At 36.6% G+C, this 72,089-nt stretch overlaps 2 protein-coding genes and 1 long non-coding RNA gene across 8 annotated transcripts; 1 reads left to right on the top strand and 2 right to left on the bottom strand.

The window, feature by feature from the left end:
* The first annotated feature begins 27,007 nt into the window (after positions 1-27,007).
* Positions 27,008-29,739, top strand: LOC149834451 (uncharacterized). The gene is made up of 2 exons (XR_016432776.1): positions 27,008-28,754; positions 28,960-29,739. It is a non-coding gene; the product is annotated as an uncharacterized LOC149834451 (long non-coding RNA).
* Positions 29,740-36,711: 6,972 nt separating this feature from the next.
* On the bottom strand, positions 36,712-40,679 carry LOC149834450 (uncharacterized). Its single transcript, XM_090011411.1, has 2 exons — positions 40,436-40,679; positions 36,712-37,294 (listed from the first exon to the last, which is right to left on the bottom strand). Exons 1-2 carry the CDS (start codon positions 40,478-40,480, stop codon positions 36,920-36,922), a joined length of 420 nt encoding a protein of 139 aa, XP_089867537.1. The 5' UTR covers positions 40,481-40,679; the 3' UTR covers positions 36,712-36,919.
* An 8,357-nt stretch (positions 40,680-49,036) lies between these two features.
* Positions 49,037-68,368, bottom strand: LOC149834449 (Radical SAM superfamily protein). 6 transcript variants are annotated; one of them, XM_090010132.1, is made up of 10 exons: positions 67,921-68,368; positions 65,557-65,738; positions 58,001-58,091; positions 57,746-57,903; positions 54,454-54,625; positions 54,265-54,375; positions 51,909-52,064; positions 49,671-49,784; positions 49,364-49,528; positions 49,037-49,263 (listed from the first exon to the last, which is right to left on the bottom strand). In XM_090010132.1, exons 1-7 carry the CDS (start codon positions 68,323-68,325, stop codon positions 51,981-51,983), a joined length of 1,203 nt encoding a protein of 400 aa, XP_089866258.1. In that variant the 5' UTR covers positions 68,326-68,368; the 3' UTR covers positions 49,037-49,263; positions 49,364-49,528; positions 49,671-49,784; positions 51,909-51,980. The 6 variants fall into 6 exon arrangements, with proteins under 6 accessions (XP_089866258.1, XP_089866262.1, XP_089866261.1 ...); XM_090010136.1 differs by having other exon boundaries at positions 49,364-49,405; XM_090010135.1 differs by having other exon boundaries at positions 49,364-49,400.
* Positions 68,369-72,089: the final 3,721 nt, after the last annotated feature.

Raw genomic sequence — 72,089 nt, 5'->3', positions numbered from 1 at the left:
CTAGGTTGCTAGAAAGGAAGGAAACACGAAACATTAAGGGAAACAAAAATGGGAATGAGGGTTTTCAGGTGCACGTGGAACGTGGAACGAGAAACAAGAAACCACCAGAAAAATAATCAGGAGACAAACAAATGATTGGGAAATGTTTAAGAAAAAGAAAAGCCCTAATACTATAATAAACTAATAAAATCAAGCATGAGACACGAAACCAAAACACTTGGAAAATACATGAAAAATGTGTTTCCCTTAGAGTGGAAACCAGAAAACATGTTTCTTATAATTTTGTTTGCGTTGCCCAAACATTTCTCAAATTTAGAGTTTGTTTGGCAGCTCATTTCAAAAAACATAATTCAGAATCACTTTCTAATTTGCTTGAGATTCAAAATCCCATAGGGTCTCATGTGATTTTGCATCTCCAACAAATTAGAAAGTGACTCATTTGTTAGAAAATCGTGTAGGCCTACATACGTTAAACCACACATCGTAAAACTGTCTTAGGTTCGGGCTCGATTTATGTGATCTAATCTGATTGGGCCCTATGATATCTTATATGGTATAGTACGTTATGTAGAGAGACCTGCCCTGCCTACAATTTTGTAATCGGCTGAATTAGAGACAAACTCCTAAACATATTAGGTTATGGTGCCCAAACCTTATATAATAGCCCTTTCTTCAAATTTTCTATAAGTCATAAAGAGAATTTAATCCTTCTCTCATTAGGTCTAGAGAAAGAAAAATAACCACGTATATAGGTTCTGGAAGATCATACCCATCAACGATCTACTGGAGCACCAATGAATTCAAGTACGCTTTCACATCAAGTTTGATTTTTATTTTCGTTTCAATGATTTAGCGAGAACATGTAGATTGGTCATTTTAGTTTTCGGTGGATTATTAAATCCAACAATTGGTATTAGAGTGCATGGTCCCAATGAATCGTTGAAACATACAATTTTTAATATATGTTTCATATTTTTTAATTTTTTTTTCGGCATTGATCTTTTGATCGGTCGCAAAGCATAGGCGGGAGAGGGTCGATCGGCCCTTTTCTTGTGCCATTTGATTATGCTCGGTCACGACAAGGTCTGATCGGTCCTTCCAGCCCTTTTGTCGTTTCGGTGAGGCTCGTACTCCCTGGTTCCTTGGTTTTCTATTTTGACGCTAGCGGAGGAGGACTGATCGGTCCTCCTCACGTTGCTCGGTAACGCTTGAACAAAGGGAGGGTCAATTCGGCCCTCCCACTCTAGATCAGGACGGTGGAGGGGCCGATAAGCCCCTTCCCGTTTCGGTTTTGGTCATAGAAAGGGTCGATCGACCCTTCCATGTTTCAGGAGACTGAGGTAGGTGCCGACTGGGCCACCGCCTGATCACCTTTGTCGGACACCGACCAACGCCTGACAGTGGTGGTCCAAGCATTTTGATCGCCCAGCCAACCACCAGTTTCGATTTCGATTACAGAAAAGGTTGTTCAACCCTTCCATCTTCTTAGGCGACCAGGGCAGAATTATTGGTAGGTCCCCGATTGTACACCCACACCGGACGTTGGATGGCATCTGACGATGGTGGTTGGGCTTTCAGTTTGCCGTAGCGGTCGGTGGGTGATCGAATGCAGGTTACCGATAGATGGGGCATTTTGTTCGCCCAGTCATCGTTCGGTGTCTAGGGTAGGCTATGTCCAGCGACGACGGTGAGGCATTCGGTCGGGTGGCTCAGGATTTAGAGCAGACGACGGTCGACGCTCGGCTCAGCAATATAGTGTGCGGGGCTGGTTCATTTTTGTTATACCAGCGACCCAGGCCGAATTGGCTCACCGTCGGTTCAGTCGGTTTGACCCATTTGACCATTTGATCTGATTTTAGTTCGGTGTTCAGTCGACCAAACCAGGGTCAATTCAGTTTCCAACTGACAAAACTGAGGCTGGTTCGACCATTAGGTACTAGGACAATTCATTTTTTTAGGGCCGCTTCAGTGTCGTTGTATCTTGCTGAGCTGGGACAGGCCGCTCTGGCCATTTAATGTAGGCAGGTTCGACATTCACCGACCGAACCAGACTAGTTTGGCCCGATTTTTTTGCCAGGATCTAACCTCACCAGCCACTCGAGCCGGTTCGGCACCCCGTCAAAGGGGTTAGGCTGACTCAAGTAGCATTCAAGGGTGAGGGAGGGCATGCTTACCCGGTTCAATCCCATTCGGTTGCGGGGCTGAACCAAGTAGGCTGACACCATTGTGCGGGTCGAGCCTGGTTGGACCCGACCCAATAGCACGGGTCTACACCCGGCTACAGTAATGTTGGGTCTGACCCGTACCGAGTTAGACCAATTTTGGACTTGTAGGTGGGCATTGTCAGACCTGATTGGCCGGATCCATGCACTATGCCTTATATATATAGGGCTACTTGGCATGTATTATGAGTCACTTTGGTAGGTCGATATTTGATTACTTTTTTACTCATGTATGTTATTGTGCTTGCCTTATTATTTATGTGCATGTATTGACATATTTGAACATTGATATTATTTCTTATTCTGAGTCTAATATTTTAAATTGAATCAATATATTGTCAAAGTAACTTCTGTTGTGTAGGTTAGTTCATTTTAGAATATTGTGCTATTTATATGTTTGCAGTTCTTGCGAATAGTGATCGGCCCAAAAGAAGATTACTATTTGGTCAAACCTAAATATATACTTTCAGTATTAAATATGAAACAACTATTCGTTTTTTTATGTGAATAACGAGTCAGTCCAAAATCTCATTGTTTGATAGGACTGATTGTCCATATTTTGATTATTGTATTAAGAGTATCAATTACAAGTTGACATTTATGTCCAAAGACTAAATGTCAATGTTGTACTAGGTATCTTATAATGGGGTTCACCATTGTTTAAATGTGTTATTTTATGTTATTGCATGTGAAAATATATGTTAATCGTGAGCTTATTTATTCTTTATCCAGTTAATATATTTACTTCTATGATATCTGCAAACATTAATTCTATCCATATTTTGAGCGATTACAATTTTAAGATCTGGAAAGAGAATGTTATGATTATTCTCGGATGAATGGATCTGGATCTTGCAATATGAGAAGACAAATCACCTGCTCTTACGGATAGTTCTACTGAGGATAAAAAGAACTCTGAGCAGTGAGATCGATCTAATCACATGAGTCTCATGATCAAGAAATGTACAATTCCTAAATCCTTCAGGGGCACCATATCCGAAGAAGTAAATGCCAAACGTTTCCTTGAAAAAATTGAAAAATGTTTTGTGAAAAATGAAAAAGCTGAGACAAGTAATCTTCTTTCGAGTCTTGTCGCAATGAGGTATAAGGGTAAAAGAACATTCAGTAGTATATCATGCAGATGTCTCATCTTGCTTCAAAACTCAAGACACTAAGGTTAGAGTTGTTTGAGGACTTACTCGTGCACTTGGTTTTGATATCCTTTCATGCACAATATAGTCAGTTACAACTGCTAGAAAGAAAAATAGACTCCTAATGAGCTTATTTCACACTGTGTGTAAGAAGTGGATATGATGAAGCAAGAGAAGACTGAGAGTGCTCATTTAACAATAACCTCTAAGGACAGGTTTAAGAAAAATAAAATGACTAAGGAAGCTGCACTTGACCCTCAATCATAGAAGAAAAAGAAAAGACATAAGGACCCAAAGTCTATTTTTTTTTTTGTAAAGGGAAAGGTCACATAAAGAAGGATTGTATCAAGTATCATGTCTGGCGTGAGAAGAAAGGTACACTCCTTACTTTGGTTTATTTTGAAGTTAATTTGACTTTTATGCCCGAACACACTTGGTAGATGGATTCTGGTGCTACCACTCACATAAGTGTGTCTATATAGGGTTGCCTAAGTTGTTGACCATCAATTGATGCCGAAAGATTCATCTATGTGGGTGATGACAAAGCAGTTAAAGTTGAGGCAATAGGGACATTTAGGTTGCTTTTAAAGACTAAAAATTATTTGGATTTGAAAGAAACATTTATTGTGTCATCTTTTAGGCAGAATTTGGTTTTTATTTTTATTTTTATTTTTAACAAATACGATTATTCTTGTTTATTTATAAATAATAAATTTAAATTATTTCTTGATTCAAATCTTATTGAGACTTGTTCTTTATCTACGGTTGATAACCTTTATTTGCTTAATAATGTTGCCTTATTTAATGAAACCTTGTAATTAAGTTTTCGTGATAAAAAAAATTAACAAATGAGAATTCTGCTTTATTATAACATAAGCGCTTAGGTCATATTTCTAAAAAAAGAATTGAGAGGCTTGTGTCGAGTGAGATTCTTGATTCTCTTGATTTCAGTGACTTTCAGTTTGTATTGAGTATATAAAAGGAAAACAAACAAATATAAGAAAATTAGGTGTTGAAAGGACAACAGATATCTTAGAACTAATTCATATAGATATTTGTGGACCCTTCCCTACAACTTCTTGGAATGATCAACAATATTTTATTACATCCATAGATGACTATTCTTGTTATGGGTACCTATATTTAATTCATAAAAAGTCACAATCTCTGGATGTGTTCAAATCGTTTAAGGTTGAAGTTGAAAACTAACTTGGCAAAAGAATTAAGGTCGTCAGATCTAACCGAGGTGGTGAGTACTATGGCAGATATGATGGATCAGGTGAACAATGTTTAGGGACTTTTACTAAATTCCTAGAGGAATATGGGATCGCGCCTCAGTATACCATGTCAGGCACTTCTAGCATGAATGTTGTTGCTGAAAGATGAAACATGACTCTTAAGAATATGGTAAGAAGTATGATTTCTCATTCTACCTTATCAGAGTTCCTCTTGGAAGAAACATTAAAGCCTGCAACTTATGTTTTAGAAAGGATATCCTCTAAAGCATTAACCAAAACCCCATGTGAATTGTGAAAAGACCAAAAGCCTAGTATGAAACATTTTCATATTTGGGGATGTCCAGTTGAGGCTAGGCCCTATAGGCCATATGAAAAGAAATTAAATTTCAGAATGGTTAGTTGTTATTTTGTTGGGTATTCTGAAAGGTCCAAGGGATATAAGTTTTATGATCCAATGAATAAATTCATTTTTGAAACGGAAAATGCTTATTTCTTTGAAAGTGCTGAGTTTGAGGGGAGTGATTAAGTAAAAGACATTGCTTTTGAAGAAGTGTCTCTTTCTCTTCCTACAGTTGTGAATCACAATGGTTAGATTTTTATTCCTGGCATTGTTCTCATAAATTCGGATCAAGGTAATACTTTAGATCTCTCTATCCAAAATCAAGTTTTTACTCCTTGAGTTCAAACTCAACAACCACAAAAAATACCTCAAGAGCCAGTGCCATTATGAAAATCTACTAGAGAGAAGAATAACAATTTTAGATAATTGTATTGTCTTTCTAAAAGAACATGAGGGTTATACTGGCCTAATGGAAGATGATCCAATCAACTTTCATTAAGTCACACAAAATTCTAACTCTCAAAAGAGAATTGAAATAATGCATGAGGAGATTAAATCTGAGGGACAATGACATGTGAGATCCTATCTCATTACCTGAAGGTGAGAAACCCATTAGTTGTAAATGGATATTTAAAATCAAAAGGGAGTTAAAAGGTAATGTGGAAAGATATAAAGCTCATCTTATTGCAAAAAGATTTACTAAAAGAGAAGGTATTGAATACACAAAAATTTTCTCTTCGGTTTCTACAAAAGACTCTTTTGGGATTATGATGACACTTGTGGCTCATTATGACTTAGAGCTATATCAGATGGATGTTAAGACTGTATTCTTTAATCGGAATATCGATAAGACAATATACATGGTCCAACCAAAATATTTTGTCACAGGCGATGACAAGGAAATAGTTTGCAAAATAAGAAAATCCATCTATAGACTTAAGCAAGCTTTCCGTCAATGGTATCATAAATTTCATCAAGTTGTCCTCTCGTTTGGTTTTGAGATGAATGTGGTTGATTAATGCATATACCATAAGTTAAGTGAAAGTAAATATATATTTTTGGTTTTGTATGTGGATGACATATTACTTCCCTGTAATGATATATGTATATTGCATGAAACCAAGAGATTTCTGACAAAGAAATTTGAAATGAAAGATCTTGGGGACGACGCTTTTGTATTAGGGATCCAAATATATCAAGACCGTTCTTGGGGTGTTCTTGGATTATCACAAAAGAGCTATATCGAAAGGATTCTGAAAATGTATGGCATGAAGGATTGCAAACCAGGAGATACTTTTGTTGCTAAAGGAGACAAATTTAGTCTCGCTCAGTGCCCTAAACACCAGTCTGAAATTAAGGTTATGGGACAGATTCATTATGCATCTGTTGTGTGGAGTCTTATGTATGCTCAGGTATGTACGCCTTCGGATTTAGCATACATTGTTGAGATGTTAGGTAGATATCTTAGTAACCCAGGTATGGATCATTGAAAAGCAGTCAAACGGGTTATGCAGTATTTGCAGAGAACAAAAGGTTACATGCTCATATACACAAAGTCAGATCAGTTGGAGATCATTGAATACTCTGATTCTGACTTTGCGGGATGTCAACACAGTCGCAGATCCACGTCAGACTATGTTTTTTCGTTGGCCAGAAGAGCTATTTCCTAGAAAAGTGCCAAGCAAACACTCATTGCTTCTTCTACTACAACAACAAAATTCGTAGCTTGTTATGAGACATCCAATCATGGGATATGGCTATGTAATTTTTGCATAGAACTGCAGATTTTAGATAATGTTGAGAGACCGCTAAAGTTATTTTGTGATAATAATTCAGTAGTGCTATATTCTAATAATAACATGATCTCATTGAAGTCAAAGTATATTGACATTAAGTTTCTTGTTGTTAAAGAAAAAGTGCAGAATATTCAGATATCGATATAATATATTGGCACAAACTCCATAATTACAGATCCGCTTATTAAAGGTTTGCCACCCAAGGTCTTTCATGAGTCACATGGGTGTTTTATCATTTTATGATATGCTGGTTTAGTGGGAGTTTGTATTTAAACGTTTTATGATATAATAAAGTTTTTTTTGCCACTTTGATATAAAGCTAAAGTTTCAGTTTTATTCTATACTTATTATTTTTTGATCTCACTAAAGTTTTTCGGAAGGACCAGTTGAAAATAGGCATGTTTAATCACATTGCATGTAATTTTTATGATGTGCATCCATACTTGATCCATGTCATTTGGTTATGTCAATATGTGTGATCATTGATAGGTCCAATTACGTTATTTGTAATGAAAAGCGCTTTGGTTCTATGTTGACATGATCAATGGACTGGATTGGTAGAGATATCAATAGATAAGACGCTATTTTTGAGCTCATAAGGTTTTAATGTGTGATTATAAGGTTACATATATGGCCCAAGTGAGAGATTGTTAGAAAATTGTGTGGGCCTACATATGTTGATCCACACATCGTAAAATTATCCTAGGTTCAGGCCTGATTTATGTGATCTAATCTGGTTAGACCCTGTGATATCTTATATGGTATGATACACTATGTGAAGAGATCTGCCCTATCTATAATTTTGTAATGAGCTGAATTAGAGACAGACTCCTAAACACATTAGGTTATGGTCCCCAAACCTTATATAATGGCCCTCTTTTGAGATTCCTCATAAGTTAGAAAAAGAATTTAGTCACTCCCTCATTAGGTCTAGAGAAAGGACAAGGGTCACGTATGTAGGTTCTTGAAGAGCATACCCAACAACGATCTGTCGGAGCACCAATAGATTTAGGTATGTTTCCATATCAAGTTTGATTTTCGTTTTCATTTCAATGATTTAGCGTAAACACGTAGATCGGTCCTTTTAGTTTTTGGTGGATTATTAAATCCAATATCATCCACTTTCTCACCATTTAACTTTTGATGTTCAGCTTCTTATACAAATCAAATTCACTTTCTCATTTAAATGAGAAAATAAATCAGAATGATCCAATCAAATGTTTTCTTAGTGTTTTTTGTTTTAGAATGGCTTCTCAGAAAATCCATTTCCATCCTCTTATAGGCTTTTCTTGGCTCAATAATGACCTAACAGAGGTTAACTTGTGTAGGGCACATTTGCATGTCATGAAAATCAATTCATCAGAGAAAATAAGCATGTAGAGACTTTAAATCCTTTCATTTCTTTTATGCAAGGATTACAAGTATTTTGTTTGTTTATGAAGAGAAAAGGGGAACATATGAGCTTTCCATTGTTTGCTTGTGCACCATAGAATTTTTTTTTGCACTACTTTTCTGGATTCAAAATTAGATATTCAAATCCAATACATGAATATGTGGATCCACTAACCTACAAACCACATAATGAAGAAACTCCAACATCAAATAAAGAAACCCTTTCGATAGATAAAAAACCACGAAATCATACAACATTATCATACCAGGAAAAACAATAAAAAATTTAAAGAGAAAACAAAGTAATAATATAAAAAACTACCTTTCCACTGTATCACCCTGAAAAAACCTTAGAAAATGTTTTGGCTGCCACATAAGAATAGTCTCCATGTCCAAAGATTTACTTTTGTTCACCTTTTTTCTCTAATTAGATTTTTTTTCTTTTTTAGGTTGGGGAATAATTTGAGTTTGGTAAAGGGTTGTTTGCAAATGGGTCCCTATCTTTAGCAGATTTGCAAAATGGATGCTCATGCTTCTAAGATTCATTCACCCAGATGGATGCTCATGCTTCTATTACAGTAGTAACCTGTGGATGGATCCTAATCTACATTCTTAGGGTGCCCAAGTGCCTCGAGGCCACCACTGTTCTGAGCACCATACTCTTCCTATCAATCCTGACATTTGAGCTTCATTTATGTCGCCATCTAACTCTTGCTTTTTGCCAATTCTCTCACCTGATTCATGGGGGTGATATGAGATTAATTTTTTTTTATAACCCAAAGAAACCACACCTGACATGAATACCTCATCATGTTGGCTCAGCCTGCCATACCTACAATCTTCCAGTTTCTACTTACAACGACATGCCCAGATGTTTGAATATGATGAAGCTCGTTTTAGGCAGCTTATTCTTGGTCTTCTGGAGATCAAAACATAAAAAAAAACAATGCAGATTTGGAGAAGGTGGATTTGTTCAACATGGTATGAAGAACGAAATAACAAAATCTTTCGCAACTCATGCACACACCTAGCTCATGGCGTTGCATGTAATCAAATGTGATGTGTTGTGTTCAATCCATGCAGTATGCACGAAAACCTTTTTCTTTAAACATGTGGATATTTTAGAGAGGGTGTTGTGTGTTCTTTCTGAAACACAAATTTGCGTGTTCCTGTGTGTATGGAGGAATATCCTTAGACCCACGATAATTCATATGCCAATGTTGCCCACAATGACTTTATAATAGAATAACATACAAAAAAGGTAGATATGCTTTTAACGAAAATGTCCTCCCATAAGATAGATATGCGTTGGACAAAAATGTCCTCCCTCTCCCCGTATATAGATTTGCATGTTTCGCCTTTGTTTTTAGCTTGTGCTACAACACATGGCCGCCTTATCGTTCCTGCCTTGTGTTAGATAGAAAACTTATCCTGGTTTGTTCCTACTTCGTGGAGATAACTATAAATCGAATGACAGGTTCGATCATTGGTGGGCGTCAAGGGGGGATTTGTCAGCCATCTATTTTTACAGTCTTCTCTTCTTTGTTTTCGTTAGGCAGTATGAAAAAAAGCAATGACGCACAAACATTCCAACAAGTGTCATTAAAGTGTCGTGAGTACCTTTTCATGTCATCATGTTATTGTTGAAGAACGTATGTCATCGTGAGTGTCATTAAGGCGTTGTTTTGTTATTGCATGTAGATTATATCGTTTCAACGGTTAGAAACTTAAAGACATTTGTAAGACGTTGGGACCTATTGACAAGAATACTTGGTTATAGATGCGAGCAAGAGTCTCTACCCCACCCGGTATCATCCATTCACTCAGTATATGCAATGTAACATAAATTGCGGTTGTAGTAACATATCGATTTGTGAGATATTATTTTATTTGTAATATATTATGCTGAATTATGTATATTGTTTTGTAAGATATTATGTGTTTTCTATTGTCGATTAATGAAATATTATTTTGTTTGTTGATGTCGATTTGTAATATTATGTTGAATTGTCGTATATCGATTTATAAGCTATTATGTGTTTTATAGTGACGATTTGTGAGATATTATTTTGGTTGTTAATATCAAATTGTAATATATTATGTTGAATTGCTGTATATCGATTTGTAAGATATTTTATATTTTCTATTGTCGATTTGTGAGATATTGTTTTGTTTGTTAATATCAATTTGTAACATATTATGTTAAATTGTGGTATATCGATTTATAAGATATTATGTGTTTTTTATTGTCAATTTGTGAGATATTGTTTTGTTTGTTAATATCAATTTGTAACATATTATGTTGAATTGTCGTATATCGATTTATAAGATATTATGTGTTTTTTATTGTCAATTTGTGAGATATTGTTTTGTTTGTTACTATCGATTTGTAATATATTATGCTAAATTGTCGTTTATCAATTTGTAAGATATTATGTGTTTTCGAGTATCAATTTGTTAGATATGGTGTTGTTTGTTAATATTGATTTGTAAGCTATTATGCTTAACCAATCAGTAGCCGTTGTTATATGCATCTTGAATAAATCGTAGTAAACGTATGCGCTAGCTAATGCAAATTGATATTTTGCATATGACAGTGTTGTGCATATCAGCTAGTGGCAGTGAAGATGATGTATCTCAATCATTAGGAAGTCATGACGCAACAGACATCCGTACTATCGATGCACCTGAAGAATTGAGTATGTGCACTAATGATTCACATGATAAGAAAGGTGATGGCATTGGATTCACTTTTGACTTGAATATTTCAGCAGACGAAATGCAAATCGATAATAAGGTAGACGATCATGACAGTGCACTTGACAAAGGTGAAGGCACCTCAAGTCTATATGGTAGTACACTGGACTTTGTTCCCGTAGAGGAAATGCAGTTTAATAATGAGGAATTTGCATACAAATTTTACAATGATTATACCTTAAAACTTGACTTCAGTGTTAGAAAGTATTCTTGAGCAAAAAATGCACAGAGTATCGTGGTGAGAAAGGCATATGTTTGTTCTAAGCAAGGTTGGAAGAAGTCAAGTGGAAATCCAACAAGGAGCAAGCCAGATTCAAGATGCGGTTGTCCAGCGAGAATGGTGTTAAGAAGACTTTCGAATGAGAAATATGTAGTTCGTACTTTAATCAATGATCATAACCATGAATTAGCCGCTTCATTTATGACTCATATGTTAAGGTCACATCGTAAAGTAACTGAAGTGCATGCTGCAATTGCTGAAATAGCTGATACCGCATATATTGCACAAAGGAAGACATACAATTTTTGTGCGGACGTAGATGGTGGTCGCGAGAATGTACCATTCACACCTATGGATCTAAAAAATCACTTGAGAAGGAAGATGTTAGAAAACATAAAGAATGGAGGAATATGTTCTTTGGTTGATTACTTAAAGAAAAAATCAAACATTGGCCATGGTTTCTTTAGTGCAATGCAACTGGATGAAGATGAGTATGTTGTGAATATGTTTTGGGCAGATTTAAAGTCAAGAGTGGATTATGAATGCTTCAATGATGTGCTTATTTTTTATACGACGGTGAAGATTAATATGGAACAATGGTCATTTGCGCAATTTGTTAGAGTGAACCATCATTTACGGAGTTGCATATTAGGCGGTGCTTTTTTGTATGACCAGACCAAGGAAACCTTTGAGTGGTTGTTCAGAGTATTTATACAGGCAATGAATGAGAAGCACCCTGGAGTTGTACTTACAGATGGTGATCATGCAATTGCAGTTGTAGTATCACATGTATGGCCATATGCACATCATCGCCTATGTTTGTGGCATATCTTTCAAAATGCAGTAAAGAACATATGACACATTTTTAATCAGAAGATAGAGTTTGATAAAAAGTTTAGATAGTGTGTACTTGAGAGCATAGACGAGGTCACCTTTATGTCTGAGTGGGAGCAAATGATTCAGATGTACGACCTTGAAGACTGTGTGTGGTTACAATATTTATATGCAGACAAAGAGAAGTGAGCATTGACATATGAAAGATAATACTTTTGTGCAGGTATGATAGATACACAAATAGCTGAATCTATGCATGCCACACTGAAAAAAACATTTATTCATGTTTAACAATGTTTCGTTTCATGAAACAATATGAATTATTTGTAGACGATCTTAGACAGAATGAGCTTGAATAAGATGTAAAATGCTTCAACACCCGCCTTGTAATTTTGGGCATAAAAATATTGACGCGACCTGCATATCTGTATACACTAACTGTATTTGAATGAACTAAGAAGGAGGTTATACATGTCATGAATTGTAACATACAAGGACATATGCAATATGGGAATGTGCACAAATACCATGTTGTATGGGATGACGAAGATTATCCAAAAAAGCAAGAAGCACATGTTACGTACAATGTTGACAACAGATAAGTTGAATGTACGTGCAAAATATTTGAATTCAAAGGTATTTTATGTCGTCATGCATTAAAGACATTTAATCAAGAGAAGATACAAGAAATACTTGAGCCATATATAATGCGAAGATGGACAAGATAAGCAAAGATTGAACTGCTAGAGACAAATAATGTCAGTCCATCTAGTGTTGATGAGAAGTGCCAGATAGACACACGTTACCAACAACTATGTAGGTCACTTATGCATTTTTTAAATTTGGCATAAAAAAGCGAAGAAGCCTATGTATATATGAGAAACATGTCAAGGGAATTACTTGAAAAAGTGCAGTTAATTTACCATGAGTTTATTGTAGCTCATGAAGACCAATCTAAGAAAACATAATCGAACAACGTAGGTGAAAATCATGCTTTCCCTGACCCTTGTGAGAAGTTGCGCCGAAGCATAAACATCATCTTCAACAAGGCAGGAGTAAACGTTGTATAAAAAAGGGTTTCGAAAGGAAACTTGCCTCTGATTGCAGTCGTCGGAGGACAATGAGTGCACTGGAAATGGATGGCAAGAAAATGTCTAAGAAACAGCCAACCCCTAAGCAACCAAACCCTTCGCATGAACAGGTATGTAATACAGTATATTGCTTCCCATGTAAATTGTATTACGTGCAACCTATCAATATCTTACTTGTGTAATTTCCAACATGCAACAACACCATACAGACGTGCACTACAATGTTGGAACCTACAATCCACCTGACCTGTTTGAGTGGAACGATGACATGAGTATGACAAGTCTTTTGGTATGTAACAATTTTGGGAGGATATTAGCATTTCTTGTTGAACATAATATAGTGTATGATATTGTTCTATTTCATGTCAGGCTCTGTTCAATTCAAAAGCGAGCAACGCAACATAAGAATCGTGTGTGGATTCTTCAACTTCAAAGTAGTTATAGCATTTAGCTTTCATATCTTACAAATTGTTATAATGTTTATCATTCTATAATTCTTTGTTGTAGTTCTATAATTATTTGTTGTAAATCGATAATTCTTTGTTGTAATTCTATAATTTTTCGTTGTAAATCAATAATTCTATGTTGTAATGTTATAATTCTTTGTAGTAATTCTATAATAGAAATCTTACTACAAATATCATAAAAACCGACACTAGAAAACACATAATATCTTATATATCGATATACAGAAATTGAGCATAATATATTACAAATCGATATACGAAAATCCAACATAATAGCTTACAAATCGATATTACCAAACAAAACCATATCTCACAAATCAATACTCGAAAACACATAATATCTTATAAATCATAAAAGGGATTAGCGATGTATGCGGTGTACAAAGGCTTGTAATGTTCGTCATTCGTCAATGAAAATCCAACAAGCGATTAGAGACATGTATTGTTCATAAATCGTTGTGATGCTCACCCTACGTGAATGCAAATCGCAGAAGGGATTAGCGATGTATGAGGTAAACAAAGGTTTGTAATGTTTGCCCTTCATAAATGAAAATTTAATTAGCGATTAGATACGTGTACTGTTAAGAAATTGTTGTTATGCTCACCCTACGTGAATAAAAATTGCAAAAGGGATTAGCGATGTATGCATTGTACAAAGGCTTGTAAAAGGGAGTAGCGATGGTACGTGTCATTCAATTAGACAAAGCTCATTGTCTAAAAGACAGGCGTCATTGTGTAAATCGCAATGGTCTAACGATTTACACAATGACGTCTATATCGGTCACATAAATAAAAAGCGCACTGTGCATGAGTACAAATCGCAATAAAATTGCACGATCAATGTTTGTACAAATCATTTTCAACTTTTATCAATTATTATGTAAATCGTGATAGGAACACAACTCATAAAAGCAAATCAGTGGCATTTTCATGTTACATAACGCTAAACGCTTGTTTGATTTTTATTTTCGAACACCTACCAGTACAATGATTTGTTTAGTGGCATTTGTGTGCTACACTTAAATCGATGTTAACAAAAATATCATATCTCACAAATCGACACTAGAAAACACATATAATCTTACAAATTGATATATGATAATTTTGCATAATGTATTATAAATCGGTATATGATGTTTTAGCATAATGTCTTACAAATTGGTATATGGCATTTCAGCATAATGTCTTACAAATCGATGTTAACAAAAACTTCATATCTCACAAATCGACACTAGAAAACACATATAATCTTATAAATCGATATACGACAATTCTGCATAATATATTACAAATCAGTATATGGCATTTCAGCATAATGTCTTATAAATCGATATATGGTATTTCAGCATAATGTCTTACAAATCGATATACGGCAATTCAACATAATATATTACAAATCGATTCAAAAATTGATATAATATCTTAAATTATTGTAGAATTTATATTATTGTGATTTGGGCGCTTGAGGTGGCGATTTACGTATTCAACACATGTGTGCTAGGTTCATAATTTTGGTTTATGGATCAATGTGAATTTTGTACACAGTCTTACAAAATTTGTTATAAATGACTGTACACAAAAATTTGGAAATTGAAAGTTGAACAAAAAATTGTTATCTCTCTCTCAACAGTAGAATGTAAGTCTCTTCATGTTATCCTTAAGAACATGTAGACATTTAAAATGACTTCCCCTTACTATTGGGGGCCTCGTGTCTTTCGTAGCTTTCAAGGTAATCTTGCAGTCTGAGTTTTTGTATCTTCCTCAACAAAAAATCCTTTGATTCTTCAAATAGTTCTTTGTGAAATCCAGGTATATCATCTTGGAAAAAAAATTCAAAAATAAGAATAATATAAAAATGTAGTTATCAATAATATAGGTCAATAAAACATCTTTAAGTCTACAACATATAGCAATGAATTCTGGTGTTCGTCCATAGTATATTGCTTCAATATACTTCATTACAAAGATGCCACAATCGATGCCATTATTTTGTAAAGGAGCATCATCTGCGACGTGAAGCCTCCACGGGCCAATGTCGACACCCAACATGTCTTTGAAAAATCCAAACTGTGGTTTATGCAAAAGCAAGTAAATTATGGGCTACGGTATAAGAGATGATAATCTTAAAGATAAAAACTTACCAAATGCACAAGGATCAAGTTCCATGATTTGTATTTATGATTTATGAAGTTACCATGATTGTTGTTGTCTAGGGTTTGTGAGGCATAATATTACTTACGTTTATCATATCTATTTGTAATATGAATAAGCGATTATGATGAATTATCGTATCGATTTATAGTATATTATGTGATATGTACATCGATTTGTGTGTTCAAATCGTTGCTCAATTAGTGATTTCTATTAAAATTATTGTACATTATTTGAAGTATGAATCATTGTAAATAGATATTATGTGTTTGCTAGTGTCAATTATTACGATATTTGTCATATAAATCGTGTCAAAACATGCTAATACTATAAATCGTTACTTTTATTGGCATGGTAAATAATAACTCAAAGATCATTACAAATAACAGAATCACCTTTCCTTTGGCAGGGTCAACCAATTCTTTATAAAGATCTTCAATTATTTCTCTTCGATGACTATCTACAACCACCAATTGAAAAATCTTTTTCCAAAAAGCAATTAAGAAAAATCTTTTTCCAGTCATTACTGACCAAGCTAACAAAAACCTGTCGCAATCTCACCCAGCGTTTACAACCACAAAACCTACCCCTCTCTGGGTCCCACTTGTACAATGGTTGTACAATCTCACCAAGTGCTTCAAGTCTCTCTCTTGTCCCATTTTTTAATGCCATGCTTCTCTTTTTGCAAACCATAATAGAGTCAATTCTTTAAAGTACCTACCTAAAAAAAAGTAATTGGATGCCACATGACATGCATTTTCCCTCTCAAAAATACAAGTACGAAGGTAAAAAAAAAGAGAAGGTCGTTTATGAGTGTTGTCCTTAGGATATGTTTGATGGTTATGCTATGTTTCAATTGTATGTTGTTTGATGACGATGTGTGGACAACTTGAATAGTCATGAATAATGAGTTGAATTACACCAACGCAAACATTTCAGTAGTGAAAGAGGACAAACATCATTTTTGGTGAGAAGAGGACGAACGTGATGATTACCAGCAAGGAGAGGACGGGCGTTGGGGAAAATCCTACCAGTCCACTAGAGGTTGACGACATGCGCCCTAGGTTCGAGACGTCATCCGCTTGTGGCCTAAGAAGGAAAATGGAAGACGCTCTATCACCGATAGCCAAGAATGCATGGTGCTGCGAGATCAGAATGTCCCACTGAAAACGCGTGCCGCTGCAAGATCAGAACTCCTCCATTGAAAACGTGTGCCGCTATGAGATTAGAACACCCAACCACGAGGTCATCAGCTCAATGGTGGTGGTTATTATGGAGACGGCAAGCAAGATCGGGCGGAGGACCATGCACAGAGTCGTGATACTTCTAGTGTTTGTCCCATACCTAATCTTGTTGGCATCCGTCCTGCACCGTAATCCTGCCGACACCCGTCCCGTGCCCTAAACATGTCGACGTTCATCCCGCAGCCCATTGCACCCTCGATGCCGATCTGTCGCATGTGGTCGTTGCCCTTCTTGGTCGCGAGGGCCACACTGCTCCCACCACAGTAGCAGTAGCAGCCATCAATGGCCTCCTTCCCTTACTCCATCTCTTCCCCCATCTTTCTCTTCTTCGTCCCTCTTCCTCCGCCACCGTGTCTCCTTCGATCGGCTCTGTGGAGCAAAGTGGGACTTGGGTTGGCTTCCTAGCGTCCTCCTGCACCGTGGGAGGTCATCGTGGTTGCGCGCAGTGTGACCATGGGGTTGCCCAAAAAATGCCACAACCATCCCCTGACGCCCTTGCGCAGCATCGCCGTGGTGGAATTCTCAATGGTCTCCGTCGCTAGCCTTCTGAGGACACCCATCAAGAACGTGAAGAAGAAGATTGATGACAAGAGGGCCGCCAAGGCATGGGTCTCAATAGTCACCGAGTCTCACACGAGAGGGTTGTGTATGTTCGCCCCCGATGATTCACTGAATCCCACGTCTGTGTTCGGGGCTTTGAATGAGCACCACGTATACAAGCACATGGGGCTCGTATTCCTGTGTATGTTGACATAACTTTGCATCAGACTCTGGTGTTGTTGCAAAGACTTAAGTACCCTTTATTGCTATTCTTCTCATAAAGAGATGGTTTGAGAAAATGACAAAAATGCCCTTCATTCAAAAAAGAAAAAATAAATAGTTCAAAAAAGGACAAACATGTCCTCCATCCAGAAAGTCGAGGATGATGTTGACTCTTCAAAGTCTTCTTCTTTTTCTGTTCAAAAAACGGACAAACATGTCTTCTTTTTCTTTCTCCGTAAAACACTGTAAAACCCTTTCTCTCTTTAGAGAAGAAATCAAGGGAAACAAAGAGTTCTTCCTGGAGAAGGCCATGAACATCAACCCTCTCACTCTCTCTCCCTTCTCTCTCTACTTCTGTGCACATCCAACAGACGATCCTACATTGCTCCATCGTCATCTTCTTCCTTCTTCGTAAAACACTGTAAAACCCTCTCTCTCTGTAGAGAAGAAATCAAGGGAGGTAAAGGGTTCCTCCTGGAGAAGGCCATGAACACCAACCCTCTCACTCTCTCTCCCTTCTCTCTCTCTACTTATGTGCCTGATTTAGAGTTTTTGCCCTTACAGGAGGGGGGTCCGGGAGCTCCCCCCCGGATCGGATCCCGCTGGCGGGGGGCTCGGGGGGGCAGCGCCCTCAGAACCAATTTTTTTTTGGGCCTTCCAACAATGATTTGTAGTATTATCGGGCTTTCCTACAGCAATTTGTAGTATTTGTAGTGTCTTTCGTAAATCGCGAAATGCTATAGCGATTTGTAGTGTCTTCCGTAAATCGCTATAGCGATTTGTAGTGTCTTCCGCAAATCACTATAGCGATTCACAAATCGCTATAGGGATTTGTAGTGTCTTCCGCAAATCGCTATAGCGATTTGTAGTGTCTTCCGCAAATCGCTATAGCGATTTGTAGTGTCTTCCGCAAATTAGGACCAACTTGTCAGAGCCATATCTCCCTAACCGGAGGTCATATTCCAAATCCGTAAAAAGTGGTGTCTTCGTTATTGAGTCTAGTTTATTTTTGTAAATTTTCAGAAATTTCTATTGTCATTTCATTCCCCATTTTAACTTCAACGATACATTACAACCACAATCATCAAAAGAAAGATTGCCCAAGCTAAGAGTCACCGTTCTCGCCCTCCTCCTCGACAACAACCCAGTCGGTGCAGTCGCACTGAGGATGGTCAGCAGAAGCTCCACCACGTCGTCTTCCTCTCCCTAGCGAGGAGGTCTCAGCAGAGCCGTCGTTCCGGTGACGGGTGTTCATCTCGTTCCGGTGACGGGTGTTCTACGAAATGTAAATCCCCTCTTCTGTAAGGGCAAAAGGCCATGAACACGCTGAGAGGAGCCCTCAGACCCCCCTTCTGTAAGGGTAAAAGCTCTAAATCAGACTCCATAACTCTTCAAGTTGAATGATGTTACCCACACTGGGAGGAGCTCTCAGACCCCCCTTTCTGTAAGGGTAAAAACTCTAAATAAGCAGAAATAGAAGAGAGAGAGAGAGAGAGAGAGAGAGAGAGAGAGTTGAATGATGCTACCCACGCTGGGATGAGCCCCCAAACCCTCCTCTTGTAAGGGTAAAAACTTTGAATCAGGCTCCACAACAGTCAATGTGCAGGTCAATCGGTGCTTGATGGAGCAATGTATGATCTTCTAATGGATGTGCACAGAAGCAGAAATAAAAGGGAGAGAGAGAGAGTAAGAGGGTTGATGTTCATGGCCTCCTCCAGGGGAGATTTCTTTCTCGGATAATCCTGCAGTGCAGAGACTGGGTCTTAAATAATCATCTTCGGGGCACTTAAGTCTTTACAACCACTCATTTTCAAGAGTCGTCATTTTTTTTTTGCACCAATGGAGGTGAGGGTACTTAAGTCTTTGCAATCGCATCAAACTCCAACGCTAATTAATGCTGACAAACATGGGGATACGAGACGCACATTCTTACATACGTGGTGCTCTTTGGGACCCCCGATCATGAGATGTAGCTAACTGCCCTGTTCGGGGGGGGGAACATATAACCTGCATCGGTCTCACACCGATCGAATTTGGAAGTGGCACCGGCTGGAAGCCCTCGATGTACCCCCACCTGTCATCGCCCTTCTGGGAGAGAGACACACATTTTTTTTATCGTTCCACACGTCCTATTATTTTTGTAAGAGGGGGTATGTGAAAAAAACACACTAGGTAATGGATGCGGCAGACGACATTTCGCGCATCCGCCACATCCCACGTTTGTTAAAAATGAGTTTTTTATGATTTTTGTTCCGCACAACACATAGGACGTGTCATCAAACATACCCTTAAGAAACAAATAAAAGAAAAGACAAATAAAAAAATGTCTCGTCTTTTAAACAAGGCCATCTTCTTGTAGGTGTTGTCTGCCCATCATCATAAAAAGAGCAACCATTAGGTCAAGCTCCTTGATGCAGTGGATAGGAAGATCGCTCATGAACCCCGCACGAATTGGTATTCTAACACAATTATAAAACTACAAAACTATAAAAAACATGAAATTAACAAAAGATTGAAGAAAAAGTAATTAAATCACTCACAATTATTAATCGAACTCTCAGTGTTTCTCTCTTTGTCTCTCTACAATGAATATTTATAATGAAAAACAAAAATTACTAGTTATTTTTCATATTTGAGATAGATCCAAAACTCAACTAAAATCTAAAATGTAACCAAAAATTCCAATATTCACTTAAATAATTAAAAAAAAATTAAATATGCAAAATAGATTTGAATTGACCCTATAGACCTGACAGTGTCTCACTCTTGCTTCTACATCATTCTTTTTGCATTAGAGATGACTTTTTATCAAGGTTGGATCCTACTTTCTCTTTTTTTAGTTTTACTCTATTATTCGAGTCATGCATGTATAATATACAATGTAAATAATGCTATACTCCTCATGCTAGGGATACCAAACACAGTCGAATCTCAGAAGTGTAGAAAAATCAGTTATGTTCATCTCAAATCAACCCAACTATAATTATCCATCATGCCTCTACATAGAAAGGAATCAAATGGATCATATGCATCCAATACAAGAATATTTCAATCTAAGGCACTCATCACTCTATGTTTCACGATGCACCTTGAGATTTGAGAAAAGTTTTGATAAGGTTTAAGGAAATTGGGTATAAGGTATTATTGAATTTAGATATTAGGTTTGGTTTGAGAGGATTCACGGTAGCCTAGATGCAATAAGTTTTGGGTATCAGTTATAATATAAAGAAGCTCTTTGTGATTTAGATCTAAGTGGTTTAGATTCATGTTCAATTAATTGGGTTCACCTACAAATGGGTCAATGTACTCTATATTGAGTTTTGGAGAATCCAACAAAATGGATTTGAATTCATTATGAGATTATGGATCCAAATCTTCTTTAATTTTGTATGGGTCTTTAGAAAGATTCTGGATAAGTTCTATTGGATGTTTATTTGGATTGGATCTTGATTATGTTTGGATAACTTTAGGGCTAGGATTGAAAGTGAGTGTGCTTTCTTGAATGTACTACTTTAAGGATTTTGGAATGTACCTAGTGTGCATCAAATGTTGCACCTCTTCCCATGTTTCAACTTGTCTCATACCATGGTTCTCTTAATCTTTTTGCAACTTATCCCACAACACCTGGGTTGAACCTCAAAGTTATGTTGTTGCCAATGAAACCTTGTGATGCTTTGAAACATAATGCTACTTGAAAAAAAAACACTATATAAAATCAATCAAAAAATATCTTCGCATCCAATAAACTATAAAACCCTGAAAACTTTAAACTTGTAGGTGTTGGAACACTTGAGTGGGATCTTAGTTGATTGAGATCTCGGGATCTCCAGGTTATTATGGGCTTGAGAGAGTACAATAAGAGAGTTGAGGTTAGGTTGGTTAGACTTAGGTGGCTTATGTGAAGTAGAAATGGGTTGGACTTGGTAACAATAAGGTTGGATTTGGGTATAGTTCAAGTATAGATCATGTAATGCCCCAAATTTTTTATCCCGAAAATATGAGATTTTTTTATACAAGGCCTTACCTATGATATTGCTATAATCGGACTAAACTCTCGAAAGTTCGTTCAATAGCTCACTAAAAATAAGTTTGAGAAAGAGACAACCAAGGATAAGAACCTTTTATCAAATAAATATTGAAAATACAATGAAAAATAATCGTTCGATTTTGGTTAAAAAGTTTAGGTGTTACATGTATTTAATCACAACATAAGACTTGATTCAATTCTCATATTGGACTTAGGATCAGGTCCAACTCATGATTTGATTCCAACTCGAGAATTCGATATCCAAAATAGCACTAGGATAATTTCATTTATAAATTTAAATGAATTGTTTGGAAATATAATAAAATAAAATAATAAGACTTAACAATTAATAAATTATTTTTAAAACTAATCTTAGATCTAAACATGGTTTTTGGCACCACCCATAGCATCCCGCCATCGTTCCAACTTCCTACTCATTACATAAACATTGGTAATATATGGGTCATACTCATCAAGTCTCAGTAGGAATACAATAGCAATGCACGCATATACGAAACAAAGCATACATGGAATCAAACATCATTTAGAGTATGTATACTGCAACATAATAATCACAAGGCTTATGTTTCTCTTTTTATTCTCCTGTGGATACTCGCAGTACAATCATATAATCAGAGGAGACCACTTGGGTGTTTGTTATGCCATGTATTTTAATTCTTAAAGTAACTTATTGAAACCGATCCACTAATAGCGGTCTGTGACCGAGAGAAAACTTACTAGTGATCGAGATTTCGATAATACAACACAAACTTTTGCAGAAGACTTGAACCTACCACCTAAGATATATTAGTAGTCTGACCATCTAACTTCAAAAATTGGGAACCAAGTGAGATGTTTTGCTCTCAAAATAACACATAATAGTCCATGAAGTTTTGTACCACCTACCATCTTTAAGATAAGTTCGAGTCTAAATGGGTTATTGGGTATTTTTATTAAAGCAAGGGTTTCATATATTTCTGTTATATTACTTATATAATACTTTATGATTTAATAGCACAAGTACCCTTTTAAGGTAACTTTCCAAGTTGCCCGTCAAGCATGAACATCATATTATCCCTTCATGATAGTTACAAAATTTTATTTTACTCAGTCATATTGATAACCCATTGAGTATTCTTTAGCGCATTTAAACCAATCCAGTATCTTGCCTGTGAAGGCGATTTTCAAATAATTGTGTATGCATGTATTCATTAATTTTTATAACTTTGTGCACTTTTAGCATCCCATGGGTTCTCATAAACCCCTTGCTCATCCAATATTGATTATGAGTGCATGTATGCTTTTTATGCCTTACAATACTATCATCACATGTCACATAATTTATGACTTTGTGCACTAAAAGCACTACGTTGGTTCCTTTGAACTACAAACACATTACAACATAATCATATGCAATATATTCAATTCGTGCATGTGTGATACCATATTGTTTTTATAAACCACAATCTCATTCATTCATATATGCATGCATACATTCAATATTTCATAGTATATACCAACAACATATAACATCATGTTGCAATTTAGCATATCATGTTGCATATTAAAATATTATAATATAAAATTTCAACATAACATTCAATATTTATACACAAGTAATGGCTTATCTACTCAGCCTCAATAGATTCACTTACAATACACCTATAGGTCATATACCCATATGATTCACTTCTAGAATCAAGTCTTGACCAACTAGTTTATTTTTGTAACCATGACATGCTTTCAAGACCAAGTTCCAAATTTGGAATTGCATAGAAATTCTGCCATGATCTGTGTAAAATAATTTTAAATCTAGATTTTTTATTATAGATACATATACATATTAACTATTTATAGGAAAAAACTTAGGTTCAAACTTATTTCAGATCAAAGAATAAAAATTCTACAAGTGTAACCTATTTTTGTTCACATAACACCTATGTCCGGTTTGGTCTTTTCAAAGAAACATCAGCCAATAATTTTATAAAATAAATTTTATAATTTTTATTATGGTTAGCTTGGTTTGTCTAACACTAAAAGAAATCAGGAACAAACTTCTTCTAAGTAGAGAATTAAAAATCATGTATGAGTATAGCTGAGGTGCGTATGCTGAGATGGATGTGTGAAAATACAATAAAAGATAAGATTTAGAACGAGGAGATACGTAAGAAGGTAGGTGTTGCACCCATTGAAAATAAGATGAGAGAGAATCGTTTACGGTGGTTTGAACTAATTCGGCGAAGGCCTAATGATGCTTCAGTTAGAAGGATGGAGAAATGAAAAAATATATTAGTTAAAAGAGGTCGGGGTAGGCCTAGGAAGACATGGATGAAGGTGATAGGAAAGGATATGAATGCTTTGAACCTCACCTAGGACATGGCATTGGATAGAAATGATTGGAGGAGAAGGATTCATGTGGAAGACCCAAAATGATTTTCTTTTTTGGTTCATATCGCCGACCCCAATTATTTTGGGATGAAGGTGTAGTTGTTGTTGTTGTACAGTCTATTTCTAGTTTTTGACAGATTCTAGATTGATCTTCTGTGATTCTTAATTTTTAAACTACAATGAATCAGTAGATAATTTTTTTTTTGTGTATTCCTCAATATACCAACTAATATACATAAAATTTTTAATTATAAATCTTTTAAGGGCAATGAATTTTATAAAAACATGCAACCTTTACATATTTTTTTGTCAAGATAAAAAATATATGTTGACTTGCAGATGTCGTATCTCCCAACTTGGAACTCAATTGAGCCCAAATTTTTTCATATTATTGCTTCTATATGTTTAAAAAGTCCCCATAAAATTTCAAGATTTATGAGTTTTTCATTTTGGAGAACCATAATTTTCTTTACGGATGGTCAAAATAAAAATACAAGACAACATCCATTTTCAAGAAGCACATAAAGAACTTTGTGTCTTTCATAAAGAAAACTCCAAAAACATGCATCTAATAATTTTGATTCAACATAAACACACCATATACATGCATGTACATATTTTTGAGAGGAATGAATTTTACAAAAATATGCAACATTCACATATTTTTTTGTCAAGATAAAAAATATATGTTGACTTGCGGATGTCGTATCTCCCAACCTAAAACTCAATTGAGCCCAAATTTTTTCATATTATTGCTTCTATATGTTTAAAATGTCCCCATAAAATTCTAAGATTTATGACTTCTCTATTTTGTAGAACCATAATTTTATTTAGGGATGGTCAAAATACAAAACAACATGCATTTTCAAGAAGCACATAAAGGATTGTGTTTTTCATAAAGAAAACACCAAAACATGCATCTAATAATTTTGATTTATCATAAACACATCATATACATGCATGTACATATTTTTTAGGGCAATAAATTTTACAAAAACATGCAACCTTCACATATTTTTTTTCTAAAAGAATCACTTGATTTATGTTACATCTTCAAAAATGTTTTTCTCATAAACCATATTGAAGTTTTTAAAACCTCCATTCTCAATATAATATCAGCTTGTGCATGAACCATGACTAATATTCATATTGATATGTACATGAGAATCCTTTATAACATGCATATGCACCTTATCTTTACATAGACATACAATGTTAAGTGTACCTACCTAAAAATTCAAAATTGTTGGATTTAGTGCACGCTTCTTCTTTGATGACCACCTTCTTCCACTAACTGCACCACCAAGGGAGAAACAGCTACATCAACATCAAGACCAACACCTATCCCAATAAAGGTCATTTGAGAAAAAGAAGGAAGAGGGAAGGGAGAGAGAAAGATAGAGAATGAGAGAGAGATAAGGGTCTTCCTTTTTATAAATTCTATATGAGAGTTCCCATTCCCATAAGGTAAGTTCCACAAGTCTTTTCTTATTTTACTATTTACATGTATAATGAAAATCATGGGTTAACTTGGATTTTTAAGCTAATAAAAAACTTTTAAATATCTTAGCCAACTAAATTCTTTAATGAATTAGGAAACTATTTAGATATTTGACTTTAATTAAAGTTGAGACTTCTAGCTAATTAGGAGTTAAGAAAGTAAGGGATATTGGATAAGTAAGAGGGCCCACATAGGAAAGTGTCTCACCCTTGGGATCCCATTTGCTTACTTAATTAAATTAAATTCTTAATTATAAATCCTAAGTAATTCTTAAACTAAATCCAAATCCAAATCCAAATCCAAATCCAAATTTTATTTAAGTTAAATCCACATACACTCAAAATCAAAATTCAAATTTTAAATTAATTTCTAAATGCAATTTAAATTTAAATTTTAAAGTAATTCATATTATAATTCAAATTCAAATTTAAATTTAAATTTAAATTCAAATTCAATTAAATTTCAATTTCAGTTTCAAATTGAGATTACATCTCAAATGAAATTCAACTCCAAATTTAAATTAAATTTCAAATGAAATTCAAATTCAATTAAGATTATCTTGAGATTCAAACTCAAATTAACATTTAATTTAATTTTAATTCAAATAAAAATTTAAGCCAAATTTGAGACATAAAAAATTATATTTATTTATCAATAATTGTGAAAAATTTGCAAGTGTTATAGATCATTATTTAGGTTAGGGTTTGGGTGGTTAGAATAATGGGTTTTAGTAAAATAAGGTTAGACCATGACCGGATTGAGTAGATTATGAACCGTCAAACCCCAAATAAGGTATGATGGAGCCTGGATCATGTTTGAGGAATAATAGGTCTGGTATGGACCTGATCTAAGTTTATAAAGTGGTTGAGTCTGGTTTTTACATGATCTAAAACCAAATTGGGGCTCTGTTCAAGCCCGATTAAGCCAAGTTTGGATTGACTCAACAGTATTCAGACACAAATAATGGATTTGCAGCCTAAACGGGATGAAAACATAAATCAAACTTGGCTCCAAAAAGTATATTTAAACTTGGTTGTGGTTCGGACCCAAGGAAAATGGAACTAGGATATGAGACCCAATTCTAGTTAGGCTGCCTTGGGCCCAAACTCGTGTGTGGCTTAAACCGGCCGTTGGGCAAGCCACAAGGGATGTGAACCCCACTCCCCAAAGGAGATCATTGGTTGGGGCCTTCCCTGTAGATTCATTAGTGTTTGGCTATTGCATCTGATACCATCATTGTGACGTTATAGGATGATTGGGATCGTCCTACGCGTTCATTGTGACTTCGTAGGATGATACGCGTAATCACGCAATAGTTTTCCCTTTCGTTGAATTTTCAACCGGATACCGGATTTTAAAAACAATTGGCCGAGTAAAAACCGCTTTTATGGTCTACGATACTATATAAACCCCCTCTCCCATCCCCCCCCCCCATCATCTCTCTCTCTCTCTCTATTTTTCCCTTTTTTCTGGTCAATTGTGTCGGTTTTTTAGTTCTTTGTAAGGATGAGTTAGATTCTTGAATTCGATCTTACCTGTGTTTAGTTTTGTTGTAGTTTGCTTTAAGTAAATTCTCTGATTGTGTCATATTTCCTCTTGTTCTTCAATTTCTTTCTTTTTTGACGAATTCGGTTTGGTAGCTTATTGACAAGTGGATGTTTCAAATTTTCTGCCTCGGTTTCTTGGTTCAGTGTGTTGTCTGATCGATCGATCTATCATCTCGCTTATCGGCAGAATGTGTGTTTAGAGTGAGTCTTGCTATGACGGGATTGTTTTTGTTGCATGGGATGATTTTTTTGTTTCTTTTGGATTCGTTTGGAAGCTTTTTGTGGCTTTTGCATGTCAGTGTATTGGTTCAGATCAGCCAAGTAGACTAGTAGTGAATTGCTTGTTGCGTGAGGGAGTAGGATCTCTGTATTTTCTTGCTAGTTTGATGAGATTTGTAGTTGTTCTCGGTGCTTTATTATATCTTTAAATTGGTTTGCAATAAGGACGTACGTGAATTGTTCTTTGGTGTGCTTGAATCGGATGACCGTGTTAGTTTTCGATTAGTTTGTTGAAACTTTTTCCCGTGAATTGGGATCGTTGTGTTTTATTATGTTCTGTTCTTGTTCGTCCAAAAATCGTACTTTTCGTTTCTCTTTTTCTCTCTTTTGATTCTTTTCTTTTGTCTGGTTAGGGGAATGATTTTAGTTCGGTAATTTTTATTTGTGTTGTTTGCAAATTAGTCCTTGCCTTATGGCAGATTTACAAAATAGTCCCTGCCTTTATGCGATTTTTGCAAAATCAGTCCCTCCCCCCATTTACAAAATCAGTGCCTTATGGCAGATTTAGATATTTTATTATTTTTATTTATGCGTGATGTGGAGTTGGTTTAGTTTGTTAACGAGGTCAAATTCATTGGCAAATGGAGTATAGTTTAGCAATTTCAGTTTGATTTGGTGCGTTTAGTGTTCTTTTTTGAAGTTCTGTGATATGGAAGGAATTCATCTTTTCTAAAAAAAAAAAGTGAAGGAATTCATCCAATCCTTTTGGAAAAAGTTGTCATATGTGAAGGAATTCATGTAATCCTTTTGGAATTAATTCAGAATGGGAACTTAAATTCTTTTAATTTTGTTTAAGTTTGATAATTTCTGCTTATACTTGCTTATTATATTAGATGAATTTCACTTACTTTTATGATCTGAATGAAGAAATAAAGGTCAAAACTTATGGGAGTTAATCCCAATCAGATATGGCAAGATATCTCAATTAGTCCATCAAACCGTGATAGAATATGCTAGATTTTAAATTGAATTGCATCTATATTCTATATTCGAAAAGATTATTTCTTGTTTGCTTGTCAAATCTTTCTCTCAACCCTGTTTGACAGGGTCTACTCTGAAAAGGAGGGGAAGAAACGACCAACAACCCACTTCTTAAGATTCATTCACCCAGATGGATGCTCACGCTTCTATTACATTAATAACCATTTCATGGATCCTAACTTACATTCTTGGGATGCCCAATTGGCTCCAGGACGCCACTGGCACGAGCACCATACAGTGCATCATAATCGTCCTCTCAATCCTGACATTGGGCTTCATTTATGTGGCCATCAAACTCTTGCTTTTCCCAATTCGCCACAGTTTGCCGCCCGAATTTGGATTTGGGACGCTCACCTGATTCATGGGGTAAGATGTGATTAGTTTAGTATACGTGACAATCTTTTAGCACAATTATCTTAATTAGTTGAGAGTAACCATAATGTTCGCATTTTTATTGCTCATTGAGAATGTCTTCGAACCCCCATCATTTGTTTTGTTCATTACATTCGTTCTTCTTGACTGTGTAAAGCTCGTTTCAGATCCTTACAAAGTATACCATATGGTTTTGCAGGTTGTTACAGAGGATCTCTGTCTGTTGATGCTGAGAGATTTGCCTTGGATGGTTATTTCCCAGTACGACAGGTATATGTGCGCAGTTGCAAAAGGTCGACATTCCAACGGGGGCTCCGCGTGGTTGGTTGGAGCTGTGAGTGCATTTCTCCTTGTGGTGGGACGTTGCAAGTTCAAACCACAATGGTACGTTGAATAATAACTGGGTGGGGGTCTGCCTAACCCAGCTTGCCTTTAAAAACAAAAAGGTCGACATTGGTGACAATCTAGGGATTTTGAATCTCTAGATGATGGACTGGGGCGTGGTTCGAGCGTTTAGAACACCAGAATTCCGATGCCCTTGGAAAACAATGGCTAGAGATCTGCTTGTGATGCTTTGTTGCTGTGTGGCCTCAAAATCTAATGGGCTTAAATATTTCTAGTTCTTATATATTTCAGGTTTTCTGTAAGGTAATTTTAGAAAGGTCAAATCTTGTGGTGCTTGGTGTTCTTGGTCTTTCTTTGAGAGAGGTGTTTTTATGTTGTTTGAATAAGGATTTGTTCCTTGGTCTGAAATGACAGTAGAGATACTGCTTGTTGTAATTGATGAGACATATAATATTAATATGTGCAGTTGATAGGATATAGTTGTATGACTTGAGATTCTTAGCTCATAGAGCCGTTGGGGGGTGGTCCCAAGGGCTTTTAAGCTCCTCTTTGTCTATATAAAGTGGTAATCCCCCTCTTGTAATTTGGTGCTTCTGTTAATCATTCATGTTCAATAAAATGAATATCTTTTGCATGTTTGTGTTCTTCTCTTTAGTTCTTTGATGTTGCCTTTGTGCTCTTGTATTGTGTATATGCACTTCGTGTTTATGATCTTGTAAGCGCTTAGAGGCCGTAGTTTTGTATTTTCTCATATTTCATTTCAAGTTGCTTTTCAAACCAGATATCCACACCAGTGCACAAGTAATCGTAGTTAGTCTTACCCAGAGCTTTGAAATCCTCTCCCCCCCCCCCCCCCCCCCCCATTAAAATAGTGACGCTAACAAGAAAAAAAGAGCAAGATGATACAACAATGAAGATGCTACTCAAAGGAGATTTGTGGTCTGCTGAAAATTTACCTTACCCAGAACGACTACATCGTTGCGTAGCTCTTAGCATCAGTAAAAGGTGTCACAAAAAATGTCATAAATATTGCAATTGCTTTTCGATAAAAATCACTTTGTGCATTTCTCAAGTCAGAATAGTAAAAGCAACAAAATGTTGCTGAATGTCCATTTTTTTAAAGATACAGTAAAAGCAACAATATGTTGGTTTTCTCCTTCAGTAGTCAATTAACATTAATTGCTTAGGTTTCACCAAAGTTGCTGAATGAAACATACCCCTACAAACCAGCCAAAAGGAGAAGCAACTCCACCTACAATAGTAATTATTTCATATTTGTGCTGAACCACAATTGTAAGGTGCAGCATAACAGATTCCAAGTATTACAAGAAAAAGAACAGGGTCCTCTATTAGATGCTTCAGCCCTTCCAACACTCCAGAAAATGCATAGATTAGGTTTCTGCTCAAGCCTCATTTTAGACATGATCAATTCATTAAACAGAGAGTCTGATCCTACATGCAAAAACCCCAGCTACACTACACTGATTAGTGCAATTCATACAAAAACTAAAAACATCATAATCCCTCTCTTCAATGTTTTCTTTACCCTGTCATCATGATCCGCAAGATATCGACTTCCCCAGGCAGAATTACAATGTTTTTCAAAACAAATGCATCACACGTATTTATATGGATGCTGGAATCAGGTTGCACTTCAATTATTAAAGTATCCATGTATGAAAAATGTACAAAAACATATAAACCTAAAGAATAAGAGGAATACTGAATTACTATTCCCCCTCCAGATGCTGTGTTTGTAAAATTTACTTCTGAGATGGTTGTAGGAACAAGATCATTGCATCTCCATGTCAATGTAAAAATGTTTGACAAAAGCATGAATCAACTGACATGACCATGAAAGACTTTGGGCCTATATCAGGTCTGGTTGTTTGTACTGGGAAATCAATCTTCATTACTCCTACCAAGGTTCAATTGATTAAACAGGAAACTGGTTCGGCTCGAGGGTCCTTGACCTTGAAATATTTAGGTTTACCACTACTCAATTGTGCACTGAGATTACATGATTCTCTGATTCACAAATTCAAGAGCAAACTTGACAATTGGAGTAATCGTTTATTCTCTCTTGCTGCCAAGTTACACTTACTAATTTGGTTCTTACTTCTGTCCCGATTTCTTGGATGCTCAATTTTAAATTTCCCTCTGAAGTGTTGCAAGATATGGAGGTGAACATTTGCTAGGTCTTCTGGGCTGATAGAGATCAACAAATATTCATCTCCTGGGATAGAGTGTGCAAGCTGAAAGAGGAAGGGGGTCTGGGAGTTCGTGATCTATCTAAATTTAGCCAAGCATGCTTGGCAAAGCTTGTTAGGGCAACTCTTAATGAGGCTGAAAATCAGTGGATAAATTTGATTAGAACAAAGTACTAAAGAGTGAAGTCTCTGTGGCATCCTACCAAAAATAAAATTGGATCTTGGGAATGGAAAAGCAATAAATATGGTATGGAAGTAATGAAGAAACAAGCCAAATGGGCAGCAGGTAATGGTAGAAATTTGAATTCTTATTCGCTAACCGGGTGGACTTCTATCGTTTTGCAACTATTTGAAGAGAACTTGAATAGTGTCGAATGTAAAAAATGTGTAATATGTTGGTTGGTTAAAAGATGCTGTGCATATCCAGTAAAGACCTTGGTACATCAACAAACTTGGAACAGGATAAAGGAAGATGATTTATGGCGGAACGAATGTCAACCATTCTTGATAAGACAAGCCTAGAACATAGTTCGAGATAAAGACATTTAGCTGCAATGTTTCAAACTTATTCGGAGAAAATGCCACAGCCCAAGAGTGGCTATGACTCTAAGGCTGGCTATAGGTAACTGCTTATTAACACGATACACTAGTTAAACTGGGGGTTACTATTTGGTCAATAGATGTGCCCTCAGTAAGTATCAAAGCTTGGAAGCATGTCACATGGCTGTTTGGTTGTTGGTGCACCCCACACGAGATATGGAAGGTGAGCTGCAGAGAGAGGTAAATGATAAATTGAAGAATTAAAAAATCCTCCAATGTTGGATTCTGGCCTTCCAACAGATAAGTAACCGAATGATATTTGAAATTGTTCATCTCACAGTAAATCAGTTTGTGGATGGGTGCATTAACTTTTCTAAGGGTACATGTCCTTCATGCGGCTAAAGGTTGTGATCATCCCATCCTTATTGGTTGATGTAATATGGACAGGTGGATTCCTCCAAGAGAAGGATGGGTCAAACTGAATTCTACAGTTTAAGAGCCCCCATGTGACCTTGGTGGTCACAGTCAGTAACTCCGTACCTGATGGAACGGTAACGATGAGCCAAGTTACCAGCAGCTTGTTGAATGAAGAGACCAGAAGAAAGTCATCAGGTCCTTCTACCTCTGATGCACTTGTGATTAAAAACCGGGGGAGAAGCAAGAGTAAGAGCAAGGCTCCGCACTACCATGACAAATTCAGAGGTCACTCACGCTCGAGTTCAAAGAAAGATGTCGAGTATTATTATTGCCACAAGAAAGAGCATATGAAGCAGGAATGCAGTAAACTCAAGTTCAAGGAGCAGAGTAGAGAGAAGAGCTCAGAAGAAAAGTAGGATGCCACAACCGCAGTCACAGATGGAGAGCTCATGGTTGTCTGTGATGACACCAACATAAATTTGATCGGTCAAGAGACTGATTGGGTGATTGACTTTGGAGCTTCGTTTCATATTACTTCATGAGCTAAGTTTTTCACTTCCTACTCGCAAGGTGATTTCGGTAATGTCCAAATGGAAAATGAAGATGTGTCAAAGATTGTTGGCACGTGTGACATTTGCTTGAAAACAAGCGTTGGCTGTAAATTATTGCTGAAAGATGTGGGGTATGTACCAGACATCCGACTGAATATGATCTCTGCTAGAAAGTTGGATGATGAGGCTACAACAACACCTTCAGTGATGGAAGGTGGAAGTTAACCAAGGGTTCCTTGGTGGTAGCCAGAGGAAAAAAGACATGCTCCCTTTACACTTTGCAATCGAAGATCTGCAAGACTGTTATGAATGCTGTGGAGACTGGCTCATCCACAAAATTATGGCATAGAAGGCTCGGGCATATGAGCGTGAAGGGACTGCAAGTCCTAGTTAAGAAAGAGCTCATGGCGGGTGCATCAAGTACATCTTTGAAACCTTGTGTTAATTGCTTTCATGGTAAACAAAATAGAGTTTTTTTTTCTATAGAAGCATTGCATCTAGAAAATGTAATGTTCTAGGTCTTGTACACTCTGATGTATGTGGACCTTTGAAGGTCAAGACACTTGGTGATGCACTGTACTTTGTGACTTTCATAGATGATCACTCTAGGAAAGTCTGAGCTTATACACTGAGAACTAAAGATCAAGTTCTAGATGTATTCAAACACTTTTAGGTTATGGCTGGAAGGGAAACTGGCAGATAGTTGAAGTGTGTTCGCTCGGATATTGGTGGTGAATACATTGAGCTATTTGATAAGTATTGCACCAATCATGACATCAAACATGAAAGGACTGTGAGGATGACACCTCAACAAAATGGGGTTGCTGAGAGAATGAATCACACCATTCTTGAGAGAGTCAGATGTTTGTTGTCACACTCTAAATTGCCAAGATCTTTCTGGGGTAAGGCAATGAGGACAACAATTGATCTTATCAACTTGTCTCTTTCTATTCCCTTGAAGAGAGATGTTACAAAGAAAGTTTGGATAGGGAAAGAACCTTCCTATGAATACTTAAGAGTGTTCGGCTGCAGAGCATTTGTTCACATTCCAAAGAAAGAGAGGTTCAAACTTGATCTAAAAGCCAAGCAGTGCATATTCCTTGGCTATGGATATGAAGAGTTTGGCTACAGACTGTATGACCCTGTTGATAAGAAGGTGGTCAGAAGTCAAGATGTTGTCTTCTTGGAAGATCAGATCATTAAAGATATTGGAGAGATTGAGCCATCAGAGCCCAATAGAGGTGATCTTGTTGATTTAGATCCCCTTGATGCACCGGTTGTTCATGATTTCATGGAGGAGATGTCACCTCCCCATAATGATGCAGATGAAGGAAGTGCTGAGTCAGAAATTGAGGGAGAGCCAACACCCCAAGAGACACTTTCTCAAACTTCGATAAGGAGGTCCATTAGAGAGAAACAGTGATCCAGAAAATATTCATCAAATAAGTATGTGATGATTACAGATCAAGGTAAACTAGAAACTTTTGAAGAAGTTTTGGAGGATGAAAACAAGTCTGAGTGACTTAAGGCAATGAAAAAAGAAATAGATTCATTGCATGAGAATCATACCTTTGATCTGGTAAAGACACCTAAAGGGAAGAAGGTGTTGAAGAACAAATAAGTCTTCAAGCAGAAGACTGATGGGAACAACTCTCAACTTAGATACAAGGCATGTCTTGTTGTAAAAAGTTTTGCTTAGAAAAATGGAGTTGACTTTGATGAGATCTTCTCACCAGTTGTAAAAATGTCCTCCATCCGAACTGTGCTCGATATAGCTGCAAGCATGAATTTGGAAGTTGAGCAGCTTGATGTGAAGACTATATTTCTGCATAGTGACTTGGGTGAAGAAATTTATATGAAGCAACCTGAGGGCTTCATTGACAAGGGTAAAGAGAAACTAGTATGCAAGCTGAAGAAGAACTTGTATGGATTGAAGCAAGCACCAAGACTGTGGTATAAGAAATTTGATTCCTTTATGACTGGGCATGGATATTCAAGAACCTCCACAGACCATTATGTGTTTATGAAGAAATTTTCAGATGGTAATTTCACCATTCTCTTGCTTTATGTGGATGATATGCTGATTGTGAGTCAAGACATCAGCAAGATTAACAAGTTGAAGTTAGAGCTAAGTGAGACCTTTGTCATGAAGGATTTAGGTCCAGCAAAGCAGATTCTTGGGATGAGAATCGTTCGTGACAGATCACATGGGCTGATCTGGTTATCTCAAGAGAAGTATATCAAAAAGGTTCTTGAGAGGTTCAATATGGACAAATCAAAGCCTATTAATTGTCCACTTGCAGGCCATTTCAAACTTAGCTCAAGGCAATGTCCTGCAAATGATGAAGAAGGAATCGAGATGCATAAAATTTTCTATGCTTCGGCAGTAGGTTCGTTGATGTATGCTATGGTATGTACTCAATCAGACATAGTTCATGTTGTTGGAGTTGTTAGTCGATTTTTGTCAAATCCAGGAAAAGAACATTAAGCTACAATGAAATGGATTCTGAGATATCTTCAGGGCACTTCAAAGATGAGTCTGTGCTTTGAAAAGGATAAACCTATTCTTGAAGGGTTCACAGATTCTGATATGGCTGGTGATGTCGACAATAAAATGTCTACTTCTGGGTATTTGATTACTTTTGCAGGGGGAGCAGTTGCATGGCAGTCGAAATTACAAAAATGTGTAGCTCTCTCCACTACAGAAGTTGAGTCCATCGCCATTACATAAGCCAATAAGGAATTGTCGTGGGTGAAGAAATTCTTGCAAGAGTTGGGCTTGAAGCAAGAAGAGTATGTTTTTCACTGTGATAGTCATAGTGCGATTCACTTGAGTAAGAATTCATCGTTTCATTCAAGATTAAAACATATCGATGTTCGATACCACTGGATTTGAGATGTCTTGAATGAAAAATTGCTGCAACTGGAGAAAATGCATACTGATGACAATACATCAAATATGCTGACTAAGGCATTGCCTAAGGACAAACATGAAAAGTGTCGATTTCTAGCAGGAATGGAAGAAACTTCCACATAAGTCGGGAAACGCTTTTAGGGCACCGAAAGGGTGCAAAGAGAACAAAAGCAAGAAGTGTTGCTACACTTCTTTTAGGACAGCTTCGTCAAGCTGGTTCTTCAGATCATTCGTTCTTTATTCTTCAGTGAGGTATATCCTCTTGTTCATTTCATTACACCTTGTGTGTTTGTAAGGCTTATGCCTTTTGGCCACTTTGTAATCTTTGTTTGAAGATAGTGGAAGGTGCTGACCTATTGGTCATCGTGGACGTACCTCAGTTGAGAGGGAACCACGTAAATCGTTGTGTGTTGTTTTTGTTTCCGCTGTTGGTTTGATTTTATTTCTTCCACTATTATCGTTGCATTGTTTCCATCGATTCACACTCGTGGGGAGGCCCGGTACGTCCATTTTAACCCCAACAACATCATCATTTTCAACGAATTGCATAGGGAAGTGTCCCAAGAAACCATGTTTCTACACCATTTCTAAGCAAGTCTTTGATTGAGGCGTAACCCCATTCCCAAGTTATACAGTATCAAAAGCCTCCCCAATTTCTACATTTTTCACATGAAAAAGGTTCAAATTGAGGGCCATAATCCCCATTCTTTGAGATTTTTGGCATTCATAACCCGAATTTGGTAATATCTTCTTGTTTTCCAAATCTCCAGCACTGGATAACAAATGCATTGAGATTTTACGCTTCCATGTTTGATAGGTTTATTGCATTGGATTCCACTCCAGAACAGAATGATATGAAGTGGAGAAGAAAAAGAAGAGGAAGAAAATGAAGAGATAAAAGGCAGGATCCCATGTGACATTTCTCTCAACAGAAGAAAAGGCAAGAGAACAAAAAAGGGAAGGAGCAAAAACACTAGATCAACATCTTTTATTATGAAACATGGGATACTATAGGATAGGAAACACAACACTTTTACATGAAAGGCACCAACAATAGAAAGCAGGCTGCCAAGAAGCAAACACCACACACCCCAACAAAAAACAGCAATACTCCTTCTGTAACATCGCAAACATCACCCTTGCATAAGGGCAAGAAGATTCATCTTTGGTCGGAAAAGCCACCTAATAAATAAGCTCAGTGATGCCTTCCAAGACAAAGGCACACAAAGTAATTGTTATGGACACAATGATTGCCAGCCCAAGCAAACTCTGAATCAACATCATGACCTTTGTCTTGTTCTCCATGCCCCACAGGTGCAACAACAAGAAACCCAGGACAAGACACATGAACACCACCAGAACTAAGGTGCTGTAGAAAGCAGATTGGAAGGTGGGTGCACCAGCCATGTAGTTGATCACTTTGGTTGGATTGAGGGCCATGGTGGACATTGCAGACGCATCAATTGCTATCCCCATTAGTGCTAGGTTCTGCACCGCTTTATCATCTTCAACAGCAGGTGGGGCCAGCATGTCCCTTTGCCTTTTTTCATTCTGAAGCTGCAAAGGTTAAAGAATATGAATGAAGAAAGGTACAAAAAGAAAACAAAGTAGGCGGGCTTTGTTTTGGAACAGGCCTTAGAAGGAAGTCAAGGCTTAGGCATTGGAGCCAAAAAGGGAAGTCCACATCTGGACTTTTAGGACATGCTCAAGCAAAGAGGGTACCAGGTGTGACAGTCCAATGAGCTTCTTTAGGTTGGCCCAATGCATGGGCGGTGCTTAGACTAGTTTTCTCAGTGCAAAGCTAAGAACAACTGATACAAAATCCAACTTAAATATTTTGTTGAATCAAGTTTGGGCCAATGAACGTCATAACTAGATAAGAAATTTAAAAAGTTTGAAAAATTTTAAACACATTGTATTGAGATAAAGTTGGATACACAAACTTCGATAATATCCAACTGTGTGGGGGTCTAGGCTGGGTGGAGAAGCATGCTCTAGTGGGGGTGGACACCTAGTCCATTGTCACTTGTGCAAATCCACAGGTTATCAGGATAACCTAATACCTTGATTAAAAGTTAAAAGAAAATTTTGAACCATTTGTCAAGAATTTTTGCAAAATATCCAAACAGTTTTTTTTGGATTGCGCTTTGATCCGACTTAACCGCATTATTCAGACTAGCAGGCTAAACAAGCAATTCATGAGCCAAAGTTTATCCATGAAGTTAGCAAACTCAAGCTTGATCACCACGAATGACTGTCGCTGGGCTGGGCCTTGTAGGTTTTGGGTCACTCTTGACCTCCCATGCTGAGCATTTGAGCCTTATGGGAACTTGGTTGAGAGAGAGAGAGAGAGAGAGAGAGAGAGAGAGAGAGAGAGAGAGAGAGAGATCCATTTGCTGCATTGGATCTAGCTCTGGGTCCAATTGATTTGGGGCACAAAATTTGATTACTCAAATCTTAGTTAAATCTGAACATTGTAACCTAGACCTAGGAAAACTTATTCAAGGTAGGTTTTCTAAATGAGATCGGGAGAACAAACGGTTTTGATCCAGATGCAGGCCTTATTCTCTGGTTGGTGGGTGTCATGCATCTTCAAGATGAACGGCATCCAAGTCACATTTGACAGTGTTACTGTCAAAGGCGCCCTTGACTTGATCCTCTTTCATCCTTTCCAGCCATGAAAGAAACAAGCATCAAATCATGTAATGAGAAAGTGCCATGCTAGTACAAGTGAGTAGAGATGGCAGTGGACCGGGGTGGGGGACAAGGTCTCCACCCCTGCCCTGTCTCAAAATCCGGACCTCCATCCCAGAACGGGTTTGGATTTTAACCTTCATCCCCGTTTCATGTCCTCCATCCCCGGTCCAAACAGGACGGGCCCCGTTTCCCCTCAGTCCATTGCCATCACTAAAGAAGGATTGGGGACCGGGCAAGGTGGGGATCGGGATGGGACAGGGTGGGGCGGGAGAAAGCGTAAGTCCATCCCCGTTTCATGTCCTCCATCCCCGGTCCAAATGGGGCGAGGCGGGGCCCAATTCCTCCCTGGTCCACTGCCATGCCTACAAGTGAGCTCTAGTTTTTTTGATATATTTTTTTTATAATTACACAGAAAAAACACCCTCAGGATCATAGACCTAACCTGTGGGCCCATCAAGTGACCCACGTCCCTAAGAAGGTTCCTCATCATGAAAAGATAAGCAGGTGCAGTTAGATTAATCATATGAACACTATAAAGAATAAACTCAACCGAGCTAATCAAAATTAATTATCATACCAAATTTATCTGGTTTTACTCTTACATATAAAGAATTGAAAGTACACTTGAACAAATCATTCACTATCAAATTTTGTCAAACAAATTAAGGTTGGATATTTGAACCAGACGCAACCCAATAATATGCAAACTTTTTCACTTTTGTGAAGATAAGTTCAAAATATTGCCGGATTTAAAAGTTTTAGATTTGCATAAACATATGCAATTAGTTTGGTTAAATGGCCTCGTTAAACAACCCGAGCATCTTGATGTAGCAGTCCGAAACAATTAGCTGAACAAATATAGTAATGACCAACAATTATAGATGTCAATGGTTTCCAATACATCAAATTTATACAACCAGACCAAATCCCAACCTCTTAAAAAGCCTGAATTTGGTTCAACCTTGTAGAGCTAAAGTTTTGAATGGATTGGAGGGTTAGGCTCCATGAATTAGAAGCAACTCGTCACCATTTATGTGTACCTAGATAGTACCATGTCCAGCCCAATGTCTAATTAAAATCCCACAATCACATTGCATGCATCTATTTTGGAAATTTTATCATAGTAGAACATGCTTGGTGTTTGTACGGGAAAAATTAAAATACATTAAAATATTTGGACAGAAAAATTATGTCAAGAAAAAAGCGAGAGCACAGAGTTCCAAAAAAAGAAAAAAAGCCACTTTTGGAGACAACCAGGTTTTTATGATGCAAAAAGTAGGAAAAGGCATAAAGCCAAAACAAGTTTGCGTTCAAAGAAAAAACCCCAAAGAATCAAATGAAACAGAAAATTACTATTTCTTCACTGCATAAGCCGTCACATGAACCCACACGCAAAAACACGGAAATATAAAGAAAAACAATAATAAGAAGAGCAAAACCCGAGCCATGCAGAAAAGTTAAAACTCTCGTTTATTAGATGACTACACTTGTGAGCAAATAAAAAGAAACAGGATCCCTATACGAAGCATTTCATCAAATCTTCAAACGGATCTCTATTCCAAGGAAATCAAGGAAAAAGTTGAAAAAAAAACCGATGAATTCCGAGCAAAAAAAACATCTCAGAGCCAGAAAGCAGAGCAAAGCCAAGATACTAAACATATCAACGAAATTTTCAACGAACACACGAGTAATCGATATGAGAAACACCTGATTTCTGTATTAAGTGAGAGATTCAGGAAAAGGCACAAAAACAGAGCATGATAAACTATGCCATCCATAAACCCCATTCCAGAACTGAAAATAATCAGAAAAGGCAAAATCTAAAACAAGGAGCTGATTCCCACATCTGCAAATAAACAACGCCACAAAATCTAGGGATAAAACCGAGAAACGAAATCAGAATAAAGCATGAGATATAACCAGAATTGAGCGTGAAAGAAAGAAATAAAGAAAAACAGAACACCACTAATTCCAGAGTTAGTTGAGTAGCAAGCATCTCACCAGATAGGCGGTGTCCTTCTTGACGTCGTCGAGAGAGGTCGTCATGTCGTTGGCCTTACGGCTAACTGGGAAGTCTCCTGATCCTGCAAGGGCTTCGACGCCCCCAAACTCCCTCCAAAAACTCTGTCCTCTACTCGCTTCAGGGTTTCTTTCTATGTTGCTTATGCATCATTCACCAATGAGGAGTATTATTTATAGCGGTCAGTGCCGCCCAAACGAAGAACCGCCGAAGACTTCCTTTAGGCGCTTTTTGTTAACGAATCACGGAAAAAGGAAATGCCGGTTTTGACAAAGGGGTGACAGAAAATTTTCTATGCATTCTTTTTTATTATATATTATATACTAAAAAATATATATTACACAAATATATATATATATACATATTTTTTATCTATATGAGCTCACTGGAGGTCAGCTTTAAGCTGAACGAACGAGCTGCTCGTGACTACTAGGCTTGTGAAATCATGAAACAAGCCTGCCTACCAATGTGTTGCTATCGGTGATGGGGAATTTCCCCATGGCCTAGTTACCATCATAGTGACAAACTTTAAAAACTGCAAAATCTCGTTTTTCAAAAACTCACAAGAATTTGAAAAAAAATCATAAATCTTGCATTTTTTGGCAAATTCTGCGTAATAAAAAATAAATTTTAAAATATTTTTTATAAAAAATACTAATAAAATTTATTTGAAAATAAAAATACATAATTTTTTCATGATAAATAACCATTTAAAAAGTAAATATCACATTTAAATCATGGTATTTATGTTTTTCATAAATCTTGCGATATTTTGAAAATCTTACAAGAAATTGCCGTTTTAAACTTTGAGGCAATTTCAACATATATTATCGCGAGAATTTCATAAATCTTGAGTATCACTATGATTAACACAAAAAAAGTTTGTATCCACAAAATTCAAATTTAGTCTAGGAAGTTGTGTTTGGGAAGAACGAATTAAAAGAAACTGAGAGAATAGATAGGTTAGGAATAGGAGAGTCCGGATCGGGTGCAATGTGATTGCAAAAAAAGTTGTGCATTAAGCACCCGCTCCCTTCCATCTTGAGTCCCACACCTGACAGTCCCTGTCCCCATGTGTGTGTGTGTGGTGGGGGTGGGGGTGGGGGCGCGTGTGATCAGATGCTTAATGCACAAATATATATATGCAATCATTTTGCACCTGATCTTTTCACGGAATAGGAATCTTATTTTTCTAGGCTCTGACCTTCGCATAGAAGGGGGATAAAAATTACAAAGGGGCCCCTGACAGGAAATTTTCTATGCATTCTTTTTCTTACATATTCAAACCCAATCCAACTGAATAGTAGATAAATAAGGTTGACAGTACGGCTTTGTGGGGGGGGGGGGGGACGTGGTCTTCGTCGTTTGTCGCTTTCAAGAACTAAATAATTCTTTTCCTTTGGACCTTTAGCACATGCACACCTACCTGGAATTGGATGATCCATAACACAATCTTGAATATGAATTCGACCCGGCGATGGGAAGGTGGCCGAACCCAAAAAGAAGGTGTCGGCAAGCCTGAGGTTGGGGTGGAAATTGAATTGGAAGTTTCCTGAAAACTGCTCGAGGCCCGTATAAAGGCGATGGCTCTCTCCCTCCCTTTTCCTCGTCGCTTACATTGGTCGTCAATAGGGGTGTAACCGGGTCTAACAACGTGGCCTTCACTTGTTTGGTAGGAGCTGTTAATGCATGTCACCATGTGTTGGGACGTTGCAAGTTCAAAACCCAATGGTATGTTGTGTAACTTGTAGGGGTTCAGCTTGCCTATCAAAAAAAGAGGGGACGGTTCGAGTTGAACCCGATTCCAGCTTTATCCTAGTTTCTACCTACTTTTACCAAACCGAAAACCCAAAATTGCATATTACTGATTTCGTAAAACATATAGTCTTGGCCGTGCATATAGATTCCTATGTAGGGCCAAAATTAAACAAGCATATAGATTACATATGTAGGGTATGCTGATCCAATTAGATTTAATTGGATTCATACTTTAGGTGTCCTGAATTGGGCCCTCCATTTAATCCAAAATAGGCCAGATCCTATTGGATACCGACAACATTGCTTCCAATCATGGAGATTGGAAACATTCTCAAGCCCCAACTGCTAGTCAATTAATTACTCCTTCACTTATCGGCTGTGGTCACGGATAACTAGGGATGGCAGTGGACAGGGGGAAAGCGGGGTCCCGCCTCGCTCCATTTGGACCGGATAACATCAAATTCCTTTTTCCTTTAGTTTTCATTTTCTAATGAATCGCATGAACCTAAGTGCAGTGTGGCTCACGTCTTGACTTTGATGTAATTTTTTACATGCAGTGGGACCCACATTTTCACATGCAAAACAATCTTGTATTTAAATGCAAGTCGACGCAGGAAGCAGATCAGGTCATGCTGAACATGAGCGTTTTTGCTCATGCTGACATCGTGGCCGTCTGTTTGCATTTTGGATGAATGCCACATGGTTTTGTTGACTTTTGAGCTTTTTAAAATGCAAATCGGATGGCCACGATGCCGGCACAAGCAAAAACGCTCATGTTCAGATCTGCTTCCGTCGACTCACGTCATTAGCAGAAAGGATTTCAGAGTTTTAAATTGCTACAGTAAACGGGTCGGGCTTGGTTCAGATATATAAGGTGGAATCAGACCAAAACCAGATTTGAGATAATGGTATCGGGCCCATACCCGAGTCTAATCGGGCTTGGTTCAGTTATAAGGTGGAATCAGAACAAAACCAGATTTGAGATAATGGTACCGGGCCCGTACCCGAGTCTAATCGGGCTTACCATAAGATAAACCATATTCGGATCCTATAAAGATTAAATGAATATTAATTGGAACTTAAGTTGGTCCTGGGTCTGTTAAGAAATTTCACAAACCATACCCGAATTCATATAATGAATCGAACCCCTGCTCTGACCCAGATTATAATCTGACCATATTTTTCACCAAATCCTGAGTCTATAGGGTTGGTATGAGTAGAGTCGGAATCAAAGTTCAAACCCTACCCATTTTGACATTCTTGGTGCCCCGTGATGGCTCAGCCTGCCGTACAACGATCCAACAATCATGTTTGGATTGCTTATTTAATAATGGGTTGCAAAAAAAAAAAAACATTTCAAAAACCGATCGTCATCTATGACGTTTTTGTTAGAGGTGCGAATGCCGCCGACCCATCCGCTAAAGAGGCAAGCCGTATCGTCTTTGTCAAACCCATGGACCAGAGGAAGATTCCTTACCTTAATTACCTAAATCCAAGGATGAGAAGAAGGTGGAGACGTTTAAAGAAGAATTACCTAAATCCAATCCTCAAGAAGGTCCAACGTATTCCCAAATCAATTGAAAATATTGTTAATAAAAGCATGGCAAATCATGTAACCTCTCTCTCTCTCTCTCTCTCTCTCTCTCTCTCTCTCTCTATATATATATATATATATATATATATATATATATATATATATATATATATATATATATATATACAAACACACACACACAAAGAGTGATAGCTCGCAATGCATGCTTCGCGTCCATCATGGTGACAAATATCGCGAGATTTATGAAAATCTTGAAATAATGTCGCGAGAAATTGCCTGAAAGTTTAAAACGGCAATTTCTCATGAGATTTTCAAAATATCACAAGATTTATGAAAAAACATAAATACCGTGATTTAAACGTGATATTTATGTTTTAAATGGCTATTTATCGTGAAAAAATCATGTATTTTTATTTTTAAATAATTTTTATTAATATTTTCTTATAGAAAATATTTTTATAATTTATTTTTTTATTGCCGAGATTTTGCCAAAAAATGCGAGATTTATGAAATTTTTTCAATTTCTCAAATGTTTTTGAAAAAAAATGATAAATTGACAATGAAAACGTTTGTCACTATGGTGTCCATCACAACCATTTTGGTCAGGCACTAAAGGGGTCAGGCAGCTACCACTCACGCTCTTTCTCTCTCTATATATAAGAGTAATGGGTCCATGCTAGATAAGTTTTTCAGTTTTTTTTTGTTTTATTTTTAAATTCTGACCGTGCAAATGTGAACTTAGTGCTTGATTTTATAGAGATCAACTCTTGAAATGTTTGATTCTGATACATAAGCAGGTTTTTATACCGTTAGAAAAATCAATGGCTTAAAAACTTTGTAAAATTCAAAGGCTCCAAATATCAATTTTTATAGAAAACACATGATCCGTATATGGATTCCTCTTAAATAGACCATGCCCAATACATTTATGGGGTTGAAACTGAGAAAAAACACAGAAAGAGCAGAAAAACCTATTTAGCAGGTTTCATTTAGTATGGACCTGCTCTTGAAGTGTTTGATTCCAACACATGGGTGAGTTTTTATAACATTTGAAAAATCAATTATCCAAAATCTTTGTAAATTTTTTAGGCTCCAAATATCATTTTTTTTATTGAAAACACATGATCCAGGTGTGGATTCCTTGTAAATTGACCATGCTCAACACATTTATGGGATCGAAACCGTGAAAAAGCATAAAAAAACCTATTTAGCACGTTTCATTTAGCATATTTCATTTACCATGGACCCATTTTTCAATATATATATATATATATATATATATATATATATATATATATATATATTTGAGAAGAAAAGCAAAGTCTCTATTCAAGATATTGATAATAGAGGCGTTTGTGGCCAGGTTATTCATAACCTGGTCATGTACATTAGTTGCCGTGTGTGTTTTCCCATGTGCATGTGTGCATATTAACCGTTCCCATCGTGTTTGTGGATCTGTTACACCCAAACCCCACTGGTACTTAAACTTGGATATGTGGTTGGAGTTTAGCTTGGTCTAGATCCAAATTACTGATAGCCATGTTGGTGGCGTGAAGCTTACTAAATGACTCAGCACAGGGGAGGTCATTAAGGGCGCGTTTCACATCCGGAAGGGTTAGGTTTGATAACAAAGAAAAGGGATGGGTCCGATTAACTATACGGGTGAGACTCGTGAGGATCGTTAGCGCAGGAGCTGGATATTTTTCATGGTAAAAGATTTGATTTTACGAGGGCCTTGCCTGGGTGAAGTTAACATTACCTTTATAGGACTCGGGTATGGATTTGCCTTTGGTAAATCTGGTTCAACCTGGACTTTGACCCGAACACAGGACAGTAGCTTTGGAGTCAAGTCTGGACTGACCAGGGTATAGTGAAGGTTCAACCATTGAGACCCAAGGTTCAACCTAAGGATGACAGTGGAGCGGGGCGGAGGCAGGGTAGAAGGTCTCCACCTCCGCCCCGTTTCAAAATTTTGCCCTCCATTTTTGCATGGGTTTTGATTTTAACCTCCATGCACAGTTCATTTTTAGTTTCATGTCTTACATTCTCAGTTCAAACCGGACGAGGCAAGGCCCGTCTTCCACAACAACTGCCTTCTGCCATTAGAAGGAGAGAAAAGAAATAAGAGCACATGCATCAAAGGAAGGAGAAGAAGAAAAGATGAGAGCAAGGTTGTTAAATGTGATGAGGCGAAGCGAGGCGTTGAGCCTGCGCTTCGCCTCTGAGGCGTACGCCTCGCACTAGTGAAACATTTCATCATTATTATGGTGAACATGGCTGCTTCTAACCCAGAAATCCCAGATTTGGGTTAGAAACTTTTTATATTTACTTTAAGCGCATCACAGCAATGCCTCAGTACCTTGAGCGTGCCCCTCGCCTTTGAGGCGTACGCTTCAGGTACTGAGGCTTACGCCTCTCACAACACTGGATGAGAGATTCTAGAAAATGTTAGGGTTATATATATAAGGGTATAATAGTAATTTTCTTTACAAAGATCTGGGACGGGGTGGAAGCAAGAGTAAGTTCATCCTCGCCTCCATCCCGTGTGAGTTTTGATTTTAACCTCCATCCCTGGTCCATTTCCCGCGACGGAGCCCCGTTTTCCCGATCCACTGCCATCCCTAGTTCAACCATTGACTTGTTTTCATTTTTTATTAGTTGTTGTCCTCCACATCTACATCAGAGTGAATGATGTTTTACTTGCTAAGCTCTCTTTGGGGAAATCATTTTGGACAAGAAATATGGAAGGTAATCTTTGCTTCCTTCGTGGGTAAGGAACCTTTTTAATGAAAAAAATGTAATAGCTTTATTATTTTTTAGTTTTTTTTGTACATATCTGACCCCTTAAATGTAGTGTTCTGTCTCCTTTGTCCATTGTACGGTGGTATTTGGTTCTTAGTTTCTTGGTTGTATGAATAGAAACTGATTGTGATTACATACATGATACTGTTTGTTGTCAATTGATGGGGAATTCTGCTGTAGCAATTGGTTAGAGAGGTGATACCTTGTTTGTGATAAAATTTAAAAGAGAAACCACCACTAGCATTCATCACATAGCAATTTCTCAATTTACCTCCAATTGCTAAAGGGATTCTTATGTACTCGTCTACTCACAGTATGCATGTTGTTAGCAAATGATTGCCTGGCTTATTTAATTTATTCCAATAAGGTTGATTCCTTGGTATCTAGAAGGGCAAAGATTGTATTGTTTGGCGTCCTTCGCTTTTATAAGAAAGCATAAAAAGCTTTCTAGTAACTTTCAAAATTAGAAAAAAGACTTTTCTTACCATGACTTCATCAATATTTGAACCCGAGATCTTATACCGGTCCAGCTGCATTATTCATCCCTCTTCTTCTTATATTCTTAATTATAGAGATGTGCTAGTTTGATGATTGATGTGAGTGATGCTGCTTGCTGCAATTGATGGTACATAATAAGATTTGAAATCCCTTAATTGTTAAACGTATGTGTGATAGTTATCTCCATGTTTCACAGCATTTAGAGCCAACCCCACATATTTTTCGCCCATTCTTTGCATTTGGGGGGCCCAATTTAGATGTGGGCGCTGCTAATCAGATTCTTTTCTAAGTTAAGATTGCCTCATTTTGGCTGGGAAGAGTTTGATGATGATGTCTAAAATCCTATGTCATCGGGGTAGACATGTCAATTCAAAAAAATGTGAGTACGAGGACATATATATATATATATATTAATATCACATAAATATAAAATAAATTCAAAATAAACTGAATATAATATATATTTATATATATGCTATATCTAAAATATATAAAGTTTTAAACTGAAAATATAATTATAAATTAAATACAAACTTGTATGTAGGGAGGGTAAAATGGCATTTTTAGGTGTCGACATTGGTATGGAGAGAAAATTTAATTTTAAGCTGTTTTTATATTTATTAAAAATATAAGTGATTCAGGTTAGTCTTGTATCGATTTTCTGGCAATATACATATCTACCTATTCAGGCCGATACACACCGATACTTACCACTGGTTCTGCCATTAACAAAACCAAGTCATACAAGCTCTCGAACAAGTCAAGCACCAGCTAGTTCATTTATTATATTAAAAGCACATTCTCTCGAAGCGAGAATTAATATGACTTGCAATCAAAATATATTTAATTGGGCTTGATTGAGCATTCTTGTTTAGGAAAAAGCATTGTTTTTAGTGCTTGAAGCATTAGATTTGAACTCTATACCTTTTTCTCGATAGCCATGTACACTTAATCATTTGTCCATATGTATGCATATTCAAAGTCGACACAACAGCAATGAAAAATGGCAATTCTCGAGTTATTTTTAATTTCCCATGATTTTTTTTGTCAGAAACATAAATATCACGTTTTAAACGTGATGTTTTTATCAACTACTTATTATAAAAAAATGTGAGTTTTTTATTTTATAATATTTTTATTTATATTTTTTATAAAAGTTTATTTTCATATTTTGATTGTTTTTTTTTATTGCTGATTTTGATACGAGTTTCTAACAAACAGTGATGAAATTGATACTTGTTTTTGAAAATTAGATGCCATCATTTACCATGTAACAAAAAATAACTTCATACATGGTGAAATAAAAGTAATGCTAAAAAAAGACCGAAATAACTAAATTTAAATAAAACCAGCTATAGCTTCCTCAGATGCAACTCTAAAGGACATGATGGCATTAAACTCTCAAGTCTCTTATTCCTTTCTTTGGACTAATGACTTTAGAATTTGGATGGAAGAGGAGGATATGTGTAGACTGAAAGAGTAGTTTATATTTAGAACTGTAGTAGATTATAGAAAAAGTGGTAGCTATGCAACCCTTAGGGGTGTAGCCACAGTGGAACGGTGCTGGGGCATGATGGACGGCCAGAGCCCAAAAAACAAAAAAAAGGCAAAAAATGCGAATTTGCACATTTTTTTCCCTTTAGCGGCAGTCAAAACATCCGCTTAAGGGTGCAGGTGTCATTACTAAAATTGTGTTTAGCGGTTGTCAAAAACTGGAAAAAATGATACCTACCCAACCCATCTCGAATTGTATTTAGTGGTGGTCTAGTGAAATGATATTTCATCCCTTACCCAGACTCGAGCTCCAGCCGGTTAGCTACTGAAGCTGGGTTAGGCCCGAGACATACCGGGCTTTTGGTTGCACTGGGCAGCCTAAACCCAACCCATCTCCAATGGGACCTTATAGCAGGGCTTTGTAGAATCGATCTTGAGCCGAGCAACGACTCTTACGACAATGATGGAGACCGAATTGATAAGGCAATTAGTTTCCCAGATATTTATGTTTGATCTATTTATAGACAATGTAAGAAATATCCATATAATTTAAGTAGATAGATATACAGCAGACTGCCTCCCCAAAAGTATAGATAATAAATCAAGATAGGATTTGTCTAAAAGTTTGGCATTTTTTCTGTTGAGTTGATAAACCACAACGCTTGGATGCCAGATTCTAATGTTGGATGTGCCCACATGATTCTGCATGAAACATTGATAAGTACAGTCAGATAAATTATATGATGACTGTTTAATGTTTTCCTTTAGGAAGTGCCAATGAAGAATCTGGAAGTGTCTTCACCTCCATCAAATATTTCTGCCTAATTTGTATTCAAGATCTGTACTGGATCCAAAAAAACAATGTCAGGATGTATATAAACAACTTAGAGAACTACCGAGCTCTTTACATGACAGTTTGAAGAATGAGATCAACGCAACGTCGTCTGGTAGATACACACCTAACCAACTAAAGCCAAAATTATAAAAGACAAAGAAACTTGATCAAGTATTTTACAACATAGAATTGATAAATGAAAAGTTATTAACACAAGAATGAATACCAGGTACCCCTCTGATGAAACCATCATCAGGTAATGAGATGTACATACCGTAACTCCTAGCTAATAAAACTCCAACACACTCCATCTTCTCATGAAATATGGTCATCTTATTCTTTTATCTCTTTCTTTTGTCAGCCTCTTCATCCTACACACATTCATAGCCTGAAGAAGAGAAAAGCCAAAGTTAAGGCTCCCAGACTAATGTCGTTACGTGTAAATAATGGCAAAAGAAGAAAATAACTAAAATATTCCAGGCTAAAATGAATGACAACTATATCAAAGACATGGGAAATATTATCAATAAGAGAAGAACACAAAAGGTTAAGATGGTACAAACTTTTAGTAATTCCAAAAATGCAGTTAACTTAGCTACTGGCCTCTTTGTATAACCATTACACAGTTATAAAAAAATTTGTGCACCAAGAGGGGCTCCGCTTGTCAGGTAGGAGCAGCTAGTGCACGACACCTTGTGTTGGGACGTTGCAGGTTCAAAACCCAACTGGTAGGGGTCTTCCTAACTCCATCTTGCCTTTTAAAAATAAAAAGCTTTGTGCACTTCCACGGCTACACTTTGCTCAGAAGCCATCAATTCTTTTTATATGCATACATCATTAATATTTTAGTGTTTGCACTCAGTTATACAGCTGTTGGATTCCAGTTTTTTAATGATTTCAAGGAAAGCCAAAACGTTTGTAAGCAGCTAATATTTCACATTTTACAAAGTTTCATATAGTCAAATTATGTTTCTGATTCATAAAGAGAATTTAGCATTTGTTATAACAAGCATTCATCACAGAAAGCAGTAACATGGTTATCATCCTAATCACTCGTTTGATCAATGGAACATGTCTAGAATTGCCTCAGCACTCCCAAGAAAGCAAATGAATGCATGCATGACAGTGTAACATGTTTTTTTTTCTACACAAACAGAATTTAAAACCATGAATTTCGTATTTGAAAAAAAAACATAAAAGCACAAATTAACTCTGAGTTCAGCAGGAGATACCACATTTTATCTTGAAGAGTGACCCACTCATCATCAGTACCACTAATAAATAGGCATCACCATTTTAACGATAGGTTCAAGAGCAACTATAAGTTTACAACTTTACATGATCTTTGCATCTTCCAAATAAAATAACTTATGTAGACAAGCTAGATCCACAGGAAGCATTTACCTTCTGTTTCAAATCTTTGTCATCTGTTGGGAAAACATTACCTAACTTTTATGATATTTCACCGTTGATATCTTGGTAACTATTTTTGAAATCAAGAAAACTTGGCTTCACCCATGTGCGATTTGATTTTAGCACCCACAACTTGTTCCCAATAAATTCATCAGATTTGCATTTTAACATTGGTTATATCCCTTCTTGGTCTGATTGTAACCAGTTGTACTGCTTACCCCAGATCAGTGAAAATGATTAGTCTAGTTATAATGTACAACATACGAAGAGCTAAAAGAAGAAAAGAAATTGATATCTATGAGACAAACAAGGGAATACTTGACAATTAAAAATCAATACAACAATAACTAAAAATTTCAAAGATACAAGTGCACCAAGTTACTTGTGTTCCCTTTGATTCATGTAAACGCAAGACGGTATGCAATGTAACTGAAAAGAGGAGGGTGTTTCTGACATTTTTAACTAAATTATGTAATGCATATTCAAAGTTGTAGAAAAAACCTACAAACAACCTGTCATCTAATCAGATACCTCAAATCAGGGCCGTACCTGTGTTTTATGGGGCCTGAGGCAGAGGGAAAAAATGGGCCCCCTATTAATAGTAGGAGTTCGGGGGCAGGGCCTCGAATTTTTTTGAGCCCCTATTAAAAATGGGCTCCCTAAAAATAGGCCCCCTATTAATAGTAGGAGTTCGGGGGCAGCGCCTTGGATTTTTTTGAGCCCCCTATTAATAGTAGGAGTTCGAGGGCAGCGCCTCAGGAGCCCCTGTTGAAAATGGAATCCCTATTAAAAATGGGCCCCTAAAAAATTTTTTGGCCCAGGGGGCCTGAGGCCCAAGTCTCATCGGCCTCTTGACAGGTCCGGCTCTGCCTCAAATATTCAACAAAGTTTACCCAGGAAAACATTATTACTTCTTCTCTTTTAAAATCCTCAAAAACTAATTTCTTACTAAACAGAAAGACCAAAAAGATGTAGAACATACACGGCTTAACTATAAAATAGTTTTCGATGATAATTATCAAATGGAATCCGTTTCAAATGTATAGCATTGAATGGAATATTAAACACCAAAGGCGCCTTTATCATCCTAAATACATACCTACAATCGATTATGTTGTCTAGAAATATCATTCAGACATAGCAAATAAAATGATCTTGCACACTGTCATCATTAGCCGCCAACAGCATCACTTGCTCTCTGTTCCTTGAGCATGCTTTCAATGAAAAATTCGCCTGCTCTGTAAGAAGAACGAACCTGTTGGAAACAATTGTCACCAATTAATATACCAAAAAAACACACAAGGATACTTCCAACTGTGCAGGTCTAAAACAGTTGAACAACTCTTAGACTTCAGTGCATCATAGTCGACAATAAGCAATTCATGCAACCATATTCCTCAATGCATCCATATCACAATGTGCTGGCCTTTCAGAATCCCTTTCATATGCCAAAACATAACAAAAGTTATGGGTTTTTTTCACAGTAGAAAGGGAAAAGCGCAGAAATAAAGATAGTTTTCTGCAAGAAACAAATTTCATTTAGAAGATGCCCAAAGTAAAAGGAAAAATGAGAAATCATTTAGAAAAATAAATGGATGTCTAAAGAAACATATCAACAGTGATTAGAAAGGAACAGATAAAGGTGTCCATGAATACTGACAATCTATTACCCTTACACTTACTTTTCAACCATCTGTAAATAGATTAGTTAACATTCTAGTGTTCCATATGTATGTTACAATATTATAAATTGCTCATACAGACAATAAAGTAATAGACAAATGCAACAGTGCCATTTCCAACAATATTATATCATTTCTGCCCAAATTACACATCCTTTATCATCAAAAGTAGTTTTCATTTAATATGAAGTGTCAGCCCTTTGTCAGTGCTTCGGTCAATGTTTCTGCAACTTAGTTTGATACTAAAGATGAGCTTCATCTGTTTATGTGCACATGTTTGTGCATAACATGGCTGTAAAACTCATGACAAGGATTAAAATTTAAATCTTAATCATGGGGATTGACGTGCACAAATATATTCCCCAACCTAAAATGGTGTGCCATTGCTTGCTGAATATCAAGTAGATGTATTTGGAAGAAAATGCTTTAAACTTCTAAAATGTGATGACGTGAGGAATTTTGTGCTCTTTGACACAGAGCTGGGAACCTGCTCCAAAGTCCAATGTTGTTTCTCCATTTCTAGAATGTCAGACATCATCTATTGAGAATGTTCTATTTCTTTGGCCATTTGTCTTCTCTGACATATCTGGCAAGCTTAATTTCCAATAGAAAATTACCTTTCTTAACATCTAACTACACCCTTGTTCCCCAGAGGTCGGCAATTTTGGAAACAGATTGGCCTTGTTGGGTACAACCATTATAATCAATCAACTGGAAACATGCTATCACTTTCTGGATTGCATATTTGATTGTACATGTTTTAGGTCAAAGAACAGATGAAACATCCCATATGCTCATTAAAAAAATATGATCTCTGAAGGAGAGATAGATCATAAATGTTCAAATAGCATGTTTTTGAGCTTATGAGAATCTCACCCTATTGAGAAGTATGGTAAGTACTAAATCAACTACCCAAATTGCATCCATGTGTTCAGTTTGCTTTACAAGAAGACAGATTATGCTTGCTATAGTATGCAAAATTCTTGTCTGCTATTTGTCTCTCTAGCTATCTATCTATCGATATCCATGTTTGCATGTGCATGACCATGTGTGTGTGTGTGTGAAAACATCCCAGGTCATAAGGAACTAGGTATTTGCTGTATTTAGGAAGGCCGTAAAAGAATGATCATCAGCAATATTCCCAAGTTGATCCACATTCCAGTGTTTGATTGCTGCTTCGAGTGAAATAAAGGTGACATGATTTTGTCATTTTAGGACATTTTAGACTGCTTCTCACACAAAGGACAATTTTAGGCTTTTAAAAAAGAATCATGGTTACCACAGGATAGAGATAACAAAGATTCCCACTTGACAGCAAAGCTCTATCCACCTCGCATAGTGAGAGTTTCATCCCTTCACTCTTGCTTATAGAATTCTTTTTACTTGGGGCCAATACAGAAAACAGATACAACATAAGGATCTACCTGTTTCAGATTAGACTGCCAACAGTTCACCATGTTTGACATCATCTATGAAGTATAATTTTTATTTGATTTATGCATAGTTCCCTTAGTTAAGATGTTGCAGAAAGGTTTTAGTCAAAGTGTTCATTTTTTACTGAAGAAATTTGGTACTAAAATACATATATTGGAAAAATGCAAAATGAGGGGTAGTGATTTTTTACATGCATACATTTGCATCAATAGTGCAACTATGCCTGAATTATTTGCAAAAGGTTGAACACAAAGCCATCAGAGGTCATATTACTTCTAGATGATATTTTAACTATTCCATCAGAACAAAGAATGAAAACCATATACTAGTATGAATTACCAGGGGACCACTGGCTACGTATCGAAAGCCGATTGACTCTCCATAATTCTTCCAAAATGAAAACTTTTCAGGAGTCACATATTCCTTAACAGTCAAATGCAATGGTGTTGGCTGCAAGAAGGCAACATAAACAAATCAAATTGGAGTTCAACCCCAAACTTTCATGCTGAAGCATGTATACTCTCTCACCTGCAAGTATTGGCCCAGTGTCAGAATATCAACGTCAAACGCTCTCAAATCCTGCATGGCTTCCTTCACCTCCTCATCCGACTCTCCAAGACCCAACATTATAGAAGACTTCGTTATCATTCTTTGCTTGCAGCTTTTTGCATGTTTCAAAACAGATAAACTCTGATCATACCTGCTTTTTCAAACAGATATTAGAATCACAATCAACATAGAAATTAAGCGTACAAGAAGAAAAAATAAAGCATAATGATTACTACTATATATATTAGTTCAGCAGAAGAAATAAAAGTAAAGTTACTCAGGTTCACTTGTATATCACTATATCATGTTCTCGTATTTTATGATAAACAGAATGAGGGCATGTCGGTCATGGTCCATCTTTGCTGCCTACAGCATGTGTGGTCATCAATCATCACTAGACATTTTTAACCCATGAGACTTTCCTATTTAACATTGCTGGAACTTAAAAACATTTTAGAATGAACATGATGTTCCAAACTTGCCAAAATAGAAGCAAACATATGCTGGTATCATGAAGACCGAATATCTCTCTTTGATAATTCCATACCCTGTTTAAAAACAGCTGTAATGAACAAGAAAATCAAGTATGAACGGTGGCAAGTGATAAGCTTGGCAATTGTTAACAAGGATAACCTTTGGCAGAATGGGGAATTCAGCATTTTTGTTCTGGATGCATGGACACATGCATGTGTACAATGTGTAATGATTATTCATAAATTTGAGTGATACACCTTTTACTACAAACATGAGCAAACTTATGGGTTGACAGCAGCCCACAATTTTGACCATTAAACCAATACATGAAATAGAGAGCTGGCTATGAAAGAAAGTATTATGTGATGGGTTTTTTCAGTAAAAGAATGTAATATATTAGAGTAATGCAACACAAAATGGTTCTCAACTTTGGATTACTTTCATTTACCTTTTCCAGATTCTCCTTTATCTAATTATTTTTCCTTATTGTTTAACAATCGACAAGCAGCTAATCAATCCTGATTTTTGGTAAACTTTCCAAACGTAAATAATGTTTATAGAAAATGCTGAAGCTTGAATGTACTTTCTGGTGATCTAGTTCAGAACAAATAGCAGCAATAAGATTTGAGAAATAAATGAACTAAATAAATAGTTGTATAATCATATCACTTGCCAACATTTCTAGAAACACAGCTCAGATCAAACAAAACTGGAAAACATGTACTGATGATAAATCCTTGCCTTGCAACAAAAAAATCCATAATCATGTCAGCTGCACAAGGACAGGCCTTGTTTAAGGATGATATCATGTATTTTTATCTGAATTAATTATGAGACATTATTGTTTTTTTTTTCTTTTTTTGAGGAATTTTGAGATGTGATTGTTATGCAAGTTACAACATAAAATGTCAACAGAATGGAGCAAGCTCATCATAGTTAAGATGTGGTAACTGTTATGCCATAAGACTGTAAGAGAATAGTGACAGGGCAACTGAAAGAAAGTAAATGTCCAAGGTTTAAAAGGTTTGACATGAGGGCAAGATATTTTAGTCATTTTTCAGGTAATATATAAGACAATGTAATTCAAGCCATAGGCCTCAGTTTATTTTGAAGAAAATAAAAAATATTTAAACAACATAAGAAATTGAAGAAGATTATGACCGCAATAAATTTGAGTTGAACATAAGACATAATGACATTACTGAATGCAGGATAATATAGAACTTATACAAGAAAATAGACCAGTAGTTGAAGCCAAAATTCCCCAAAAACCATTTAACAAATAAATTATACACTTTAACCTGCTCTGCTTAAACTGCTTTCATTAACTGTTGGGTTTATAGGAGTTTGTAGTCTACAAGATGGCAGTCAAACTCATTTGCATTCTTTGGTTCATAGACTTGGTGAAAGTTCCAAAAAGTTGAGTAGGTCAAAATGTTTATAGATAGACAATGAGAGTCAGAACAAATAACTTAGCTCAGTTCCAGCATGGATCTCATCACATGAGATTGGATCTTCCAATCATGTTTAGAAAGAAAAGAAAAGGGTTACAACATATAGGTTCATCTATTGGATCTGCTTGAATCCTGTCAAACCTGGTTGAATCTAGAAGACTAGATCCAAATATAACCCACTTTAGTTGGATTGGATATGGTTCAAATGCCAAGACAAGCTTACTGCAGACCCAAAGCAAAACAGGCACAATCACTATCATGGTCGACTTATAGCATAAAAAGCACAAAGCAATCACCAAGCTTTGTGAAGAACAGACATAAAATGCAAGCCGCCATAAGTTAAATGAATGGCATTGAAAGTATAGAATTACTTATAAAGGAAAAAACAATATGGTCCTTGTGTAGACTAAATGGACATATCGAAACTAAAATTCAAACATAAATTTCAATTTCACACTTGGCACAGTTTATGCATTTGGATCGTGGTAAGATGTATGCCATGAGGTGAGGCATGCTCCCCTTCGGGGGATAGGCTGATAAATCTAGGGCCTACCCAAGGCAATTTATTGGTGCCTCACCTTCGCGGCAGGCAATTGCCACCCTGAGGTGGGGACGTGTTGAAACCGAGGCTTTCCATCGTTGCACAAAAGTACAGCCAAAGAGGAATTTATTGGACAAATCTAGAAGATTTTGCAAACAAGTTGTATGTTTAAAGAAGAAACCAGAAAAAGTTGTGATGCCTCAATTTTCTAGTCGACAACACACTCAAATCTATGTTTTCCTTAAATTTACCAACACAAATGATGGCAAAAATTATACTAAGCCTGTTTGGAATGTGTTGGAACTTTCTAAGAGTAAAAACATGCATGCTTTTGACAAACTAACCAGCTGTAATGGTAATTTAGGAGTCCTTTATCTGTTTGGTGATATATGCATGTATAAATTGAACAAAGAAAAGAACATACAAAAAAATTTCAACATGTAAATTATACTCCATTTCTCTCTTTGTTTATTTCCTACCCTTGAAATTATCATTTATTTTCTTGGTGCTTCAAAGGCAATAAAGTTAAGAGAAATAGGCATGTTGCCAGATATAATCATGATCGTTTAGTAGATAAGAAGGGCTAGTGTAACATATAATGAAGAACAAGGACACAAGTGAAACAGAACTACTGTAAGGGATCAAATGATCCATCACTTACTAATATGAGAAAATTAACACTATCTAGCAATCAAAATTCCACATGGGCATATTAGGGAAAGCGGCAACAGAAAACATGCACAAATGACACAAATAAGATCTCATAAATGCATAGTTAGAAATGAGAGCATTTGTCTCATACCCTGCTCGAGGATCTCTGACAATTCTTTGAAGTCGTTTCACAGTCTCAATGTTATGAGCAAACACATCAAGTCCAGAATACACAACAGTTGAAACAGCCTTTAGGTCCCCTCTAAAGTCAGAAGTCAAACACTCAACCAGGATTTCTGGCTTGAGCTTCTGCACAAGCAATGTCATAAAGTAGATAAAACATGGTCTTGCCCTTCATATGACAGCCAAAGAAATTCAAAGCATTCTACTGAATCAATGAATAGACCTTCAGTTCTATGACAGTACGAGCAAAATGGCCACTTCCTCCATCAGGTAGGTCATCACGATCAACACTTGTCAAGACAATGTAGCCAACACTGCATGCGCATGAAGTAAATAAATAAATAAATAAATAATATATATATATATATATATATATATACAACACAAATGTCATGTATTATGGTTGGCTTCTACACAGAAAGTAGAACAAGTTCAAAGTGAAATTCTTGCTTTGAACTCAAAATCTTCCTTGGACAATTGAAAAATCCAGGGAAAAACAGCAACAGTGAATGCACCAAAAAGATATCAAATTTAATGAATATTTGCCCTGTATGTTTAGATGTAGATATAGCTAATTAGTCTATTAAATGGCAGCATTCCAAAAAAGCAACCATGTCATGAATATGACTAAATAAATTCTTGGAAAGGGTTTCAGACAGAAGCATCCTAGTTCAGATGCTTCACATATATTTTATCCAAAAAAAAACCATTGCTAGTAATGTCCATAAGCCAGGCTAGCACATTAAATGGTCAGCAATTTGTTGAGCACAATCCAGCATTCAAATGCTGGCACTTAACATACATATTAGTGAATTCTGAAAAAATCATTCTATATTTCTATATGGGGAAAAAAGAGTGAAGCACTTAATTAAGAACCAAAATTTCTATAGGGATAACGGTCATCAGCAATTTCAAAAACATTACTTACATCGGAGGAGTAAATTTCAAGATTTTCCAATACAGTACCCAACTTAGTGTCAGATTTTATAAATCCAAAGTTTTACCATGCGTGAATGATGAGGAGTAGAGGAAGAGAGAAGGAGCTGCAGAGAAAACCCTGATTCCTCAATACAGGAATCGGCTGCTTCTAATCTTGTCATTACATGCTTTTACTAATACAAATTTAGGGTACTAAAATACCCTTTTACAATGAAGAGAAAATACATATGTGCCATTAATGAAAGGATGCATGATCACGGGTCTGGACCCCGACCCGTGATCCAAACACGTCTTTTCACCCTCCTTCAAGTTGTGCATAGTTTTGAACCATGAACAACTTGCCTTTTAACATCCAAAACCTGTCTTTAGTCAAACCTTTTGTGAATATATCAGCCACTTGATCGGTGGTTCGTACAAATTCAGGCTCAATCTCCTTCTCTTCTACCTTTTGTCTCACAAAATGTTGATCTATTTCGATGTGTTTGGCATGACTGTGATAAATGGGATTGAAGGACATATTTATGGCACTTTGATTATCACATAAAAGAAGGGATTAAGAGATTGATTCTCCCACTTCTGTCAGTAAGTGCCTAATCCATGTAACTTCAGCAGTAGCAACTGCCATTGACCTATATTCGGCTTCTGTACTAGATCTAGCAAGAGCCTTTTGTTTCTTACTGCTCCAGGATACCAAATTCATCCCAACAAACACACAATGACTTGATACAGATCTGTGTTTGTCTGGATCTCTCGCCCAGTCTGCATCAATATAGACAATAATTTCATGTGCATTTTGTTTATTTGTCATTCTTCTATACAAAAGGCCATCCCCAGCAGTTCCTTTCAAGTACTGAAGTATCTGCTTAACGCCCCCCATATGCCCTTCACGCGGCTCATGCATAAACTGAGATACTTGATTTACTGAGTAAACGATATCAGGTCTAGTGAAAGTGAGATATTGCAACATGCCGATTATGCTGCGATATCTTGTAAGATCCTCATACAAATCTCCATCTTGAGAACTGAGTTTCAGATGAAGGACACTAGGAGTTCCCAAAGGTTTGCAATCCTTCATACATGCCTTGTTGAGAACATCAATAGTGTACTTATGTTGGGTGAGAGTTATTCCTTCAGAAGTACTGTCAACTTCAACCCCAAGGAAGTATCGCAGTTTACCAAGATCCTTCATTTTGAATCTCTGATTCAAGAGATGCTTAACCTCCTCAATATGGACTTTGAAGTTCCCTGTGATGATAATATCATCTACGTATATTAATAGGAGAGTAACTGTGTCTTGGTTCTTGAATATAAACAAAGAATGATCAAGGAGAGAGCGCCTAAAACCATATTTTTGTATTTCCAGAGAGAAACTATCAAACCAAGAACGAGAAGCCTGCTTCAACCCATATATTGCCTTTTTTAATTTGCAAACGTATTGTAGGATTGCCTTCTGCATATCCAGTGGGTTGTTCCATGTATACTTCCTCCTTCAAATTTCCATGTAGAAAGGCATTTTTGACATCAAGCTGACCGATTGTCCATTGATGTTCAATAGCTAAAGATAATATGACTCTGATTGTTCCTATTTTCATCCTGTCCTTGCTCCTGTGTAAATCCTTTGGCGACAAGTCTCGCTTTGTACCTTTTTATAGTGTCATATGGTTTGTACTTTATTTTATACACCTATTTCAACCCAACTACATTTCTGTCAGGTGGTCTGGGAACAACATCCCATGTACCACACTCATGTAGAGTCTCCATCTCTTCATTCATTGCTTCAATCCATCTTTTAGAATTTGCTGCTCGAGAAAATGTTGTGGGCTCATCTTCCTTGCCCAAAACAGTTAGAAACAGTTGAAAGTCTAGTGAAAAATTCTCATAGCAGACCCATCTTTCGATCAAGTGACGAGAGCGGGTGGATCTTCTAACATCTAAAGTAGATGTAGAGGGTGTATCCATTTCCTGATTAAAAATATTGAGCGCCTCTCTTCCTCGTCGGGTATAAACAAAACCTTTATACCTTTCTGTATTTAAAGATGGCTTGTGCTCTCCTGTGCAATCAATCTATCAACAGGCATAGTTTCTTTATCCTTCTGATCACAATCTGAAGAACAAATATTGTTAGTACTGGAGAAAAGTTCAGAGTTCAACCAAGGATAATAGACCTCGACTTTAGAATTTGATTCAGAAGAATTGATGTGACGATGATCAAAGTTCAATTCGTCGAAGATAACATTTCTTGATATTTTGATGCGCTTGCTCATGGGATCATAGCACCTGTATCCTTTATAGTTATCTCCATAACCCACAAACCTGCACTTCAAAGCTTTGTTTTGAAACTTATGTCTCATTGAACTGTCAATATGAACATAACATACACAACCAAACACGCGCAAATCATGATAGTTGGGATGAACTTCAAATAGAGAAAAGAGACTTGTTTTCCAAAATATCCATGGGCAATCGATTTATCACATGGACTGTTGAATGAAATATTTCTTTCCATAGAGTAATTAGAAGATTACTATCATGCATCATACTCATTGCACTCTCAACAATATGGCGATGCTTCATTTCGGCAATTTCATTTTGCTAAGGTATATGAGGGCAAGATACTCTTCTCCTATTCCATTACTTTGAAAAAAATCAATAAAGTCACTTGAAGAGAATTCACCTCCTCCATCACATTAGAAGCAAAGAATATTTTCAAAAAATTGATTCTTGACAAAGGAGTGAAAATTTTGGAACTTAAAGGTCTCAGAGTTGTGTTTCATAAAGAAAATCCAAGTATAACGAAAATAACTGTCAACAAATATAAGGTAATATCTAGTTTCAGATACAGAGGCAACTGGGGCTGACCCCTAAACATCAGAACATATAATCTTAAAAGGTCTTGAAGCTCTTTTATTGATAGAATGAAAAGGTAAAACATGACTCTTGCACAAGAGACAACCAGAACATTTGTTGTTATTGACATTCATTCCTAAACTAGACTTGAGAATAAGGTTATTTGAGACAAGCTTCTGAATGAAACTACTACTGCAGTGACCTAAACGACCATGCCAGAGATTTGACTTATTGGACTCAGAGACACTAAAAACACATGAAGGAATCACTGAAGGCGACGATGAGAAGAGCTTCAAGTTGGAATTAACAGGGCGAACACGAGTAACAAGATCTTCTTAGAAAACATACATATTACCTTATCGTTTTCCTTTAGCGAACGTCTCTCTCGTGCAGAGATCCTTGACAAGAATAAAAGAGGGAGTAAATTCAACTGAAGCATTGATATTATCGACAAGCTTAGAAACAAAGACAATGTTTTTCTTGATGTTAGGAGCATAAAGAACCTTTGAAAGACTGAGAGAGGACTTTAACATAGGTATAATGGAATTTCCAATATGAGAGATAGAGTGGTGGGATCCATCTCCAGTGACTATACTATTTTTATCAATGTAAGGAACAAGGTTTAAGAGCTTACCAACATCACCAGTAACATGAGTCGCTGCTCCAGAGTCCACATACCAAGTACCCTGCTCATTCTGTTTCAGATTTAATTCTGCTAAGGCTGACAATAGCAACTCTTTTACTTTCCACTGACCTTTGAGCTATCTGTTCCTCTTTTTGCTTCAGTCCGTGTTGATTTTCCTTTATTCAAGGGATTAAACCAACAGTTAGCTTTGATGTGTCCTTTTTTATTACACAGAAAACAAATAGGAATTGGCCTCTGTCGCTGTGAGTTGGGAGCTATGTTGGGTGTAGGTAATATTCCACGGCCTCCTTGTCTACTTCTTCCTTGTCCTCCTCTTCCCTTAACATCATAACTTCCTCGTCCTCGTCCTCGTCCTCGTCCATAAGCTACCCATGTGACAAGAACATCTTGCGTGCCTGTATGCATATATGGTTCTTCAGAGAAGTAATTTTGCACGCAGGTCTTCAAATCTAAGCAGATTAGGTAAACACAACAAGGAAGTAACAATCATATGATATTCAGGCTCTAATCCACTCAGAGTTTGTTGTACCATATCCTTATCACTCACTGCACACCCAACAACTGCTAGTTGATCTGTGATGATCTTTAATTTGTTCAAGTACTCCATGATAGTCATGGACTCTTTTCTTAACATCTGAAATTCTCTTTTAAGAAACATAATCCTGGCCTGAGAAACTTGTGAATATGTTTGAACTAATCTGTCCCAAAGTTGCATGGTTGTACAATCATTTGGAATTGCCAACGTAGAAATAATATAGGCCACCAACGCCTGGTCTTTTTTCATCCAAGTTACGAATTCTGAATTTCTAACATATACTGCAGTAGATGCTCCTTTAATGTCCTTTTCTTCACATGATATAAACTCTGAAGGGACTGAAACAGATCCATCCAGATGTCCAGAAAGATCCTGACTTCTAATAAAAGGAATGATCTGCCTCTTCCAAATCAGAAAATTGGAATTGTTTAATTTTTCGGACACGAGTTGACTAAGAAAGCTTGTTGAAAGCCCAGAACGAGAAGAAAATAAATTCATGTTTCACAATAAGAATAATCTGTCCAGCACACAACCCGATAATAACTAAAGGAATGAGGATAGCGAAAGGCAACTTTCAACCTCAAAGAAAATCCTGCAACTTCCCTTTTTTTTTGCTGACAGAATAGTTACGTAGGTGACTAAAGAAAAACGGGAAACTTGTTGTTTCCCTCCTCTCCCTCCTTTTTTTTTGTAGGATAGACAATATCAGGCTATGTGAAGATTTCAATGAAAGAGTCAAAGGGAAACTGACTGTGCAAATGGAGCTAGATCCGATTCTGCTAGATCTGATTCTGATCAGATCTAAGGAAATCTGATCAAGAATACGTGATCAAACCTAATTCTGATCAAATCTGATCAACAAGAGAATTTAGAACAAGGTTGAGAATTAAGAGGGCAGCATAGAATCTACTAATAACAGAGAAACATGATCAGATTTGATTAAGAAGATGATGTAGAAGAAAGAAATTTAGGTTTAAGAAGCGAGACAAAAATTTAGAACCTGATAGTATTCAGAAAAATGTGAGATCTGATCAATAAGGTAATGCAGAAAAGTTTTTTTTTTTGGAATTAAGAGAGAGACAGAATAGGTTAATGAAACACGTGATCAGATCTGATTTTGATCAGGTTTGATCAAGATTGAGAAACAAAAAAATATTGGAAATCGATTTTCTGACTTGGAAGAATGAACAATCTTTCTAGACATACATTTTGGGAAGCAATCCCGGATCCAGCTCTAGCGTGACTCTGATACCATGTCAGATTTTATAAATCCAAAGTTTTACCATGTGTGAATGATAAGGAGTAGAGGAAGAGAGGAGCTGCAGAGAAAACCCTGATTCCTCAATACAGGAATCGGCTACTTCTAATCCTGTCATTACATGCTTTTACTAATACAAATTTAGGGTACTAAAATACCCTTTTACAATGAGGAGAAAATACATATGTGCCATTAATGAAAGGATGCATGATCACGGGTCTGGACCCCGACCCATGATCCAAACACGTCTTTTCACTTAGATCAGATGTATCTATAGGGATAAGAGTTATCACCAATTGAACAACAACCAACTATATCATAGAAGTAAAATTCAAAGGTTTTCCAGTATCATTTATTACTTTTGCTGAGACACTACAGTTACAATTTATTCCACTTATACTTTGCAGTGATCACATAGTAATACATTGTGCCTTGTCTTCTTTTTGTTCTTTTCCAAATATTATTACACCATTTTAGTATAGCTAAGATCATAAAGATATTAAGAAAACAACAGGGATGTATCCTTCCCATAAAAAATTGAAGACATTTATACAGGTTTAGAAATTTTAACTTTAAAATAAAATTTAAATTTTACTAAATGAATGACAATTGTGTGTAAATGCTTATAGGATTATGTTCAAGCAGTAGTAGAGAATAACACATACATTTAAACCCTCAGATCATTCATTTAATCATTCACATTTACATGAACCAATCATCGAATTAAGGAGACCATCATAAAGCCACCCAATCTTATCCAAGCAAGAAGTGATTTTGGGATCAAGCAAACCAAAGGCCCAAACACAACAGGCCAGGTAATTATTGGTCAATCAAGCAGACAATAAATACCCATAAAATTCAATTTTTTTTAAATGTTACCTATTATTCCAAAAAAATCATTTCTATAATGTCCAATTGGTACTTAAATAACTGCTCCTCCAATTGGTCCTTAAGTAACTGCTCCCCTCATATTTATAGAAACCGGGAAGTCCTTCAAAGTGAATATACAACATGTGAAAGATACTATAAACCAAGTGGCTCTGCAAATCTAAGATCTATGTGTGAAATGTAGACAAAATCACCTAAGGTGACCAAGTTTTAATTTCTCAACCAATTCTTTAAGTTTGGGAAAGAATAGAATCCATCTTGATAATCAGGGTATAGCCATCATTTTAGTTTTACTACCTACCCTTGTTCGAATTTACATCAGATCAATTGAAGAAGATTGGACAAAACAAGGCATGATTAGAAAGAACTGAACAAGTTAACTGGTCGGGATACTAAGAAAATGTGAATCACATTAGCAGCATCTATGCATGACAGCATATGTAAAGAAAGGATCAGCATAAATCAAGTTACAGTTATCCCTTAAAGCTCATTCTTGTATCTACTACATTCATTGTCAATTTGTCATGCATTACACAAAATTCACCATTCTCATGCTAACAAACTAAATGATAACCTAATCATATTAATTTACTTGGGTGTTAAAATGAAATTTCTATAAAATCAAGATATATTTTTTTATTTATCTCAATCAAGCAATAAACTCACCCCCAGCTAGCAATTGCCCTTGCAGTGTTCTCTGGTTCCATAGGATCTGGTGGTGCAGGATTCCTGCTAGTTTTCACAGCACAAAATCTACAACCCCGTGTACATGTATCCCCTAAAAGCATGATTGTTGCAGTCCCAATACCATCTCCTTCTCCGCCAGCCCCTCCCCCTCCATTCCAACACTGCAAGCAGCAAACCAAACCCCAAATGATCATTTCTTTCAGATGATTATGATCATAAACTTCCAATGTTATTCAATATCATCAGTAAAATCCACTAAAAAAACATTCCAAAGAAATTTTCAGATTTTGAGATGTAGATAATCCTTAATTAAAGATCAAACCGATCATGAAATGATCAAGAGATCTCAAAAGATGGACACACCATCCCACAAATAAGAGGCAGACTGGAACCAGTCTAACCTTCTGCTTTTTGCAAGTGGTGACTGCCCCATGTTATGCACTTGGTAGTTAGAGCATTTCAACATTGCACCAAGCAATGCCTCTCAATCTATGTCACATGAGTGCGGGTGCGGGTACGGGTGCGGAGCAATTTCAAAAAAATTGGACACGGGGACACGGCTATATATATAACAATAATAAGATTGTAAAATTTAAAGCAAAAATAAAAAAGTAATTCTATTGAAGTAACAACACAAACTTAACAAAATATAACACATAAAGAAGCTTGAGAGTGTGATAACAACAAAACTTATCGTAAATCCGACCCGATACCGTCTTGGATCCAGGTCGGGTCTGGATCCAGACCCGACCCGACCTAAGTACAAATTAATTTTAATAAATGGACAAAAATAGACTCAGTCAAAGCTGACCGAGTCCAAAATGTGGACGGACTAAGCCCTGGTGCGTTGACTGAGTCCGACACTTAGTTGACCGTGTCCACCCCGTGTCCGAAGCCGCACCCGTGTCGGGGCGTGTCGACGCGGGTGCGTCGACCTTTGAGCCGAGTCCGTGTGACTTAGCTCTCGATCATAAAAAGAAAAGATCTAACTACTTAATGAAATGTCAAATATTAACACACAATCCCAAAATAAGTACTCCTGCACCTGTGAACAAAAGGAACCTCCTGCATACTCATAACAAGCTAAAAGGTATTATTTCCATGCAATTTCACTTCAAAGACAAATTCAAGCACCATGAACAACCAAAAGCTCAAAAGTTTGAAAGAGTTCCCTGAGGACATCATTTCCATTAATGATAAAAGAAAAAAGGTTGTTTAGATTCAAATCATAACCAATAAAGCTATGATGAGCAACTGTTTCAACATAACTAAATAACCCAAACAATACTTTGATAGAAATAACCGTATTTAGAAATGCATATTTCATCATAACAGATGAATTCTGCTACAGAAGCAAAGAGACCACAACCAAGACTATGTCATAGCTATTATGTTCCTCAGATTATTTACAAGTGGTATTCATAAAGATTCAACTGGATCAAATGATAACACAACAATGTCACAGCCATCATCCAACAAAAACACTTATTCCTTTCTAGCAAACCAAAGAACCTCAAACTATTAAAGGTGTTCAATATATTCAAACCCCAAATCATAAATCAAACACTAAAATACATCATGAAAATTTTTTCATTTTCTTTTCATTGCACAAAAAACAAGGACAAAGCACTAGAGATTTGCTGCAAAACGTTGGGAAATGCAGTCAGCTCCATGACCAATGCTGAAAACTCCACAACCAGTTTGAACGCATCACCATTAATAGATATGATATAAAAAAGAAACATGTAAACCACAATCAAAGCACTAGAATCAGAAGCAACAGAACCATCCCTATATATGAAATTCTTTACTTAAGGGTCAAGAATTCAGATATTGATAGAAAGAAAAAGAAGTATAAATCTCCATAAGACCATTCACATGATCAGGTATCCCCTTTATTCATCACCATGTTAATAAGAAGAACAGCAATGTATAAGCTTTCATGCAACCCTTTGTTACTCTAAAACTTAAAATTTCTCAAAAGCAACGAACTCCCAATCTTTGAATCACACAGACTCCATCTTCCAAAAGAAAATCAAAACTCTACCTCATAATCAGCACCACCAACCTAAAACCGAAATTTTCTTCCACGGAATTTCGACTAGACCTAACAAGCCAGGACGCGTAACTTATCAAGCAACCAAAACAATGTCCACAAGCGAGCAATATATACAATTAAAAAAAAAAAGAACACAAAAATCTACTTAATGCCATTATCAACAACAAAATCCTAAAACTCCCATCATTCAACAACAACACCAAATTCCTTGAACGAAAAAAAAAAAACTAACGTTACCAATGTTGGGGCACCGGAATTTAGAGAGTGAGAGAGAGAAGGGTCACCTCCCCAATGTTGGGGCACTGGGCTTCCTCACAGACGGTGTTGAGCTTCAGATGGGACAGCGAATCCTTGAGATCCCTGTACCTCTCCCCTTGTGCAGCCCTCTGCCTCAACCATTCCGGCTTCTTCGCGTCTGGTTCGCGCCCCGTGTAGGGCCCCAGGCCTCCCGGGTAAGACCGGCTCTCCGGAACAGCGGCCGATTCGAAGAGCTTGGAGGGATTTGCCGACGATGGTGGTGGCGACGACGAACCAGCAATCTTCTGTGACGACGAGTCTGCTGCCTCCGATCTGATGGTGGTGGCGAATGGAAGGAAAGAGGCATGATTCGGGAATTTGGGTTTTCTTGGGTGGAGAGAAACCGAAGGAAAATGCGAAGGAGAGAAGGAGGAGCGATTGACCGTGGCCATTGACGGGATCGTCGCAGTGTGAGAAGAGACTGGAGAGACGAGAGGAAAGGACCGGAAGAGAAAGAGGGGTGTTTCTGCAAATATGCTTTTTTCAAGCCCTTGTAATCTCCGCCAAAATTTTGGTAAATGGGTTGTTGGTCATCATAGAAATTTAAAACTTGTCAACGAGCTGAATGAGCCGAGTCTAAAGTGTTCGAGCCAAGTTCGAACTCAAAATGATCCCGAGTTAAACGATCCGAGTTCAAGCTGGCTTGTTTATAGAAAAAATATATAGATTTAGAGTTGCAATAAATCGAATTACAAAAAAAAATACATGTAAAATATGTTTAAAATCTATTTTTTAATACTTAACGAGCATATACAAGTTGAGCCAAGCGAAGTATCCACACCTATTTTATTTTCTAGAATTATGTATGAAGAATTTCCCTATGACATTTTTTCGTATGATTTCCAAGCTGGATTTTTTTTCCAACAAATTTCCTGCCCAATTTTCCCATGACATTTTCATGGAAATGTTTTTCTTATGAAAAACTTGTCATCTAGACATTTTTCTTTTGAATTTTTTTCCTCCTACAAATGTGGCATAAAATTTTCCTGAACTTGACTGAACTAATTCAGCTCAAGATAAGTGCATAATCTATCAGGCCAAAGTCAATATGCTTAGGATTGTGATAGGGCTCAACTTAGCCTTGTGCAGCCCTATTCACATGCAAATGACATGCTAATTCATATTTTACAAAATAATTTTGTTATAAACGGTTTACAAAAACAGTTCGTCTTAGGGACATTTTCAAGCCTATTCTTGGCTCCCTACAATCAATCGACGTCAACTTGTTTGTTTTTTAAGTTCATATGTACAAATTCTTCATGTATATACTTATGTATATAGGAAAAGTGGTAGCTGCCTACCATCAGCCTATCTCCAGCCAACAGGTGCTTTCTGATTGTTTTTCACAAATCTGACCCGGAAGGTAGCCACCTAATAAATAAACACACACATACATATAAACCTACAAAAATACAATGCCTACTAAATGAAACATGCTATTGAATTTTCATACATTTTTCATATTCTTTTGAAACTATGACCCTGCAGATGTAATCTATATGCTTGTTTTTATAGGAATCACTTCTTGGAACATTTGATTCCGATGCACGTGTAGGTTTCTATAAGGTTTCAAAAATCAATAACCCACAATTTTCAAGGCGTTGAATTCTATTTTTCATCCAAAATGCATGATCCAAAGTGTAGATTTTTAGTAAATCAATCATGTTGAACACATCTATGGGTCAAGATTTCAAAAAAAAAAAAACTGAAAAATCCACTATCAAGTTTCATTTTAGTGTATATATATATAGGTTCCTCCCAACAGTAGGAGGGTGAGGACTGAGTCAATTTTCATTTTTCAACACTTTTTTGGAAATCTGACCTTACTGATGTGTTCTACATTGTTAGTTTAGTATAAATAAGTTTTTGAATAACTCAATTATGATACGTGAAAAGGATTTTGTAGGGATTTAAAAATCAATTGCTCAATATTTTTATAAATTTTGAAGTTCATAAAATCCTGTTTTTTTTGTCAAAAAAAGTATGATCCAGTAGTCAATTCCTAACAAATGGATCATGCTAAACACTTCTCGTGCCTTTTCATAGCAAATAGATTAGGCAAATTGATCACTGCTTATTCATTTAAAGCTACATTTTGGATGAAATCAATTTGATGAGAAACTTTGATTTCAATTTGGCCAAGTTTTGATCAAAATATGAGCCATTGATTTTCAATTGCTTTAAAAGCACATCTAAACACAAAAAATACTTAATCTAATACATGTTTTTCTGCCAAGTAACCTATATGAATACATCTATGAGCTTAGAGTAAGCAAACACCCAAACTTTGTCTTTTGGAGTTGTTTAAGGAGGTTTAGGAGATTAAACTGTTTAAGAGCTACTCATCCCTCTATACAAATATATATTTATCTATTTATTTATTTGTTCTAGCATTAATATTTTAGTAATGGACTTTGAAAGATGAGGGACCAAAAATAAGAAACCGAGAGAAGAACTGGAAGGTTGGCCTAATCTAGAACTCTAGATAAGAAATGGTAGGTGCTAACCACTTTTCTAGCTAACTCAGTTTTTGAAGGATTTTTATCATGTTTCATTGAATTTTATTGTACATTCAACATATTTTGGATCATGTTTTTTCAATAAAAAAACATAATTTTTTAAGCATCCAATATTTATCAAAATCATATATCCTTGATTTTAAACCTTATTAAAACTTCATATGTGTATCATAACCGGATGGTTCAACCCTTCAGCTTATCCCGTTCTTAGCTCCCATATCATAAAACCTCTAGCCAATTAGAAAGAGCCCTCAAATCTTTCCACGACATTTATGAACAGATCTGGATATTTGGATCATTGGATCTCAAATCTAAAAATAGTATTTGAATCCACCAAAAAATCTATTTACCCAATTTTCCTAACCCAACATCTAGCACTTGAGATCTGGAAGCATCTTTTGCATAATTTCATATTCACCTCTAGAGCCCAGCACCCTAGCTCTGTTTAGGTTGGTCTAGCCCAGCTAAGCTCGCTTAACCGTGCCTAGGTCCGGATTCCTTATCTCACTTAGCCTCTTGGAGCCCACATCCGGTCACAGTATTGCAAGAGTTTCACCACACTCGCCTACATCAAAGGAAAAGGCTAACTAAGGTTGAGGTGAGATTTAACCCTCTTTTGTATTTTATTTTTGTTTATTTGTTATTTTAGGTTTGGATTTTGCTAACATTAGTACATTTGTCATGTTTTGTGTTTTTTCGAGCATTGGTGGTGCTCCGCATATAAGGTATGGTCTCCCTTGCAAGCTAAAGCCTATCATTGAATATTTTGAGCGAGAAGGAAAGGCTCACAACTTAGAGTAAATCACACATCTATTATTTCTAATATTCAAATTCATTTTTTCAAATCCAAACTTTTTTTAGATAAAACACATCTTTTTGGTTTTCAAAATTTAAGGATTCATAACCTTAAGGAAACTTTCTCAAAACATCTTCTTGAGAGACGACTTTAGAGCTTATTATTCTAGTTGAATTTATTAAAACACCCTTTGTTTTAACTTCTATTACTAAATAGATGTTGTGTTGTAGTTTTAGCAGGAAGCCCCTAGTGTCAATGCCTAAGCTAGATTACAATGAAAATTAGGGTATGTCACACTTGTTAGAAAAGTTTTAAAATATTAAATCTTGATGATTTTGTTTACTACCAAAAGTGTTTTGAAAAAGTTTAGTCTCATATCTAAGAGAGAAAACTTTTTCAAGAAGTTTAAATAGAGAGTTTGTTATCTATTCTTTACTTTGGTAAGCCTTGAGTCTTTAGGTGGATTGCGGACATTGTTGTGCATCGTGCAGCAACGGACACACCGTTCGCGCGCGTGTGCGCAAGGGCGCTTGAGGCGCAATGTGGCGTTTTGATGGCGCACTTTGCACGCTCGTAGCGGTGCGAGGTGTAAATATCCATTTTGACTTTTCGGTTTTGAGTTATCTAGTCGTTTGAAAGGCTTTAAGTTGCATGTATATCGAGTTAATGTTGCATTGTGACTGTTGGACGGTTTTGAAGGCCTTTGATTGACAGTCAAAGGTGGGTGATCGTTCAGGTACCTTTTCATCCTATTTTCAAACCGTCAGATTTATGGCCATTAATCTCATTTATCGCAAAATGTTTTGGCCTCTCTAAAAGTCTATAAATATCTTCTATTTTC

Source organism: Nuphar pumila, chromosome 6 (assembly GCF_984573655.1).
Source record: "Nuphar pumila chromosome 6, dmNupPumi1.hap1.1, whole genome shotgun sequence".
NCBI classification, from domain to species: Eukaryota; Viridiplantae; Streptophyta; class Magnoliopsida; order Nymphaeales; family Nymphaeaceae; genus Nuphar; species Nuphar pumila.
This window is presented reverse-complemented; position numbering and strand designations above follow the sequence as displayed.

What these genes read in the sequence shown, in the direction of transcription:
- LOC149834450 (XM_090011411.1), bottom strand. Translation starts at nt 40,480, where the DNA reads ATGACGACCTCTCTCGACGACGTCAAGAAGGACACCGCCTATCTG. An exon ending in AGAAGGACACCGCCTATCTG is followed by an intron (nt 37,295 to 40,435) that starts GTGAGATGCTTG and finishes TAACCTTTGCAG; the next exon opens with CTTCAGAATGAAAAAAGGCA.
- LOC149834449 (XM_090010130.1), bottom strand. Translation starts at nt 68,325, where the DNA reads ATGGCCACGGTCAATCGCTCCTCCTTCTCTCCTTCGCATTTTCCTTCG. An exon ending in GTACTGTCATAGAACTGAAG is followed by an intron (nt 57,904 to 58,000) that starts GTCTATTCATTG and finishes TTGCTTGTGCAG; the next exon opens with AAGCTCAAGCCAGAAATCCT. An exon ending in ACGTAGCCAGTGGTCCCCTG is followed by an intron (nt 52,065 to 54,264) that starts GTAATTCATACT and finishes TGTTTCCAACAG; the next exon opens with GTTCGTTCTTCTTACAGAGC.